At 44.3% G+C, this 72,089-nt stretch overlaps 1 protein-coding gene across 1 annotated transcript; it reads right to left on the bottom strand.

The window, feature by feature from the left end:
• Nucleotides 1-9,197: 9,197 nt before the first annotated feature.
• On the bottom strand, nt 9,198-49,123 carry IRF8 (interferon regulatory factor 8). The gene is made up of 9 exons (XM_077453179.1): nt 49,016-49,123; nt 35,061-35,234; nt 30,520-30,703; nt 29,068-29,132; nt 28,188-28,296; nt 27,299-27,352; nt 20,482-20,865; nt 11,847-11,962; nt 9,198-9,439 (listed from the first exon to the last, which is right to left on the bottom strand). Exons 2-9 carry the CDS (start codon nt 35,232-35,234, stop codon nt 9,266-9,268), a joined length of 1,260 nt encoding a protein of 419 aa, XP_077309305.1. The 5' UTR covers nt 49,016-49,123; the 3' UTR covers nt 9,198-9,265.
• Between the last annotated feature and the right edge of the window lie 22,966 nt (nt 49,124-72,089).

Here is a 72,089-nt window from a genome sequence, read left to right on the forward strand (position 1 = left end):
ATAATAAATAAAATAAATAAATAAATAATATTTAAAATAAAAAATGTATAAAATTAAATGGATTAAAAAATAAAATAACTCTAACCCTGACCCCCTAACCCTAATATTAACCACTAATCCTAAACCCTAACTTTAATGTTAATCCCTAATCCTAACCCCAACCCCTAAACCCTAACCCAATCGTAACCCCTAATATTAACCACTAACCTAAACCCTAATCCCTAACCCTAATATTAACCCCCAACCCTAATCCTAACCCTTAAATGAGTTGTAAAGGCAGAATTTTTTTTATCTTAATGCATAGAATAAAAAAACCTTCTGTGTGTAGCAGCCCCCCCCCCCCAGCACCCCCCTAATTACCTACCTGAGCTCCTTCTCTCTCCAGCGATGTCCACGATCACCTCAGCCATCCAAGACACTCCTCCCGATTGGCTGAGATAGAGCAGCAGCACCATTGGCTGCCATGGCTGTTAATCAAAGTCAGTCAGCCAATCAGGGGAGAGAGTCTGAATAGATACACAGAGCTCTGACTTGGCTTCGGTGCCCCCTGTAGCAAGCTGCTGGCTGAGGGGCAGGAGCAGGGCCAGGAGCAGCAAAGAGGGACCCAAGAAGAGGAGGATCGGGCTGCTCTGTGCAAAGTAAGTATAACAGGTTTGTTATTTTTTTTTATTTTTTTAAATGAGCCTTTACAATCAATTTAAACTAACAAAATAAATAAATTAATAATAATAATAAAAAAAATAATTGAATTAAATAAATCATAACCATAACCTTTAACCCCTTACAAAAAAAAAGTTAAAAATAAAATAAAATAAATAAATAAAATAATAAAACGAAAGAAAAAGCTGAAAAACATAGCAACAAAAAATGATACAGATGATATTTTTCTCCATTGGCCAATTTAAAAAAAAAAAACCACCAAAGCTCAAAAACACGCATACAAATGCCCCAAAAAATGTGGTGCTCAGGTGTGAATGCGACGAGTCTGGGGTACAGTGGGAATCTCTGCAGATCCTGGGGGGAAGAACGGGTGCACGGCTCCTGGAGTTTGCATTGTGCAGGCGCCAACACAGGAAGAACTTGGGTAGCAGAGTGGCAGGAGAGTATCTTTTGTCTCTTTCTCACAACTGCGAAGAGAAATGGATGTTGCAGAGAAGAGCTGCAGTATATAGGCAGAAGTAAATCAGGCAGAGGAAAACATTGAGCTGACATGGGAGTCACATGACATGCAGCTTGTTCATTTTGAGTTTAGTTTTTAATGTGGAGCAATTCAGCAAAATTCATGGATGGTGTTGGGTAGGAAAATCACCTGCAAGTGCTCCTTTTATACCGAGGCTTCTGTAAACAAAACACAATCCTTGGTAAGGGGTATTAATAGGGACAATTTGGTAAAAAGGAGGAAGTTGCCAAAAGAGATTTTGGTATTGCTTTTATGTCAGGTTTTACCTGCCAATATAAACAAGTGGAACATATTGTTCGTAAGCATTGGCATCTTCTATTAAAAGATGATGATTTAGCCAGTGTTTTATCCAGTAGACCACAGTTCATATACACCAAGCCTTCTACGCTGCGACTCAAGCTGGCACCCAATTTTGTTGACCCCCCGAAAAAGCTATGCATTTTTTTTTTGGACCAGGTGGGTTTTTTCAGTTGTGGGAGATGTGTTAAATGTAGGACATCTAAACACAGGGTGAGGAAAACAACTGAGTTTACAGCATACTCCACTGGTCAATCCTATAAAATGTAAAAATGTATTACATGTGGCACTACCCACGTTACCTACCTAATGTGGGTTACAATACATAGGTAGGACCACCAGAGCGTTGGAAGTGAGATTACGCGAGCAAATTAATAGGTGTAAAAAAGGTTACAAACACCACAGTTTATCCAATCATTTATCATCAGACTAGTTCACGGTAGGGACCCCAGTAGCCTCACCTTCTGTGGCATTGACAGAGTTGAGGGGCATTGGAGAGGAGATAACCTTAAAGGGGTTGTAAGGCTGCTTTCACACTGGGGCGGGAGCGGCGTCGGCGGTAAAGTGCCGCTATTTTTAGCGGCGCTTTACCGTCGTTTTAGCGGCGGTCTGCGGGCGCTAGCGGGGTGGTTTTAACCCCCGCTAGCGGCCGAAAAAGGGTTAAACCCGCCCGCAAAGCGCCGCTGCAGTGGCGCTTTGCCGGCGGTATTGCCGCGGTGTCCCATTGATTTCAATGGGTAGGAGCGGTTTAGGAGCGGTGAATACACCGCTCCTTCACCGCTCCAAAGATGCGGCTAGCAGGACTTTTTTCACCGTCCTGCTAGCGCATCGCTCCAGTGTGAAAGCCCTCCGGCTTTCACACTGGAGTGAAAGGGGCCGGTTTTTTTCAGGCGCTACACAGGCGCTATTTTTAGCGCTGTAACGCCTGAATACCGCCCCAGTGTGAAAGCAGCCTAAATGTATGTTTTTTTTCACCTTAATGCTTTCTATGCATTAAGATGAAAAAACATCCGACAATACTGGCCCCCCCGTTTTACTTACCTGACCCCTCGAAAGTCCCACGCTCGCCCCTGACATCCTCTTCGTCGCTCAGCCTGGCCGCTCATTGGTTACAGTGGATGAATTGAAAGCCATTGGCTTGAGCTGCTGTCAATCACATCCAATGACGCGGCAGGGGAATGGGGCCGAGTAATACAGTATGGCCGCCGGCTGTATCACGGAAGCGCGCCCGCAAGCACTCCACACCATGTTAGGGAGCTCGCATTAAGGTGTTGAGTCCTTGTGGGGGGGAGCCGAGACAGCTGCTGAGGGACCCCAGAAGACCAGGTTCAGGGCCACTCTGTGCAAAACAAGCTGCACAGTGGAGGTAAGTATAACATCTTTGTTATTTAAAAAAAATAAAAAAGTGATCCTTTAAGTGAGCTATTTCTCATAATGAGACCCAGCGGCTCCATCGTTTGAAAATGATGAGCCACCAAGGTTTAAACATTGAATTGGATCTGAACTGTTTCCTGTCGAATTTTTAGAACAATATAGTGCTTTTTATCCATTGTATTTTTCTTTTTTCTGTCCCTTTTTATTTTTATTTTATTTACATTTATTTTCATTTTTATATTTATTTTCATTTTTATTTTTTATTTTTATTATTATTATTATTTTTATTGTTATTATTATTTTTATTTGTATTATTTTTCTTTTTTCTATTTGTATTTTTCATTTTCATTTTCATTTATATTTTTATTTCATTTTTATTTTCAATAGTTTTTCCTTTTATATTTCTTTTTTTCGGCTTGTATGTCTATTAATTTCATTTTGCATGTAAATGTATTCCCAGTGAGCTCCATGGTTTAGCCAAAATGACGTCTCTAGTCCTTGGAATCATTTTTGCAGATTGCTATTTGCACTTTTTTGGTCTCTCCCAGCGGCTGTGCTCTGCCCGTGGGAGCGACCTTTTTTTCATTCCATCATCAGCATGGTTCCCGTGTGGACGGTGTTTAGTCCTCTATTTAAGACGGTCCAGTTTGCCTGGAATTAGGTCTTTGATAAGGCATACCCCCCAACTTTTTGAGATGGGAATGAGGGACACCTATCAGCAAAAGTATGCAGGCATAGGACACACCCTTTACCACGCCCCCTTAAAGGAGAATTGTACAAAAAAAAAAACAAGATTGGTTAAACCCACAAGTGCTTTTTTTTTACCACTACTCTTCCTTTATATTGGCTTTTGGAATTAACAAATGCAGCAATTTAGAAATCAGATGAAATGTTTAGTAGCGCTGGGAAACACTTTTTGATAGATAAAAAGTGCATTTTATATACATAGATCTATATACAGATCAGACCAAAAGGAGGGACAAATGAGGAGGAACGAGGGACAGAGGGACATTGCCCCTAATCAGGGACAGTCCCTCGAAATCAGAGACAGTTGGGAGCTATGGATAACGCCCTGTAGATTGGCGAAACATGGCGATGTATTTCCGGTGGCACCGACGTCATTTCCTGCTCCTTGGAACGCACTTCCTGGTTTCCCGGACGCACGCCGTGAGCAGCGTCCGGATCCATCCCTAATCCCTTTACATGCCTGTTTTCATCAACTATTTTGTAAGCACCCATTTGTATATGGAATACATCCCTTTTTAAACTCTACTTTTCACTATTAGTTCAATTTTTTATCCTTTTTTTGGTGCCTGGTGATTCTGCTGAGAAATTCCAACAAGAAGTCCTTTGATCTGATGTGCACAACACCCCTCCTGAGCTTCTCTGGATACCATCACATAAGCCTGAGCTTGGGTTGCCACCAATCCAGGATTCACCTGGACAGTTCGGGTTTGGAATCATGTGTCCAGGTTTTGGACTGTTTGAAACCCGGACACATTATTTAGACTGGACTGTGACTTCCCAGCAGAGTTGCTGGCTGCAGTTGTCTCAGCTGAGAGTGTCTGTTATGCCGCGTACACACGAGCGGACTTTTCAACATCCAAAGTCCGAAGGACTGAGTCCGTCAGACTATCCGATCGTGTGTGGGCTGCAACGGACTTTTGACTCGCCAAAGTCCGAAGGACTTTAGAATATGGAACATGCTTCAAATTTTTCCGAAGGAACTCCGCCGGACCCGGTCCCCTTCGAAAAATCCGCTCGTGTGTATGCTACTCCGACGGACTAAAACCGACGCTAGGGCAGCTATTGGCTACTGGCTATGAACTTCCTTATTCGAGCCGAGTCGTACGTCATCACGTTCGAATCCGTCGGAGTTTGGTGTGATTGTGTGTGGCCAAGTCCGCACAGCCGAAAAGTCTGTCAGAACTCCGTCGGAATTCCAGCAGAACTCCGACGGAACTCCTTCGGAAGTCTGTCGGACATAAGTCCTCTCGTGTGTACGGGGCTTTACTCTCTTTCATACTGCCCAAAGCTAACACTAACAACCCCCCCCCCCCCAACACATACAGACAGGAGAGGATAGAGGGCTCGATCTGCACCTCTTCTCCCCACCCCTACCCCTCTGTGTTTGTCCACACTCCAATCCCCGGCACTGTGCCTCAGAAAAGGAAAGTGGGGGCAGAAATGTGAAGTCCAGCAGCCTCAGATACATCTGAGTGAGAGGGGCTGACGGCCAAGTGGTGAGTGAGCTCACCATCCATCCATCTGTCTGTGACTGAAGTCTCCCCCCTTCGCTCTCTTGCCTCTGAGTAAGTACATTAAGGTAAATCAGGGTTCTCAGAGCACCCCTTACATCAGAGTTCCCCCTTACATCAGAGTCCTCTCCGTACATCAGAGTTCCCCCTTACATCAGAGGCCACAGTGTTCCCCCTTACATCAGAGTCCTCTCCGTACATCAGAGTTCTCAGTGTTCCCCTTTAAATCAGGGTTCCCAGAGCATCCCTTATGTCAGAGTCCCCAGAGTTCTCCTGTAGATAAGAATCTGCAGGGCCCCCCCTTACAGTGAAAGGGAACTCTGTGAGTTCAGATGTAAAAGGGGAACTCTGTGAGTTCAGGTGTAAAAGGGGAACTCTGATGTAAAGGGGGACTCTTGTTATTAACTTCATATGATTAGAAATGTTATTTATTAGCAAAATATATGTAAAAAAATAAATTGCTGTGCGCCGCTAAAGTGTTCGGGTTTGACTTTAAGAAAAAGGTGGCAAACCTAGCCTGAAGTAACCCCCCAGACTGCAAAGCAGGGGGTAACCATCGTGTCTGCACCTGAAAAGTCCTGGAGCGTCTGTGGTCCATTACACTTGAAAAGTTTTTTTTTCCCATTGCGGATCAGAACATTCAGCACATTTATTTGGACTTTATTTACATGTTTTTTGCTTTGTATATTCACATCTGCACTCATCCACACTTGGTTACACATGTTTATTAACATTTGCGAGCGCCACAATTTTATCATTTTACTTTTCTGTATATCCTTGTTCACTTCTGGCACTATACCAATGGTCAAATAAAAAAAAAAATCACAGTCGGCAGGTTTTTAATGGTTTGTTTGATTTGAAGAATCAATTTGATATACTCATCCCTTAATTGCATGCCGACCAGCCGCCGCAGTTGTACTTCGGCTGCGTAAATCGCCAATCGCCATTACGCTACGTTGGTAGCATAAACGGCCACTAGGGGGGGCGTGTGTGCACCCCCCCCCCCCCCTCCCGCTCGCTCCCCGGGCCGATGCGAGTGCCCGGCAGTCTCAATCACCGCCCGGCTCCCGCGATCGCGCAGGGGCACACGGTAAACACAGTTTCCAGTTCTCTGAGCAGTGAACTGACAGATCGTCTGTTCATACAGAGTACGAACAGCGATCTGTTAGTTTCCCTGCACAGTCCCACCCCCCCCCCCCCCCCCTTCAGTTAGAACACTCCCTAGGATACATATTAACCCCTTCACTGCCAGTGAAATTTTTCCAGTAATCAATGCAATTATAATTGCACTGATCGCTGTATTAATGCCAATGGTCCCAAAAATGTGTCAAAATTGTCCGATGTGTCCGCCATAATGTCGCAGTCATGATAATAATCGCTGATCGCCGCCATTATTAGTAAAAAAAAAAATGTATATTAATAAAAATGCCATAAAACTATCCCCTATTTTGTAGACGCTATAACTTTTGTGCAAACAAATCAATATACGCTTATTGCGTTTTTTTTTTTTTTTTTTACCAAAAATATGTAGAAGAATACATATCGGCCTAAACTGAGGGAAAAAAAAGTTTTTTTTATATATATATATATATTTTTGGGGGATATTTATTATAGCAAAAAGTTAAAAATAATGTGTTTTTTTCAAAATTGACGCTCTTTTTTTGTTTATAGCACAAAAAATAAAAACCGCAGAGGTGATCAAATACCACCAAAAGAAAGCTCTATTTGTGGGGAAAAAAGGACGTCAATTTTGTTTGGGAGCCACATCGCACGACCGCGCAATTGTCAGTTAAGTCGACACAGTGCCGAATCTCAAAAAGTGGTCTGGTCTTTGGCCAGCCAAATGGTCCGGGGCTGAAGTGGTTAAATAAAAAAGCTCATCCTTTGTCAGTTTTCTTTGGCACAACATGGCGTCCAATATAGGAAGAACAGACCAACCACAGGATGTGTAAAGGTAAAATATCAACTGATCAGTGGAGAGACTACATAGACCAGGGATATGCAATTAGTGGACCTCCAGCTGTTGCAGAACTTCAAGTCCCATGAGGCATAGCAAGACTCCGACAGCCACAAGCATGACACCCAGAGGCAGAGGCATGATGGGACTTGTAGTTTTGCAATAGCTGGAGGTCCACTAATTGCATATCCCTGACATAGAGTATTCATGGGAGTCATTGCGACAGAACTTGGCAAAGTGAAAAAAAATAAAAACATTTTTGCCTTATTACACAGAATGCAATGTCAGGCTGTGTGCACTTCCTGTTTTTCTCTGCTGAGAGCTGCAGCCGTGCCTGCAATGAATAATGTAAAGAATTCAACTTCTGTGTCTTAACCACTTGCCGACCGCATACTGTATATATACAGTGCAAAGCATCTCTCCTGTGCAGAATCACGCACCCTGTACGTGACTCTGCACGTCCGGGTCTGGGGCGCACACACGTGCCACCGGCGACCTGTTCCCGCTGTGACTGGACACAGCAGGAGCCAATCAGCGGGGTCCGGTGGACCTTATGTCCGCCAGGACCTGCCAATCGGTCCCAAGAGAGACAGAACAGCGGTCTGCCAATGTAAACAAGGCAGATCGCCGTTCTGTGAGAAGGGAAGGCTGTGATCCTGTGTTTCTGCTAAGCAGGAACACAGATCTCTCTCTGCCTTCTCACAATAAAATAACCTCCCACACAGTTAGTAATCACTTCCTAGCAACACATTTAACCATTTGATCACCCCTGATGCTAACCCCTTCCCTGCCAGTGTCATTAGTACAGCGACAGTGCCATACCTCCCAACTTTCTGAGATGGGAACAAGGGACACCTATCAGCAAAAGTATGCAGGCACATGACACACCCCTTGCCACGCCCCCCTTAAAGGATAATTTTACAAAAAAACAAGATGGGTTAGACCCACAATTGTTTTTATTACCACTACTATTCCTTTATATTGGCTTTTGGAATTTACAAATGCAGCAATTTAGAAATCAGATGAAAGGTTTAGCTCTGAGAAACACTTTTTGATAGATAAAAAGTGCATTTTATATACATCTATATAGATCAGACCAAAATGATTGACAAATGAGGAGGAATGAGGGACATAGGGACATTTCTCCAAATCAGGGACAGTTGTGTGATATGGAATTGGTAAGCTGTAATATAATAAAGGTTTGCTTTTTGGTTTAAAGTGACACTAAAGATTCGTTTTTTTTTTAAATTTTTTTTTAAATAACAAACATGTCATACTTACCTCCACTGTGCAGAGTGGCCCCCCGATCCTCGTCTTCTGGGGTCCCTCGTGGCTCTCTTGGCTCCTCCCCACATCAGATAACCCCCTAGGAGAAGCGCTCTCCCGGGGGTTACCATGCGGGCATGCTTCCAAATCCAGCATTTGTGTCCATAGACGCCGAATGTATGACCCCCCCCCCCCCCCCCGAGCCCCAGTCATTGGTTTTGATTGACAGCAGCGGGAGCCAATGGCTGCACTGCTATCAATCTATCTAATCAAGAGCCGAGAACCCTGGGCAGAGAGAGAGAGCGCGTCTCCTCCGGGTCAAGTTCCAGGGCTCAGGTGAGTAAATGGGGGGGGGGGGGGGGGGCGTCACTGCCAGAAGTTTTTTCACCTTAATGCATTGAGGTGAAAAAACACAAGGGTTTACAACCCCTTTAATACTGCTTTAAGGACACGTGCAGCGTGCATTGTGTGCAATGGTCAGTTTGTATCCAGAACCCACAGGTCCAGGAAGCGGTCTGTCACTATGATCCTGTATTGTGCAAAGCTATTTTATTTTTATTTTTTATCCCAATTATTAACAAAAACAGTCAGACAGGAAAATAGCTTTTCACTTTGCCTTTTTATTATAGAATGATTGTTGTTCCCTCCCGTGGGGCGCTAATGTGTACCGGGGCATTGGTCTAGAAATGGGCAGGCACTAAGAACACTTTGTATGTACATGGCGCCTAATCTATTACCTGACGCAGTACCCAACCCCCCCCCATGATATCTTCCATAAAATATATATATATTTTCCATTGGTCCTTAATAAGAAGAATCAGAAATATTCCCTTCACACTGACTATACAAAGTATCACCAACAAACTATAAAAATATAAATTTATTTGTCACTGTACAGGTAAAAATACGGGCAGAGGAGTGCAGGACGGGGGTTTAGACGGTGATCTGCGGGGTGTCCCGGTAGAACGCCCTCTGGTGGGTGGTGCAGGGATCTGGGAGGTGACGTTGGATGGAGTCCATTTGAGAGTCGGGCACAAAGTGCAAGCCGGCCATGTTGTAGTTTTTGGTAGAAGATTCCAGCAGCTGCCTCAAGCCAAACTGTTCGACCTGCGGAGACAGAAGATGATACTGGAATCAGATATAAAATCACAGCCAGAGCAATGGAGTTTCTCAATGCCGACCTTCGGCCTCCCCTTCAGTCTTGTACCTACAGGCTCCTCTCCTGGACTAAAATCACTGATTTCACTGCACACTGAGGCCGCGTACACACGGGCGGACTGTCTGTCCAACTTAGTCCGCTGAAACGTGTTTCAGCGGACAATCCGCTCGTGTGTGGGCTTCAGCTGACTTTTTCAGCGGACAGTCTGGCGGACTAAGTCTTTCGGAATTTCCGTAATTTTGTCCGCCCAAACTTGGTTTCAGCGGACAGTCCGCTCGTGTGTAGGCAAGTTGGACGGACTAAGTATGGCGCATGCTCAGAAAGGATTTACACGCCGAAGGTTGCATTGCAGTGTATTGGACGTCGTATTTCTAGTCCCGTCGTACGTGCTGTACACGTCATCGCGCACGCTTTCAGCGGACTGTCTGTTCATCGTGTGTGGTCAAGTCCGTTCATTCAAAAGTTGGACGGACTGTCTGTCGGACTGTCTGACGAACTTAGTTGGGCAGACAATCCGCCCGTGTTTACGCGGCCTGAGAGATGTTTTTCTACCTTTAGAGTGATCCGATCATCACCAAAAAAGATGCATTAAAGATGTGTAATCCCGTCTAATCCTACACTATATAGTCAAAAGTATTGGGACGCCTGCCTTTACACGCACATGAACTCTATTGGCATCCCAGTCTTAAGCCTCGTACACGCGATCGTATTTTCGGCAGGGAATTGTGTGATGACAGACTGTTGGCCTGAAATGCGATCGTTGGTACGCTCCATCAGACAGCTGTTGTCTAACTTTCCGACAACAAATGCTGGATGGCAGGCTAGTAAATTTTCGGCGGACAACGGTCTGTTGTCAGATTTTCCTATCACCTGTACACAAGTTTATAAAATTTGTCATTTTATATCATAGGCCTGTAATTCTTATGCCCTGTACACAAGGTTGGACATTCCGACCACAAAATCCATCTGATTTTTTCAGACGGATTTTGGCCGAAACACATACACGCGATTGTTCTGAACGCAGTGACGTTCATTGCGTACTACGGGACTACGTAGAGACCAGTAGCCAATAGCTTTTGTCTCGCAATTTATTCTGCGCATGCGTGGCACGTTCTCCGTCGGAATTCTCTACAAACGATCGGAAAAAGTCAGATCGGATTTTGTTGTCGGAAAATTTTAGATCCAGCTCTCAAACTTTTTCCGTCTGAATTTCCGACGGAAAAAGTCAGATAGAGCCCACACACGATCGGATTTTCCGACAACATAATCCGATCGGACCGTTTCCGTCGGAATTTCCGACTGTGTGTATGGGGCATTAGGAATAACACACTTAAATCTGTCCAAACCAGAATCTAGTAGACATCCCGGGTATGATAAAGTTTGAAAAATTAATCATAAATTATAATATAATAAATAACTATAAATAATTATAACAAATAATAAATAAAATATAATAATACAAATTAGTTGCAGAATTGTCGCTGTCATTAGATTTACTGTTTGATGACGAATTTCCCCACAAATCACTATCGCTCAATTCTGCAAGTGATTCTAATTTATTATCTAGCTGGTCTAACACCACTTTTGACATAAGGGGACACTTTTTGGTTGCTATGGACAATCTCCAAATTCCAGGCAGAAAAAAACAGTATTTATAATATAAAAGTGCATGCAGGGCACTGGACAGACCACTAGGGACAAAGGGGGTGTGTAATTTTTTTTATACAGTACTGTATATGTACTGTGTTTTTACTTTTTTGAATTTGGCACCGTTCTCCGTCCCCGTGCGTCGCAGCGCTCGCAGGTAACGGAGCCCGGCGGAACTCGGCACTGTGTGAATCGAGCGAGGAGACGGCTCACACACACAGCGGGGAGACATCGCAGGATCCAGGGGACAAGGCAAGTAACTTTCCCTGTATCCTGCGATGCGATCCCGAGTCTGGCTCGGCATTACCGCTAGTGGCACTGAAATGCCACCCTGAGCCAGACTCGGGAATACCGCCAGGGAGGTTAAAGTTCATCTGCGTATAAAGACAGGTGTCCCAATACTTTTGACAATATAGTGAATATTGGCAAAATCTCTATACAGATGCATGGAAAATACACCATGCTGTCATTTGAGATTTAACAATGGAATTTAAATCACTCCAGAGGGTTAGAGAAGCTCCTTTTCGGTTATCTTGTATCTGTTTTTGTGCCCCCACTCCCATCATTCCCAGTTATTGGAAACCCAGAGCTGGCACTTGTCTACCAAAATTCTCAGTTCTTCACCTTACAAGCCTAGAGACACCCAGGCTGTGATGGCTGTGGTGTGATTTTTAGCCAGCATTTTTTTTTAATTAAGTCTTTAATTACCTGCACGATGATGAGCTTCATATGCAGCGGCGTGGCGTCGGGAAACTCCTCCCCAAAGCACAACGTCACTTTGCTGTCTGGGAGTCTCAGCTGATTGGAGTAACAATGTTGGAACTCTGCAGGGACATAAAGAAGACACATGAACTTCAGGAATTAAAAATGCAGCTTAAAAACAATGTTTTTTTTACAGGTGCTTGACATTTTTTGCACCTCCATGATAGGCTGTGTGTCCATAGACACATAGGCCTTTACAGGCATTTAGACACAGGAGCATTTAAAGGCAGAAAAAAAAAACCATCACTTGCGTGTTCTGAAGAGCATTTCGGATGAAAAAATACACATAAATGCTTTGGCGCATTAATACATTCTAACGGCCAGAAAAAAAATGTTTTATTCTTGCCAATAGAATGCATTGGCACCATACATGGGAACATGCATGCAAAAAAAGCAGCTTGTAAACAGCTTTTTCCAGATGCTTTTCTTCTAGTTGCAGTACAGTGTGCATGGAGCCTTAAAATGGTTCTAAAGGCTCAAGGCTTTTTATTTTCATGCATTTTATGCATGAAGGTAAAAAAAACTTCTAAACTTCCGTGTGCAGCTGCCCTCCTAATACTTACCTAAGCCCCATCTCGATCCAGCGATGTGCTCCAGAGCCTCAGCTCTCCAGGGATTCTCACTTCACTACTCATTGGCTCCCGCTGCTGCCTCAGCCAATGAGAAGTGAGAGCCCCCGAATAGCCGAAGCTCTCGAGCACATCGCTGGATCGAGATGGGGCTCAGGGAAGTATTGGGGGGCTGTCAATCACAGCCAGTGAGCCAATCAGGAGAAGGAGCGGACGGGGGACAAGCTGTGGCTCTGTCTGTAACAACAAGACTTTAATATCACTTTAAGAAGAGCTGACCAGTTCTATATTATTATTATTATTATACAGGATTTATATAGCGCCAACAGTTTACACAGTGCTTTACAATATAAAAGGGAGACAATACAGTTATGATACAATAAAATACAAGAGGATTAAGAGGGCCCTGCTCTAATAGGGTGGGGCAGGTGGTACAAAAGGTGGTAACTGTGGGGAATGAGCTGATGGAAGTGGTAGGAGATAAGTTGGAGACGTGATAGGCTTTCCTGAAGAGATGAGTTTTCAGGGATTGCCTGAAGGTAGCAAAAGTAGGGGATACTATATAAGTATGGCACCAAAATCCCGAAGCCACTAAAGAACTTTATGGATATTGCAACTGATTCACGAAAGGGCATCCTATCATGCCATGGGGCAAAAGCAAGACCTTGACCTCGGCAGAAAACAAAAACAATTTCCGGCCTTCCTATCAAGGCTTGTGAAAAGGATCCAGCCAATAGGGTGATGTTACAAGAGCTGTTTAGAATGACTAGAGTAGACATGTGCGGTTCGTTTCGTAGGAATTTCCGAAAATTTGTACATTTGGAAGCATCCAAAATACGAATTTCTATGCTTCTGAATTGTATACAAAATACAAAATTTCGTTGATGAATTTTGGATCCAAATTCCGTTACGGAAACGTGACTGGTGTTTTGTTGACCAATCAGAGGTTTTCTTCTTCTGCTGAGTGAGGGTTGGGAAAATTACCTTTTTTAATATGGGAGTGGGAGAGACTGGTACTGGTAGTCGATGGGAGATTCAGAATTGGAAAAAATAAGAATGTTTGTTAATATCGTTTTATTTATTGTCATAATAATTACGATTATTTGTTATGATTAAGTTAAATACCCAGGAAGTCATCACAGCACAGGGATGGTGGGAGCCCCTCATAATGAGCACAGCACAGGGATGGTGGGAGCCCCTCATAATGAGCACAGTGTCATTGGATTTGATTGACAGCAGCGGGAGCCAATGGCTGCGCTGCTATCAATCTATCCAATCAGGAGCTGAGAACCCCTGAGCAGAGAGAGAGGCCATCCCCGTGGGTCAAGTTCAAGGGTTCAGGTAAGTAAAATGGGGGGGGGGCAGTCACTGACAGGTGTTTTTTCACCTTAATGCATAGGATGCATTAGGGCCAGTTCACACCAGATGCAGTTCTGTGCTGTTCCGTTCGCTTTTTTTCTGCACAAAATGCATGCACGGTGTTTTCCATGTATTCCAATGGCTCTAGTTCACACCATGCAGTCAGTTTCCGGTCAGTTTCTGCACCGAAAACTGACTGCATGGTGTGAACTAGAGCCATTGGAATACATGGAAAACACTATGCATGCATTTTTAGTGCATAAAAAAAGCGAACGGAACTGAACGGAACTGCGCCTGGTGTGAACTAGCACTTAAGGTGAGAAAACACAAAGGTTTACAACCCCTTTAATTACTAAGATTTCCCATTACTTCCCTGTGCACAAATTCTTATATCTGGTAACTGAGGGGGGGATTTACTAAGATTGGTGCACACGGAATCTGAATCTTTTTCCTTATAGACTTTTATGAATTTTAGTTTTTAATGTTTAGCACTGCACCTTTAATCCAAGTTTAATGCCATCCAAATTTCAGGATTACCTCTAATCTCTGGCCAATATAGAGGGAAGGTTACACCCCGTGTTGTATGCAGAGCTCAACGTTCCTCGTAGCCGAGTAAACAGTAATAAAGACAAAAGTGTTTCCTCATAGAGCTATAAATAACATCACAGCACCTGCCTGATAACAATGCAAATATATATATATATACACACAGTATTCCTATATTGCTCTATAGCTCACTTCCGATTCACTGTGATGAACTGCCAACAATGTCATTACTACAATAAAACTGTCATTTTTAGAGGACTTCATATCCTTTAGGCTTCATTCACACCTAAGCGTAGCGGGAAACCCGCGTTCCCGTTTTCTTTTTAAGTTAAAGCGGGAGTTCCACCGTTTTTTGTTTTTAAAAGTCAGCAGCTACAAATACTGCAGCTGCTAACTTTTAAAATAAGGACACTTACCCACCCAGCGCGCCCGCAATGTCGGCACCCGAAGCCGATCTCTCGATCGGCTCTTGGGGGCTGCCGCCGCCATCTTCGGTATGGGAATCAGGAAGTGGAGCCTGCGCGAGTCACGCTGCGCAATAAGGATGGTCCCCGCTGTCTCTGGGATCCGTTTGTTTCCCAGCAGACAGCAGGGGACCCGCAGGAAGTGGCGTAAATACCTGCAGATTCTGCAGATATCTATGCCCGAAGTGGGTGCAAATACCTGTACTATACAGGTATCTGCACCCCCCTGAAAGGTGCCAATTGTGGCACCGGAGGGTTCCAATGAGCGGAAGTTCCACTTTAGGGTGGAGCTCCGCTTTAATGTGCGTCGCGCATAGGGCAGCCCATTCACTTGAATTGGCCTCCCTGCATGTGACAAATGCCCCAAAGTAGCAAGAGAAAAACTCACCCAAGCTTTTGATATAGTACCCCTATATAGTATAGTTGGTGTGTAGAGTGGTCGGTGCTCTGGCTAATTAAGCTCACAAAAGATCCATAGAAAGTACAGGCCGGCAACTCAACAGCTTCTCCATAGAAAATATTTATTTAAGCATTACAGCAGTAAGATCATCCCAAAATCCTGACACGTTTCGGCCTTCATCAAAAGCATAAAGCTTTTATGCTTTTGATGAAGGCCGAAACGCATCAGTATTTTTGGATGATGTTATTGCTGTAATGCTGACATAAATATTTTCTATGGAGAAGCTGTCGAGTTGCCAGCCTGCACTTTCTATAAATGCCCCAAAGTAGCTTCAGAACCCTTTCGGTCATGAGCGCTGCGTGTTTTTTTTTTTTTAGTGTGTGTTTTGGTGCATTTGTAGCGTGTTTTTGTCGCGTGACAAACGCATGTTTGCTAACCGTGTCTGGGGTGTCGTTAACAATCAATGACACTCCAAGTGCGATGCGTGTGTGCAGCACATTTGAAACACATTTCTGAAACGCACTGCTAAACATGCATTCCTGTGTGATTCGCCACACGTTTTGTAAATGCGCACATGTGAATGCAGCCTAAAAGAAGAATTCCGGGTATAGTAATTGTTACAAGAAAAGCCGCTTCAGGCGAGCGAGTCTCTGGTTAATCCCCACACATACAAGTCAGGTGCTAGCCCAGCCCGCATGCTGTGTAAGATAAGGAAATGATTCTGAAAGGCTGCACTTCCAAAAATCCTTTTATTGAAGCTTCATATGACAAGTGGTTGACAGGTGGAGCAGGGGACAAAGAGGTAGCTGCGCTTCACGCAAATGTTAGCGCTTAGTCATTACCTTTTGGAACTAGTCACCGCAATCACCTATATACTGCTCTAATGTGTAATCATTATGCCCTGTACACATGATAGGACTTTGAGAACCTGCTCTCAAACATTTGTGTGCGGAAATTCCGACAGCAAATGTTCACTGGAGCATACACACGTTTGGGCTTTCCGACAGCAAGCTCACATCGAACATTTCCCGCCGGAAAATCTGACCGTGTGTATGCAGCTTTAGGTTACAGGTGAACTAACCAATTAAAATTAGTACTCAGCTGGTGTTACAAGGAAAACTCGGCCAGAATGCACGGTACTGACACTCAAATCTGATGTAAAGAGTTCGGTCCAAATCCATTGACAGAAAAAATCTGATACACCGATTGAACTCGGAGAAAACTCAACACATCAGTCAAAATCATTGTATAGTTACAACAACATACACAAAATAATAGAAAACATGTATATATGTATACACACGATGGAGTTGATGTAATACCAAAGATGCCTTGCTTACTCCCCCTGAGGCCAGGAAAATTTCTACCTCCACTGGCCACAGTCTGTCGCCAACCCACCCCTGCACATTGTCCAATCAGAATGGTGCTTATACCAAGTGGCCAACCTCCTGTGTTCACAATGCAGCAGGCCAGCTGACATGGAACCCAGAAGCTAGCATTGATCACTGTAGTAGTGGTGTAGCACCAGTGTCTACTACAGTGATTTCCAGCCTTTGGAGCTGTGGTCTCCAAACTGTAGCACAGAGGGCAGATGACGGCTTTGCTTGCTTGTATACGGCCCTTGGGGCACTATATCATCCACTGATACCAACAATGGGGCCATTAAAGGGTCTCAGTTTGACCAAATGACACCAATGATGGGGCATAATTCCTTCCAATGACACCAATGATGGGGCACAATTCCTTCCAGTGACATCAGTGTGGGGGCATAATTTCTTTAAATGGCATTAGCGATGGAGTACAATTCCTTCCAATGACACCAATGATGGGGCATAATTTCACCCAATGACACCAATGATAGGCTACAATTCCTCCCAATGACACCAATGATGGGGCATAATTTCACCCAATGACACCAATGATAGGCTACAATTCCTCCCAATGACACCAATGATGGGGCATAATTTCACCCAATGACACCAATGATAGGCTACAATTCCTCCCAATGACACCAAAGATGGGGAATTGTTTTTTCCAGCTGACGTCGGAACCTTTTATACTCTCAATGGCCTCAGTCCATGAGGCATTGTAAAACTCTGACATTCACAGACAAGACTAGGCATGATGGGAATTGTAGTTCCTGAACAACTGGAGGACCCTAGTTTAGAGACCCCTGGGGATTATATACTCACCTAATCCGCCAATCCTCCCAACTCAAAATCAGTCCCTGCGGCTCCTGAACCTCATCCTCCCACCGCAGGTCTAGAGCTCTTGTGTGGTGGAATGTTCCTGACGTCATCGCGCCCATAGACCAGCTCCGAACATAAAGACATCAGAAACAGTCCACTGCTGGACATGGGGAGCGCCGTTTTAGCATAGGCTCTTTGTCACCCCTAGACAAAATGAGTTTTTTTACCCAGGGTTGGTCTTTAAAGGGGTTGTAAACCTTCGTGTTTTTTCACCTTCCTGCATCCTATGCAAGAAGGTGAAAAAACACCTGGCAGTGACTGCCCCCCCAGCCCCCCCGTTTTACTTACCTCAGCCCTAGGACTTGACCCCGCAGGGATGCGCTGTATCTCTGCCTGGGATTCTCGGCTCTTGATTGGATAGATTGATAGCAACGCAGCCATTGGCTTCCGCTGCTGTCAATCAAATCCAATGATGCCGTGGGGGCCGGGCCGAGTCCTGCTTTCGGCCTCTATGGATGGCGAATGCTGGACTCGGGAGCGAGCCCGCAAGGTAACACCCTCGGGAGATCGCTTCTGCAAGGGGGTTATCTGATGTGGGGAGGAGCCGCGAGAGCTGCCGGGGGACCCCAGAATACGAGGATCGGGGCCACTGTGCAAAACGAGCTGCACAGTGGTGGTATGATATGTCGGTTATTTTAATTTTTTTTAAACAAACCCTCACAATCACATTAAAGTAGATGTAAACCCGATCACTAAAATCTCATATAATCTTTATCATATTGCTGATGAAGGTGATTTTTTTATTGTTTTAAATCTGCAGCTTTCATTAAAATAATGCCTGGTGATCCGACCATGAAAGTTCTTGTTTAGGCACTTCCTGGTAATGGGGTGACAACACTCTGTCTTTGTCCTGTGTTGTCACTAGGGTTGCCACCTGTTCGGGATTCACCCGGACAGTACGAGTTTTGAATCATGTGTCCGGGTTCCAGGTGGACTGAAACCCGGACGTTTGATTTAAAACTCGGACTATCCGACATTATTCAGGCAAGAATGTAGCTCGGAACAGGGCCTAACTGGATGGTGAGGGCGGACTATGCGCGCCGCATTACTATTATCTTTGGAGCGCCTAAAGGTGTCCCAGGTCTGTTACAATCCTACAGTGTATACTAAAAAATAAATAAATAGCTTTGTGCCGCTAAAGTGTTCGAGTTTGGCTTGAAGAAAAAGGGGCAACCCTAGTTGTCACCCCGTCATACAAGCTTCTGATAAAGACTACAAGTTCCCATTTCAAACACACAAACCACATACCTCCCAACTTTTTGAGATGGGAATGAGGGACACCTATTAGCAAAAGTATGTAGTCATAGGACACACCCCCTTAAGCCCCATACACACTATCAGATTTTCTGCTGAGTTTTTCCTTCAGATTTACCAAAACCATATAATATGAGGTCAAACCTTAGGAGTTTCAATGTGTATGCAATCAGGCAGGCCCTTCTACTACATGGTTTTGGTAAATCTGAAGGAAAAACTCAGCAGAAAGTCTGATAGTGTGTACGGGGCTTTAAAGGAGAATTGTACAAAAAAAAAGAATAGTTAAACTTTTTTTTACCACTACTATTCCTTTATATTGGCTTTTTAAAATCTACAAATGCAGCAATTTAGAAATTGGATGAAAGGTTTAGCGATGGGAAACACTTTTTGAAAGATAAAAAGTGCATTTTATGCACAACTATATAGATCAGAGCAAAATGGGGGACAAATGAGGAGGAAAGAGGGACTTTGTTCCCAATAAGGGACAGTAGGGAGCTCTGCAAGCATGGTCCACTGACACAGGTAACCGGCCCTAAGAAATGGTATGCAGCCATTGCAGGAGACAGGAAGTGGCTACAAAGAGGCTGCAGAGGACCAGTAGCACTAAGATGGAACAATTGATGAAAAATAAGTATTTTATTTAAAGAAAAGTCAATGGTTTATGATACGCATTGCCAGAATGCTCACTGAACAACCCAGGGCCATCTTAATAGAATCATGGGCCGCTGGGCAAAGTAATGCACTGTGGCCCCTACCGGCCTGCCCCAACTGACCCGCCTACTTTCAAGAATGAATGTATAACTAGTTAATAGAATTAAATATATATTTATTAGTATCAATCAAATCATTTTTAAACAAGTAGCAGGGTAATACGGTATGTCATTCCAATTGTAGATTTAGCCCAATGACAGGTTGCTGCTGTCCCTGCAGCCCAGCTTGTGGGACTCTACTCAGGACATGTCTATCCTGGGACAGCTTAGTAAAAAGCGTGAGGCTCGGTTCACACAGGGGCGACTTGTCCAGGCGACTTAGCCGCCTGACAAGTCGCGCTCCGTTCTGTACAATGGAACCGTTCTAATAGGAGCGACTCAAGTCGCTCCGACTTAGAAAAAAGGTTCCTGTACTACTTCAGGCGACTTGCATTGACTTCTATACAGAAGTCGTTTTGCAAGTCGCCGCTGATCGTGTACAGGTCGTGGCGCTGCAAGTCGTGCCGCCCCTGTGTGAACCGAGCGTGACTGTCCTGGCAAATCCGGGACAGTTGGCAATTGTTGTGTAATGCAAGAGTATCATGGGGCCTCCATGCACCTGGGGCCCCTGGGCAGTGCCCAGGTGTGCCCGTTCATTAAGATAGCCCTGGAACAACTGTCGAGAAAAAAAACAGTAAGACTGCATAGTATTCAGTGATAACTTATGGGTATGGGATGACCCACGGACATTTTATTGTGATAAGAGGAATGGTAAAGTACAGTCACTGTGCACTGCTAAGCAGAAAGCACAGCATACATATATATATATAGGGACATGTAAAATTACCACCAGGCTTAAATTTTTAGCTGTAACCCTGCTAGGGAGACTTTCCCTCACTTCCTGTCCCTGTGACACCTACACAAAGAGCAGAAAGTGTGGTTGTCTCCGGGACAGGAAAACACAGACAGCAATTAGAATATCAGAAGTTCCAAAATGAAATAAAACGTTGCAGCGTTGGACTTTAGTGTATAAATAGGATCCATCGCTCACCTCTTATGTACTGATTGGTGTCGAAGATTTTGATGAACTCGTCCCTCTCCAGCTTGGCCGGCCGGTCTTTGTACGGCATGCAGTTCCCGCTCCAGAACACCCGGCCCTGGCACAGCCTCTTGATGAAGATTCCATTCCGGTTGCTGATTAGGAGGACCCCCCTCTCCAGGTGTCCGAACAGCTTCTTGGTGATCTGCCGCTGGCGCTCGCTCGTGATGTACTCAGCTGAGGGGAACTGGACATTTTCGAAACCTTCGGGCAGGTAATACTTTTCGCTGACCATGGGCTGGCGCAAGGAGAGGCGGCACCCTTCTACGCGTGTCGTCGTCACTTGGCTGACCGCTTTCCCTCCGTAGTAGAACTGGATGACCATCTGTGAAAATCCTGGGGAAGCAGAAGAAATATTTTCAAGGGGAGCCGAACTTTGGGTGATTTTTTTATTATTCTATATACGCTAAGAATAGGGAACCATGTTTGACCACTTCAGCTCTGTTAGGCTTTACCCCATTAATGGCCATTTTTTGCAATTTAGCACTGTGCTATGTTTAACTGCTAATTGCACGGTCAAACAACGATGTACCCAAACAAAATTTATATCAGTTTTTTCACACAAATAGAGATTTCTTTTGGTGGTATTTGATCACTACTGAGTTTTTTATTTTTTATCATATAAACAAAAAGACCCTCGAAAATGTAGACTATATATATATTTTTTACTTTTATTTTGGCCAAAATGTATTCTGTTACATGTCTTTGGTAAAAAAAAAAAAAAAAAATTGCATTAAATTGGAGTTCCACCCAAAAATGGAACTTCCGCTTTTTGGGGGGGGGGGGGGAGCGAGTAGAGGGTTCCAGATCCCACTTCCTCCCGATGCACCGCCGCACCGGAAGGGAGATCACCTCTCCCCCCTCCCTCTCTGCAATCATCTGGAACACGTCACAGGTCCCAGATGATTACCTGGGCCAGTCACAGCACGCAGTGCGGCTCGCGCATGCACAGTGGGTGCCCAGCTGTGAAGCCACAGCCAGGCACCCACATTTACAATGCCAGTGCCGCAGAGAGGAGGGGGAGACGAGTGGGGCTTCGTTCCCCCGCATCGCTGGACCCTGGGACAGGTAAGTGTCCTATTATTAAAAGTTAGCAGCTGCAGTATTTGTAGCTGCTGACTTTTTTTTTTTTTTTTTTTAAAGCAGAACTTCCTGTTTAAGTGTTTATTGAATGGTTTGCATGAAAGTTATAGGAGTTGTTTTACTAAAGGCAAATAGACGGTGAACTTTGCAAAGTACATTTGCACTCCGCATGGACAGTTCCTCCAGAGGTTCGTAAATGAGGTAAAGCTTCACTTTGAAAAGAATACCCAATCACAAGCAAGAAAAAAAAAAAAATATAGCATTTTTTGCTTGCACGTGATTGGATGATGAAAGTCAGCAGAGCATCCACTCATTTACTAAGCTTTGGAGCAACTGCACTTGCAGAATGCAACTGCAGTTTACAAAGTTTGCACAGTTTTTTTGCCTAAAGTAAATCAACCCTATAGTGTCTACATACTATGGTATATACGGGAATTTTTTTTATACTAGTAATGGCAGTGATCAGCGACTTATAATGGGACTGCCATAGTGCAGGGGCAATCTGACACTAACTGACACTGGGTGGGAACTGACTAACGGCCACTGACATCACCAGTGACACCAATAAGTGATCAGTGTTAATACTATACACCAGTGGTCTCCAAACTGTGGCCCCGGGGGTCAGATGCAGCCCTTTGTTTCTCTTTATCCGGTCCTTGACATGTTTTTCCATCAACTAACACCAATAATGGGCACCATTGGCATCATCATTGGGGCATTATTTCATTAGTAAATGAGGTAAAGCTTCACTTTACAAAGAGTACCCAATCACATGCAAGGGAAATAAAAATTGCATTTTTGCTTGCACATGATTGGATGCTGGAAGTCAGCAGAGCTTCTGCTCATTTACTAACTTCTAGAGCAACTACACTTGCAGAGTGTACAGCTTATTTGCCTTTAGTAAATCAGCCAGCATGGTTCCTCCCACTAAAACCAATGAATGGGCAATGTTTACTCCGATTGACACCGGAGCATTTTCTGCTCCAGCTGGCTATAGTACAGCCCCCCTAAAACTCGAAGGACAGTAAATTGGCCCTTTGTTATGAAAGTTTGGAGACCCCCTGCTATACACTGTTACTGTACTAATGACACTGGCTGGGAAGGGGTTAACCTCTTTGGTAATCAAGGGGCTAAATGTGTGCCTGACAATGTGTAATGTGTGCTGATTTGTACTAAAAATCTCTTTGCTTCTTATCCCTTTGCAGGCATAAGAAACAGAGAGATTGTTCCCTCTGTACAGGGCCCTGTGTTGATTGTCAACACAGGGCTCTGGGCTGTGATTGGACACAGCTGATCAGCAGGTGCCGGCCATGAATCATTGGCCAGGACGGGCTGACACAGCGGGTTTGGGGGGAGGCGGGGCGCGCAGTTCATCACTTTGCCTGCACAGGCCGCCCATCCGCAGAACATTGCGAGCGGGCGATCTGCAAGTGGATATGGACCAAACTGAGGAAACAATGTTTATGGACTAAATGGAGGATACTACGGGGTCAGTTCACGAAAGGTTCCCACATGCGATATGAAGGTCACGTGACTCATTTTATGGAAACATCGCATGAGATGATAAAAGAGTCAATTCATCGAAGTATAATATCGAATGTTAGGTAAATACTGCATATTTGTTAAAATAGTGAGATAAATATCACTATTTTGTTTTAAGATAAATCATTAAAGTTAATGCAATAAAAAACACAGACATGCGTTTTTTATCTCCTGGTGTTCACATTTTTTTAGCTCCTTTAGATGATGTCTCCTGACGTTTGTTGGCGGTATTTTAGAAATGTGTAAAATAACAATTAGAGGAACTCGAAGTATTCAATGTATCATTGTGAAAATGTTCTCCTCTGAGCTCAGGAATGTAAACCATTTGTAACATTTCATCAGAGGGAGATCGTTTTGTGAATGAAAGCACACTACATTGGTTTCATAGTTTCACAATCTTTCTTGCATGCCTCCTGGTGCAGTGTTACACCTCGGTCGCACCGAGCACGCCTTTGAATCTGTGCGACTTCTAAGCCGCGTGTCAGTGCGATTTCAGGTGCGACTTGGGAGACATCTGTGCAACTTTATGCACAGATGTCTATGCAAGTCGCACCTGAAGTAGTGTAAGAGCTACTTTCAAAATCGGCGCAACTCCGATGGAGTCAGAGTCGCAACGATTTGACTGCTTCCATTGTGGACAATAGGGGGTGACACAATCAAATCGCATGACAAGTCACAAGGCACATTGGTGTGACCGGGGGCGTAGCTTGCATTATAAAGAAAAACTGTGAATTTAGGTAAATACCACATTAGTTATTTTAACTCAAACATTCATGCTGTATTTACAGTGCCTTGAAAAAGTATTCATACCCCTTGACATTTTCCACATTTTGTCATGTTACAGCCAAACACGTAAATGTATTTTATTGGGATTTTATATGCTAGACCAACACAAAGTGGCACATAATTGTGAAGTGGAAGGAAAATGATAAATGGTTTTCAAAATTATTTATAAATAAATATGTGAAAAGTGTGGCGTGCATTTGTATTCAGCCCCCTTTACTCTGATACCCCTAACTAAAATCTAGGGGAACCAATTGCCTTCAGAAGTCACATAATTAGTAAATAGAGTCCACCTGTGCGTAATTTAATCTCAGTATAAATACAGCTGTTCTGTGAAGTCCTCAGAGGTTTGTTAGAGAACCGTAGTGAACAAACAGCATCTTGAAGGCCAAGGAACACACCAGACAGGTCAGGGATAAAGTTGTGGAGAAATTTAAAGCATGGTTAGGTTATAAAAAAATATCCCAAGCTTTGAACATCTCACGGAGCTCTGTTCAATCCATCATCCGAAAATGGAAACAGTATGGCACAACTACAAACCTACCAAGACATGGCAGTGAATTGACCCCAATGTTTATTAATGAATTGAGGATCTAATGTATATTAATGAATCAAGGATATAATACATATTAATGGATTGAGGATCTAATGTATATGGACTGAATTGAGGATATAATATATATATATATTGAATTGAGGACACAATGTATATTAATGAATTGAGGATATAATGTATATATAATCATGAATTGAAGATACAATACATATGGAATGAATTGAGGATATAATGTATAGGGAATGAATTGAGGACACAATGTATATTAATGAATTGAGGATATAATGTATATGGACTGTGGATTGTGTATATGGACTGTGGACTATGGACTGAATTGAGGATATAATGTATTTAAATGAATTGAGGATATAATATATATAGATTGAATGGATGACACAATGTATATGAATGAATTGAGGATATCATTTATATTGACTGAATTGAGGATATAATTTATAGGGAATAAATTGAGGATATAATGTATTTAAATTAATTACAGACACAATGTATATTCATGAATTGAGGATATAATGTATTTCAATTAATCGAGGATACAATGTATTTAAATGAATTGAGGATATAATATATATAGACTGAATGGAGGACACAATGTATATTGATGACTTGAGGATATAATGTATATGGACTGAATTAGGGATATAATGTATATTAATGATGAATTCAGGATATAATGTATATGGACTGAATTGAGGATATAAATTATAGGGAATGAATTGAGGATATAATGTATTTAAATTAATTGTGGATATAATGTATATGGACTGAATTGAGGATACAATGTATATTAATGAATTGAGGATATAATGTATATTCATTAATTGAGAATACAATGTTTACGGACTGAATTGAGGATATAATACATAAAGATTAAATGGAGGACACAATGCATGTTAATGAATTGAGGATATAATGTATATTCATGAATTGAGGATATGATACGATGTTTATGGACTGAATTGGGGATAAAATATTTATAGACTTATTTGGTCTGTAATTGGACCTTAAGCTCTGTGCAAAATTCTGTCAATAACAGCGAGCGCCAGATTGATTTGGTTCAGAATTTCTTTTTCTTTGTACGCACTATGTAGGCTGTAAATTGATCAATAAAAATGAACCATTTCATTATTTTTAAAAACATTCTCACTTAACAGCATTTTTTCAGCAGTCCGCAAAATCTTTTACTAGCTTACTGAAATAAAACAATGTTACCTTTCCCCTCCAAACAAATATTTTTTTACAAAATGTTCCTATTATCATATTTAAGAGAAATATGAAAATACTAGTAAAAATAGATCATGTTAAACTTCCCCCTAAAAATAAAATTAAAGGGATGTTCCACCTTCAGATTATAATTTTTTTTTAGATAACTGGCTTGTATGCACCTGTTCTGTTTCTGTTTCAGTGAAAACCCCAAAAATGTTATGTTAATGCATACAGCAGGAAAGTTTCCCCCATCAGCTCGATTACTACGCGGGAAATTTCCACAGTCGTGCTCCATTGATCAGTGACCACTAAGTAAGGGGGCGAGCTTTTCGGTCACAGGTGCTTCCTCCCAGATGGGGTTTTATCTGTACAGTGGGGAATAACAGACCTCACTGTATCAAAATGAACAGCTAGGCCTGAACAGGGCTCACTAAAGGAGGTTTCATATTTTCCCCCAGAACTCCGAAACGCAACACTTCACATGTTCTATACAAAGCATTTCAATGCGTCCAATTAGGGATGAGCGAATCCGTCTGAGTTCCATTGAAGTCTATGGAGGAACATATCAATGGTTGCTATTTGTAGGACTAATAAGCATGTTACTATGATTATTATTATTATTATTATTATTATTATTATGATATGGGATTTTTATAGCGCCAGCAGTTTGCACAGCACTTTACAATAAAAAGTGTTCATAAGAGCTTACAATCTAATAGTGTGGGGCTGATGGAAAGGAGGAATGGGCTGATGGAAGAATTAAAAGTTCAGTTCTTAGGTGGAGGTGGGATAGGCATTCTTGAAGAGATGACTTTTTAGAGATCTCCTAAAGGTGGCCAGAGTAGGAGATAGCCAGACAGATTGAGGTAAAGAGTTCCAGAGGACGGGAGAGGCTCTGGAGAAGTCCTGGAGATGAGAATGGGAGGAGGAGACAAGAGAGCTAAAGAGCAGGAGGTTTTGGGAGAAGTGGAGAAGACTGTTTAGGTGATATTTTGATATTTATGTCAAACATAAGGCATCGGAGACCAGGCACTGCCATGGAGGACATGTACCAAAGCCAACATTAAAAATAATAATATTAAAAAAACAGTATCCCCCTAAACAGAATTGTCAGTCTTCCTAACAGCTCCAACCCACAATGACAATATGGTTGTCGTGAGCCCGCCCCAAGGAGGAGGGGTTATACATTCCTTCAAATTATTGGCTCAGCTGACTATTTTTTCAGAAAAGTAGTCAATGCATTTTGGGTCCAAATATCCCCTTTCATCAGGATTTGAATGGCCATGAATTCACGGAGATAGCGGACAATGGTTGCGCTAGAAAATGGACAGTGGAATGGGGTCTTTTTATCACACTAAAACAGGCGGTAAAAAGAGTCATGGAGCTCAATTCCCAACGAAGGTGGAGGAACTTCTTTGATGCATTTGTTGCACATAGGGAAGCCCTTTTAAATCAATGGCCTCCCCTATGTGTGTATAGCGTGAGAATGTGTGACGCAAAGGTGTGAATGCAACCTGAAAAAACATTGTACATTTCGATTTCTAAGAAACAGATTGTCCTTGACAGCTTGCTATGTCTTACCGTGAGGGATCGGTTCATTGGGATACATGTTATAACCTTCCACTCCATGCATTCCTAAAGAAGACAAAAACGATTTATAACTCCGCTCTCTCAGAGATTCATTTTATTTTTATTTATTTTATTTTTAATTTTTTTATTTTTTAGTAAAACCTTTTATTTTCCTTACAAGCCTGAATTTTAGACTGTCTGTATTTCTCTATGCAATGCAGGCAGATCATGGCTGGTGAGGAGGACCGGCAGGGTGCTGTAAATCAGTCCCGGTACAAGGACCTCTAGAGCCCAGAGTGAACATGCCAAACTGCGCCCCCTCTCTCTCCCCAAATACCCCCAGCACAATCCCCCCTCCCAAAAAAAAAAACACTGCTCCTAGTACAAATCCTCCATCCCTCAAATTTACCCATCTTCCCCCCCCCCCCCCACCAGCACAAATTTCCCACCCCAATCCCCTCCCAGAATACCCCCCCCCCCCCCCCCCCTCCAATTCCAATTTCTCCTCCTAGCACAAAAACTTCCAAATCACCAAATCATCCCTACCAGCAAAAATCTCCCCAAATAAAAAAAATGCCCCCTCCTAGTACAAATCCCCTCCCCTCTCTAACATAGCACCTCTTTTAGCAAAAAAAAACCCAAATACCCCCTCCTCTTCCCCCATTCCCCCTCCCAACACAACCCCCCCTCCACCAAATCACCACTCTTAGCACCCCCTCTTCTGAATTTTCCCTCCTATAGCAATTCTTACCGCTTGCTGCCCCCCCCCAAAATCCCCCTCCCAACACAACTCAAATGATACCTCAGTGCCCAGGGCAGACACCCCCCCCCCCCCCCACCCATCCCTTTGTATCACTATGGGGATGACAGTACATGATAGAAGGATAGGAGGTGCCATTACCTGCGCTGGGAGGGTACATCCACCAGTCATGTGACGCTGGCTTCTGGCAGGTGTCCTTGGCCGGAGATGGGCTGCGTTTGATGTTCACCAAGAAGTCATCTGCAGATGTCTGAAACAGGAAGGTTCAATTCAGAGACAAGTCAGGACAATCTCTCCCTAATAAAAGTAACTTCTTCTTGAATGTCATGCTCATCCTGCTTATTCACTAATCCAGGAAAAGCCTGGACCCAGTCAAGTCACTGACCTCAGCCAGGGAACAAGCAACATATTCAAAAGTCAGCAATGGCTGCTACTGTACTTCCAGTATATGATGACAGGTTCACTTTAAAGCGGTTGTAAACCCTTACATATATCCAGTGAAGAGACTATCCTCAGGTGATACACAGAGACAAAACAAATGATCCTACATAAGTTGTACTTGTGTATCTGCGGTCTTCTCTACATCCAAAGAGCTGAATTTATAAAGCTTGTCTGAGAGTTTAGAAAAAAGAGGGCAGAGAGCTGAAGTTACACTCTGCAGAGCTCAGTGAGTAGAGGTCTGAGAGCCCATTGGAGGGAAGGGACACAACACCCTCCACACAACACAGGACCAGAGCTGAGGCTAGAGGTCCCTCCCCTGTCACCTTTTTTCCCTTGGTGTCAGAAAAACTTGTCAGAAGGGATTCATGCTCATAGCAGAGGAATGAGGCAACAGACAGAAATGACACTTAGTGCTCTGGATTGAGACAATTACACACTATAAAGGGATATGCTTTGTTCATGTTTTATGTCTGAAGTTAATAACCACTAAATAATAATAATAATAATGTATGTTTGTTGACTCTTCTAAATGAATAGCTAACTGACTGAATGGAGGGATTTCTCAGTTTTATTTTCTTACCTCCATTTCTGAGGAGCTGCAGTCCATCTCTGTGAGATCATTCAAGTTGCTCCCCGCAATTTTACCTGCAGAAACAAAATGAAATTGAAGATGTAGACAATGAAGTAAGGACCTGCATATAGACATTACAGTTATAGGTGGAGTCCTAGTGAGCTGGGTTTGCTTGCCGTAATTCCTGAGTCTGACCCCACCCTACCCTGAAGTTCTGGGGGGTCCTGTCCACCATGGGGTTCTCCTGCATATCAATTCATTTTTTTTAATACTAGATATACTGTACATATCAGCAGGGATGGTGGGGGCCCCTCATAATGGGCACAGCAGGTGTACAGACCCGGGAACTCAGCACAGGGATGGTGAGAACCCCTCATAATGGGCACAGCAGGTGTACAGAGCCGGGAACTCAGCACAGGGAGAGTGAGAACCCCTCATAAGGGGCACAGCAGGTGTGAAGACCCAGGAACTCAGTAAAGGGAGGGTGGGAACCAGTTATAATTGGCACAGCAGGGGTACAGACACAAGAACTCAGCACAGGGATGGTGGGAACCCCTCATAATGGGCACAACAGGTGTACAGGGATAATAAACAAACAGATATCATGCTGGCAGATCCAAAAAGAAGTAGCTGGCAAAAAAGCAATCAATTTTAAACCAATAAATGAAAAAGTGGGCCAAAATGAACTTATGTGATCAGTCTCAAAATAAGTCAGATATGGTGTCTGATGTGTGAAAATAAAAATGTGTCAAAGTCCCAATATCATCCAGGATGGTGAGAAGATTATGTGTATCTCTCTCTTCATCATTATCAATGGTCATTGCAGTCTCCCCAGCAACAACTATCGTAGCATATAAAAGAACAAAACTGGGGGGAACCCGCATATTTTAAAACTGTATCAAATATTAAAAAAGAAGGCCACTCACAAGATAAATGTCATAAACAAGCGCCTGAATAAAAAATACCAGTCCTGGGATCAAATAAGTAAAGTATCCTCATTCGGGGTGCGTGGTGACATCACAAGCATCAGCTCTACCCTAAGCGTTTCGTCACAACTGACTATGCCCCTGATTACATAAATTGTGACAAAACGCATGGGTGGAGCTGGTCTGCACCAGTTAGACCAATTATCATTTTTGAGAAACTGAATTTGAACTTGTTTGTGCTCCTTTCACCTTCACAGCTGATTAGTTTTGAGTCACAACAGGAAAAAAATAACTCCCTTCCCATATCGCAATGAGAGTTTGCCCTACTCTGCTGCTGTTTACCTATGTGTGAAGTATTACAGAAGGTGAATGAATGTGGTGGATTTAGGTTGGGTCTATATATTAGCTGCTCTCCCATTGCAAAAAAAGTTACATTGTTAATAATTATATTGTAATAAATAATCTTTAGATCTGTCACCAGCTCCAGCTTTGCAAAACTAACATAGAGTCACATGACTCAGCCCCAACCACTCACATTTCTGCTCTTCCTCCGGGACGATCCGGTACACCTTGTACGGCTCTGAAATGTCCAGCTGGGATCTCTCTGTCACCTCCTCAAAGTCGGGGCTTTTGTTGAGTGCGCAGCGTAGGCGTGTCTTCCAAGTCGCCGGCTCTGCCCTATCGCCCTCTTTAAATTTTCCTTTAAATACTGCCCAGGCCTATAAAGAGAAGTTATGCAAGGATGAGCTCTGGTAAGCACTATTTGCACCAACATTACCCACACATTCATCGGCTATATAAAAACAACTTTTTCTGTAAAGAAAAAAATAAGTAAAGCTTATAGGGGTCTGCATGGCTGTAACAGTCAGGAACATGTAAAGGAAGTTTAAAAATATTGTGTGGCCACGCCCACTCATTACATCATAAGGGAGCAGACCTGAAAAACAGCACGGCTCCCATGATGCAGTGGATGCCGCAAAACAGAGATTCACTGACAGCGTTTGTTTATAAAGGTTGAATTTCCAGATTTCATCTGTACTTCCACAGATGAATCATTTGCTTAAAGTAGAACTATAGGCAAAACTTTTTTTTTTTTCATTTTCGAAAAAGTAAGGGAGGGTAATAAGTTAACCAATGGCTGCTGGTGGGCATTTTTTGGGGGGGTTCAGAAAACAATCACCCCCCCTAGTGGCCAGCAGCAGCAGCACAAACCCCCCCCCCCCCCCGGCTGTTTGCTGGTCAGTCCGGCACTTACACCATTTAGGTGGCGGATCGAGCATGGCGGACCCCATTTAAGTAGCAGGTCCAGTGTCCTCGAGCATGGTGGACCCCATCTAAGTGGCGGGTCCGGTGTCCTCGAGCATGGCGGACCCCATCTAAGTGGCGGGTCTGGTGCCCTCGAGCATGGCAGACCCCATCTAGGTGGCGGGTCCAGTGTCCTCAAGCATGGTGGACCCCATTTAGTTGGTGGGTCCAGTGTCCTCGAGCATGGCGGAGCCCATCTAGGTGGCGGGTCCAGTGTCCTCGAGCATGGTGGACCCCATCTAACTGGAAGGTCCGATGTCCTCGAGCATGGCGGACTCCATCTAGTTGGCGGGTACAGTGTCTTGAGCATGGCGGACCCCATCTAGTTGGCGGGTCCAGTGTCCTCGAGCATGGTGGACCCCATCTAACTGGCAGGTCCGATGTCCTCGAGCATGGCGGACCCCATCTAGGTGGCGGGTACAGTGCCCTTGAGCATGGCGGACCCCATCTAGGTGGCGGGTCCAGTGTCCTCGAGCATGGCGGATCCCATCTAGGTGGCAGGTCCAGTGTCCTCGACCCCATCTAGGTTGGGAGATAGTGGGCTGCGTGCAAGTCGTCCTGCGTCTCCTCTCTCCTCTTTCTAGGAGCTAGGTATCCAGGACATTTGGCCAATTGGGAAATGGGTCCTGACTGATGGGGAGGAGATTTAGTGTGAAAATAGCGAATATTCATTCACTATCGTCACACAACTGAGTGTGAGCCCATCCTTTTTTTAAGCCTATTAGAGCCTTTGGCTCAAATCATGTGCTTCAAAACCCCTCCCCCCCATTGGAACCCATAGTCCGGTACCCTGGCTGTAGATCAGGGGGCCAGACGCATAAATATGTGGGGCGGCACCCGTGTGTGGACGGGTCGCCACTAGTTATAACCTTGTAAAGTTTATTTTTGCCATCTGTGTCCCCTTGCGGAGATTTACCTTCACATTCTGTCCCATAGCCAAACTGGAAGTGAGGGGGAAATCCCTCCAAATTAAGGGAATTTCTTGGGGATCACCAGCACTGGTGTCTCTATTGAAAGATTTCTGCTGTATTAGGTTTCCGGGGAAAACCCAAAATCTGAGATTTTCTTTTACTTTCACTTTTAAAGATAATGGTATACAGGACTAATAGAGAGGATGAATCTCCCTAACAGGGGCACAGACAGCAATAAAAAATGTCAGATGTTCTAATCCTTCTCCACTCTTTCCAAAACAAAACAAAAAAGTTTTGTCTATAGTTATACTTTAATAATAGAAATAATTATTCTTACTATTTAAATGTTAATAACATTTTATAATGATTAATAATAAAATAAAAAAAAATATATATTTTTTAAATAATAGTCATAAATTATTTAAATGTCAATATTCTTATTTTTCTTATTAATAATAATCATCATCATCATCTACTTTAAATTGAATGTAATAATAATCATGAGTTATTATTTAAAAGAGATTATTATTATTATTATGGTAATTATTATTATTATTGTTATAATTATGAATCAACATTGCCATCATTATCTTCATATAGAAAAAGTATGGTTTTTGAATACTAATCATCATAGTTTATTATTTAAAAAAGGAAATATTATTTTTATGATTAGTGGTAGTAGTAGCAGCAGCATTTATGATTGAAAAGAGAATATTTCCATTATTAGTAGTAACATTATCATTGTTAAAATTAATAATATTATTATTAGAATTTTAATTTTTTTTTATAATAATCATCATTATAATGTATTATTTAAAAAGGAGAATGCCACTATTTTCAATTATTTGTTATTATTAGTAGTAGTAATGGTAGCAAAAGGAGAATATCAATTATCTTTCATTAGTAGTAGTGGTCGTAGTAGTAATATTATTATTAAAATAATAATAATAATAATATGAACATAGTATCATTTTTAATGATACTTATTCTGATTTATTATTTAAAATACATTATTATTATTATTATTATTATTATTATTATAAATAATATTAAAAATAACATGAATATAGTATCATTTTTAATTATACTCGTCATAATTTATTATTTAAAATAATATTATTATTATTATTATTTTGTAGCCCTGAACTGAAATCAGAGTTTTTTAAAAAATGATTAATGTATTGCTTTTTGCATGGAGAAGCTGCTAATTTTTCACCAGTGACTACTCAGCAATGGCAGGGGCCTATAAGTGGAAGCTGTTTCTACATTGTTGCAATCCGTCCTATAACACGGTCCTATCATTATCGGTTAGCGTGTTTCATAACAGAAGTTTCCATGGCATCGCGTTATTTACAGTTAGTGCGTGTTCAACAATGTACAACACGACTACTCTGACCCCGGATAGTGAGATTTGAATAGAAAGTTTTATTTGCTCTGCAAAGGGGAAGTAAGTGAGCTTCTTCCTCATTAACCCCTTCCAGACTGAGCGCTCGGCATGCAATCCTAAGCTGATATTCCTTCTCCTGTTCCCTGGATCTGTGATAGGTGATCTCCGCCATCACATTTATGTCCCTTTTGTGACCCCAGAATTGACACATCGGTTTTGGTGAGAATGGATGACCTATTGACTTTTAATACTTTTCAAAGACTTCATTGGTTAAATCTTTGCCCTTGAGATCCCAGCTCCGCCCCCCACCCCGATGGGTCTATTTTAAGGGATTCACCTTCTCCAGTGGATTTTTAGCACCAAAAAAAACCTACTTGGATCAAAGATTCTGCATTAAAAAAAGAAAAGAGCTACAAGACATGGCATCAAGATCCCTAGAACCCTAACCTGAGCCCAACCTGTGCTTGTCCTGAACCACCACGCTTATTGTCTAAATCCTTTTATCATGTGTATTCTTCTTCCTGAATATTGGTCAGCAAGGTTGACCTTGTCTGGTGTCAATTAAGCTTGTTGCAAGTCAGAAAAAAAAAAGTTTAGATATAATGAAATGTAGAGGTGGGATCTCCAGAAAAGAAGTCTAACCATTGGAGGCTCGGAGAGATCCAAGGAGTTAGGGATGATGCAACCCATCAGAGCTCTACCTATAACCAATGTAAATTTATTGATACCGGGCTTTCCAGGATACACATTTCACCCACAATATGGGCTTATTCATAGGAGCATTGTGGCCGAAATGCGTTGATGTCATATCTTGTGGGGAAGGAGATGTTTGGTTGACCTTGACTCTAACCCATCAGAGCTCCACTTATAACCTCTGTCAATTCATTTATGCCTGATCCTTTTAAAGGGGGTCTCCCTAAAATGTTGCTTTGATTGGTGGTTGACTCTGTGTAAGATTACATTGCTCACTCCAGCCCCAATGTGTAGATCTAGTTCTAGAATTCCCTCCAATCATCTCCCTACCTGACACCCTAGCCTGCCAGGGGGTGGGCGGAGTCCTGCCAAAGGGTCTGTCTTTTTCATGGGCAGCAAGGGGAGGAGATTACTTGATGCTTCATATCAGGGCTGAAATGGTAAATATAAACTTCTGCCACCACAGTCCACCCAAAACAAAATGGGCCGGTTTTACAACTGAAACCCTTTCAAGGAACTTCGTTGCGAGATCCTGTGTGAGAAGCTTCAGGTGGAAGCCTGAGAAGGTGAACCTGCTCCATTGTGAGCGAAGTCAGGAACCAAAAAATGGCAGCTTCCACTGACGCATTTCACCCAGGCATCTTCTCATTTGACTGATTCCCTTTATTTTAATCATCAATTAGCATACTTTTGGTATTTCCAAGTTCAGTTCCCATCTACTGGAAAATTGATTCAAAGCCTCAAAACTAATTTCTGGTTTCTGAGAGGGGTGGTATTTACTTTGAAGATGGAGGCGTCCACTTCCTGATTGTAATCCTGCTTCCCGGCGTGTTTCCAGGGAATACGGAAGAGACTTTTCCCGTCATTTTCCCAGATAAGCCCAGGGTAGTGACCGCTGTCGATCTGCTCGATGAGCCACTGCCGCAGCCTCCGGCCATTGTTACGGTCACACATCTGATGGAAGAGAACACAGAAGGAGGTAAGAAAGTTTCACATGATATCTTCCTCATATCTCAATGTTTTAGAACTTAACTTTATTGTTTTGGATGGAGCAGGGAAGGTTTGGAGGGGGGGTAGGTAGTAGGAGTAGGTGGAGATCTACCTGAACAGTAATATGTAGTAGTAGTATGTAGTGATGGACGAACTTCCGACGGGACGTTTCGCGAACGCGAAACGCGAACGGGCACAAACGTTCGCGAAAACGACCGTTCGCCGCGGGCTCCATTGACTTCAATGGGAGGCGAATTTCGCAAACCTTTAGGTCGAATTTGCGGCCACGGGGTAATTATTAGGGGGTAGCACGTAGTCCCACCACCTGGACAATAGCATAATACATGTATGAGGTGAATTTGGGATCGATAACTACAAGCATTTTTTTTTTATTTGGGAAATTGTTCTGACAATTCAGGACTATGGAGCTAATGAAGGCAATGGAGGAGAGGGAAGGTCAGGGACCAGGGTAGGCAAACAAGAGGGTGCAGGAGATACAGAGCACTGACAGCAGCACCGTAATACAGAGCACTGACATCAGCACCGTGACATACAGCGCTGACAGCAGCTCCGTGACATACAGCGCTGACAGCAGCTCCGTGACATACAGCGCTGACAGCAGCTCCGTGACATACAGCGCTGACAGCAGCTCCGTGACATACAGCGCTGACAGCAGCTCCGTGACATACAGCGCTGACAGCAGCTCCGTGACATACAGCGCTGACAGCAGCACCGTGACATACAGCGCTGACAGCAGCTCCGTGACATACAGCGCTGACAGCAGCTCCGTGACATACAGCGCTGACAGCAGCTCCGTGACATACAGCACTGACAGCAGCTCCGTGACATACAGCGCTGACAGCAGCTCCGTGACATACAGCGCTGACAGCAGCACCGTGACATACAGCGCTGACAGCAGCTCCGTGACATACAGCGCTGACAGCAGCTCCGTGACATACAGCGCTGACAGCAGCTCCGTGACATACAGCGCTGACAGCAGCTCCGTGACATACAGCGCTGACAGCAGCTCCGTGACATACAGCGCTGACAGCAGCACCGTGACATACAGCGCTGACAGCAGCTCCGTGACATACAGCGCTGACAGCAGCTCCGTGACATACAGCGCTGACAGCAGCTCCGTGACATACAGCGCTGACAGCAGCTCCGTGACATACAGCGCTGACAGCAGCTCCGTGACATACAGCGCTGACAGCAGCTCCGTGACATACAGCGCTGACAGCAGCTCCGTGACATACAGCGCTGACAGCAGCTCCGTGACATACAGCGCTGACAGCAGCACCGTAAGCAGCCCCAGGAGGAAGTCAGCACAGCACAGGGATGGTGTGATCCCCTCATAATAAGAACCCCCAGGAGGAAGTCAGCACAGCACAGGGATGGTGGGAGCCCCTCATAATAAGAACCCCCAGGAGGAAGTCAGCACAGCACAGGGATGGTGGGAGCCCCTCATAATAAGAACACCCAGGAGGAAGTCAGCACAGCACAGGGATGGTGGGAACCCCTCATAATAAGCAGCCCCAGTAGAAATATGACACCGCTCAACCTCTTCAAAGAGGAGGGTAGGGGCATATAGTACGGTGTGCTTTTTTGGGTCAGGGAAGTGAGCCAAATGAATTAAGAAGGTCTGTGTGCTTGATTCCAAAAATTGTTTATAGACATATACATGGTCTACTGATCACATGTGTTGAATTCCTCCGAGATCCATGCCTCATTCATTTTTAGAAATGTGAGGTAGTTAACACTGTCGTGAGCTAGGCGAGTACGCTTATCGGTCACAATCCCCCCTGCTGCGCTGAACGTCCTTTCGGACAGGACACTGGATGAGGGGCAAGCCAACAGTTCGATTGCAAATTGGGCAAGCTCTGGCCAGAGGTCAAGCCTGCCCACCCAGTAGTCTAGGGGTTCATCACTCCTCAGAGCGTCCACATCGGCCGTTAACCCAATGTAGTCGGACACCTGACGGTCTAGGCGTTCCCTGATGCTGGATCCGGATGACACCTGTCGATGGGTCGGCTGAAAGAATGACCTCATATCCGAAGTCACCAACACATCTTCAAACCGGCCTCTTCTTGCAGGCGCTGTTGGATTGGTACCCGCAAATCCTTCTCTGGGAGTGGGAATTGCTCCTCTGCCAGCGCACGCAAAAGCAGAATGCAGCATTTCTCGAAGCAAGGCCTGGAAGTGCTGCATTCTGACAGCCCTCTGCGACGGCGGTAACATTTCCGCCATTTTGTGTTTGTACCGGGGATCTAAGTACGTTGCCACCCAGTACTGGTCCTTGACCCTCATGCTTTTTATACGGGGGTCCCTATTAAAACACTGGAGCATGAAGGCCCCCATTTGCACTCAAGCGGAAGGTATGTGGTGGTGGTGGTGTTGTTGGTGGTAGTGTCTTTGGGGGTGCACATAGCAGAGAGTGAAGAAGAGGGTGCAGATCGAGAGGATGAGGAGGGTGCAGAAGAATAAGGCTGAGTGAGCCACTCAACCAAGTCTGGTGCGTCCTTTAAAGTAATTGAACGCACCTTCTGCAACTTCCCACTTTGGCTCAAGGCTGTTGCTCCTGCCCTACCCCTACCACCCCTGCGGAAGGGCCTGCCTCTTCCTCTGCCTGTCATTTTTTAAATCACCCTGTGACAAAACTCTTAGTCCCTATACCGCTGAAGGACTGCTGCAGTATAGGGCAGCGGTCAGCAGTAGTGCACGTCAACCCTATGTATTGTGGACCGATAGCGGTCCTTACAGAACAGCAGACTGTACTGCACTCAGGCCTATGTACCGTAGCACCCTATACCAAGTTACCAGTCCTTATAAAAACTTTTGTGGACCAAGCAGGTTGTGTGTTAGTGATTAGCAGACTGTACGTCAGTCCCTATACCAATGAAGGACTGCTGCAGTATAGGGCAGCGGTCAGCAGTAGTGCACGGCAACCCTATGTATTGTGGACCGATAGCGGTCCTTACAGAACAGCAGACTGTAACGCACTCAGGCCTATGTACCGTAGCACCCTATACCAAGTTACCAGTCCTTATAAGAACTTTTGTGGACCAAGCAGGTTGTGTGTTAGTGATTAGCAGACTGTACGTCAGTCCCTATACCAATGAAGGACTGCTGCAGTATAGGGCAGCGGTCAGCAGTAGTGCACGGCAACCCTATGTATTGTGGACCGATAGCGGTCCTTACAGAACAGCAGACTGTACTGCACTCAGGCCTATGTACCGTAGCACCCTATACCAAGTTACCAGTCCTTATAAGAACTTTTGTGGACCAAGCAGGTTGTGTGTTAGTGTTTAGCAGACTGTGCGTCAGTCCCTATACCGCTGAAGGACTGCTGCAGTATAGGGCAGCGGTCAGCAGTAGTGCACGGCAACCCTATGTATTGTGGACCGATAGCGGTCCTTACAGAACAGCAGACTGTAACGCACTCAGGCCTATGTACCGTAGCACCCTATACCAAGTTACCAGTCCTTATAAGAACTTTTGTGGACCAAGCAGGTTGTGTGTTAGTGATTAGCAGACTGTACGTCAGTCCCTATACCAATGAAGGACTGCTGCAGTATAGGGCAGCGGTCAGCAGTAGTGCACGGCAACCCTATGTATTGTGGACCGATAGCGGTCCTTACAGAACAGCAGACTGTACTGCACTCAGGCCTATGTACCGTAGCACCCTATACCAAGTTACCAGTCCTTATAAGAACTTTTGTGGACCAAGCAGGTTGTGTGTTAGTGTTTAGCAGACTGTGCGTCAGTCCCTATACCGCTGAAGGACTGCTGCAGTATAGGGCAGCGGTCAGCAGTAGTGCACGGCAACCCTATGTATTGTGGACCGATAGCGGTCCTTACAGAACAGCAGACTGTAACGCACTCAGGCCTATGTACCGTAGCACCCTATACCAAGTTACCAGTCCTTATAAGAACTTTTGTGGACCAAGCAGGTTGTGTGTTAGTGATTAGCAGACTGTACGTCAGTCCCTATACCAATGAAGGACTGCTGCAGTATAGGGCAGCGGTCAGCAGTAGTGCACGGCAACCCTATGTATTGTGGACCGATAGCGGTCCTTACAGAACAGCAGACTGTAACGCACTCAGGCCTATGTACCGTAGCACCCTATACCAAGTTACCAGTCCTTATAAGAACTTTTGTGGACCAAGCAGGTTGTGTGTTAGTGATTAGCAGACTGTACGTCAGTCCCTATACCAATGAAGGACTGCTGCAGTATAGGGCAGCGGTCAGCAGTAGTGCACGGCAACCCTATGTATTGTGGACCGATAGCGGTCCTTACAGAACAGCAGACTGTACTGCACTCAGGCCTATGTACCGTAGCACCCTATACCAAGTTACCAGTCCTTATAAGAACTTTTGTGGACCAAGCAGGTTGTGTGTTAGTGTTTAGCAGACTGTGCGTCAGTCCCTATACCGCTGAAGGACTGCTGCAGTATAGGGCAGCGGTCAGCAGTAGTGCACGGCAACCCTATGTATTGTGGACCGATAGCGGTCCTTACAGAACAGCAGACTGTAACGCACTCAGGCCTATGTACCGTAGCACCCTATACCAAGTTACCAGTCCTTATAAGAACTTTTGTGGACCAAGCAGGTTGTGTGTTAGTGATTAGCAGACTGTACGTCAGTCCCTATACCAATGAAGGACTGCTGCAGTATAGGGCAGCGGTCAGCAGTAGTGCACGGCAACCCTATGTATTGTGGACCGATAGCGGTCCTTACAGAACAGCAGACTGTAACGCACTCAGGCCTATGTACCGTAGCACCCTATACCAAGTTACCAGTCCTTATAAGAACTTTTGTGGACCAAGCAGGTTGTGTGTTAGTGATTAGCAGACTGTACGTCAGTCCCTATACCAATGAAGGACTGCTGCAGTATAGGGCAGCGGTCAGCAGTAGTGCACGGCAACCCTATGTATTGTGGACCGATAGCGGTCCTTACAGAACAGCAGACTGTAACGCACTCAGGCCTATGTACCGTAGCACCCTATACCAAGTTACCAGTCCTTATAAGAACTTTTGTGGACCAAGCAGGTTGTGTGTTAGTGATTAGCAGACTGTACGTCAGTCCCTATACCAATGAAGGACTGCTGCAGTATAGGACAGCGGTCAGCAGTAGTGCACGGCAACCCTATGTATTGTGGACCGATAGCGGTCCTTACAGAACAGCAGACTGTACTGCACTCAGGCCTATGTACCGTAGCACCCTATACCAAGTTACCAGTCCTTATAAGAACTTTTGTGGACCAAGCAGGTTGTGTGTTAGTGTTTAGCAGACTGTGCGTCAGTCCCTATACCGCTGAAGGACTGCTGCAGTATAGGGCAGCGGTCAGCAGTAGTGCACGGCAACCCTATGTATTGTGGACCGATAGCGGTCCTTACAGAACAGCAGACTGTAACGCACTCAGGCCTATGTACCGTAGCACCCTATACCAAGTTACCAGTCCTTATAAGAACTTTTGTGGACCAAGCAGGTTGTGTGTTAGTGATTAGCAGACTGTACGTCAGTCCCTATACCAATGAAGGACTGCTGCAGTATAGGGCAGCGGTCAGCAGTAGTGCACGTCAACCCTATGTATTGTGGACCGATAGCGGTCCTTACAGAACAGCAGACTGTAACGCACTCAGGCCTATGTACCGTAGCACCCTATACCAAGTTACCAGTCCTTATAAGAACTTTTGTGGACCAAGCAGGTTGTGTGTTAGTGTTTAGCAGACTGTGCGTCAGTCCCTATACCGCTGAAGGACTGCTGCAGTATAGGGCAGCGGTCAGCAGTAGTGCACGGCAACCCTATCTATTGTGGACCGATAGCGGTCCTTACAGAACAGCAGACTGTACCGCACCCAAGCCTATGTACCGTAGCACCCTAGACAGACCAAGTTACCAGTCCTTATAAGAACTTTTGTGGAACAAGTGAGTTGTGAATGATTAGCAGACTGCAGCAGAAGGGCAGCAGTCAAGTATAATATTCTTTCTATATTTGGAAGAAAGAATATTATACGTGTACAAGCCTATTACCGTACCACTGATACCAGTCCTGAAAAGAACCTTTGTGGAACTAATAGTAACAGCAAGTCTTTAAAATTATCCTCACTGCCTGACACACTGCTTCCTGCCTGTCCCTATACAAATTGGCAAAAAAGAGTAGGCTGGAACGATTAGCTGGAACAGCTCTTTTGTGGACCTGATAGTAACAGCTAATGATGATGATGATGATGATGATGAAGAAAGACTAATCTGGCTGAGCTGTCCCTAAAATAGCAGCATACAGCGCTCTGTCCCTTTATCTAAACTGACAAAAGAAACTCAGGCTGCTGACCTAACACCTATACCAGTCCTGAAAAGAACTTTTGTGTACCAAATAGCTAGCGTTTTCTCTGTCCCTACTCCACACAGGATCCTTTCCCTACAGTGACAGAAGAAAGAATGTAAAATGGCCACCGGATCGGGTGTATTTATAGGTTAGGGGGAATGTCCAAGTGTCCATGAGCTGTCATGTCTCAATTGGTTGTCCTGTAACACATGATAAACGTGTCACGAAAGGTTAAAGTTCTTGTATACATTAAACACGTAAGTCCGCCGGGGCGAACGACGGAAAAAGGCGTTCGAACCCGCGGACGGCGAAAGTCGGAAATTCGCCGCGAAACGACCGCCGGGCGAACCGTTCGGCCATCACTAGTAGTATGTAGTTCACAGTGCATAGCTCAGGAGTAAGTAACACAGAGTTCAGGGCTCAGTACTGTGTAAAGCAGAGTGCATAGGTCAGGATTAAGAAAAGAAGAGTGCATAGGTCAGGATTAAGAAAAGAAGAGTGCATAGGTCAATAGTAAGAAGGTAAATTTCAGAGGTCAATAGTATGTAACACAGAATTCAGAGGTCAGTAGTAAGGAACACAGAGTGCAGAGGTCAGTATGTAATGCAGAATGTAGGGTCAGAAGTAGGTAAGGCATAGTTCAGGGGTCAGTAGTATGTAATTCACTGTGCATAGTTCAGGAGTAAGTAATACAGAGTCCAGGGCTCAGTACTGTGTAAAGAAGCCTGCATAGTTTAGGAGGATTAAGAAAAGCAGAGTGCAGCAGTCAATAGTAAGTAGGGTAAAGTTCAGAGGTCATAAGTATGTAACGCAGAATGCAGGGGTCAGTAGTAACACAGAGTACAGAGGTCAGGAGTATGCAATGCAGAATGTAGGGTTAGGAGTAAGTAATGCACAGTTCAGGGGGTTAGTAGTATGTAATTCATAGTGCATAGGTCAGGTGTAAGTAACACAGAGTGCATAGGTCAGGCGTAGGTAACACAGAGTGCATAGCTCAGGAGTAAGTAACACAGAGTTCAGGGCTCAGTACTGTGTAAAGAAGAGTGCATAGCTCAGAATTAAGAAAAGTAGAGTGCAGAAGTCAATAGTAAGTAAAGTAAAGTTTAGAGGTCAGCAGTATATGTAACGCAGAATGTAGGGGTCAGTAGTAAGTAACACAGAGTACATAGTTCAGGAATATGTAATGCAGAATTTAGGGTCAAGAGTAAGTAATGCATAGTTTAGGGGTCAGTAGTAGGTAAATCACAGTGCATAGGTCAGGAGTAAGTAACACAGAGTGCATAGCTCAGGAGGTAATAACACAGAGTTTAGGGCTCAGTTGTGTGTAATGCAGAGTGCATAGGTGAACATTAGTAAAGCACAATGCAGAGGTCAGTAGTATGTAATGCAGCGTTTAGGGGTCATCAGTAAGTAAGGTGAAGTTCAGAGATCAGTAGTATGTAGCGCATATCCAATCCGATCCTTTCCACAAAATCCAGACAGATGGAAACTCTATTTTCCATCCGTCTGGCGGATCGAATGAAAATGGACAGGCGGTCCGTTTTCATCAGACCTCCCCATAGAGGAGAGCGGGGCTCTGACAGGTCCTTTTCCGTACAGCAAGTGGGACCCTCTGCCCGTGTGAAAGGACCCTTAGGCCGCGTACACACGCGGGGACTGTTCGCCCAACTTTGTCCGTCAAACAGTTTCAGCAAACAGTCCGCTCAAAATTAGCATGGACGGACATGGCCACACACGATGAACGAACAGTTTGCTGAAACCGTGCGCGATGACGTGAACGGCACGTACGACGGGACGAAAAATACGACGTCCTATACACTGCATTATAACTTTCGGCGTGTAAATCCTTTCTGAGCATGCGCGGAACTTAGTTTGACGAACAAGCCTACACACGAGGGGACAGTTTTACGGAAATTCCGAAAAACCTTGTTCAGCGGACTGTTCGCTGAAACTGTCCGCTGAAAGCCCACACACGAGCGGACTGTCCGCCGAAACACTGTTCAGCGGACAAAGTTGGGCGAACAGTCCGCGCGTGTGTACGCGGCCTTAGTGTGAAGAGTGAAAGTGTTGTCTCTACTGTTGACAGGTTCACGTAAAGGTGGATCCCGGCAAAGCCAAGGGCACTCTTCTGCTCTGCAGAGTGGTTTGTGTTAGTAATATGCCCATAGGTGTGCGCTGCCTATTACATTAGAGTGTGCCCACAAAAGCTCAAACACACATACCTTTCTCTGAAGCCTCAGCTATACTGGGCAGTGAAGGAATAGGAAGTGCTCTGTGCTTAGTGGCTTCCTGTTCATTCACAAACAGAAGCATAGTAAACACATAGTAAACACAGTTTACTATGCTTCAGTTATTTCCCCAACCTCAAACCTAAAAAATCTCCTGAGAGGAGAGGAGGGAAGCCAGCAGGATTGTGGGCGCGGGGGCCCGGGCAGTAGAGGGAATCGGCCCCACACATAGCAATTAGGGTGTGCACATGCACGCCTATGGACAAGCCTGAAACATGGAGCAGCCTGCCATCTCAACACTCATTATAATAAAAAATTCAAAAAAGTCCTGCAGAATTTACCCTGAATTTACCCTGATTTCCACCAGGTGAAAGGCAGCTGTAGATGTGTCAGAGTAAAAATGACCTTTGAAATGAAAGTCTAGAATAAGTTTCCTTTTTGCTGTCACCGCAGTCAGGGCCAGTGCTGACTACCAGCTGAGCGTTCAGCAGTGGAAAATGATCTGTTTTGGCAATTCCTATTAAAATTCACAAATCCATAGCAGTGCCTGCAGTTGGGAGCTCTGCGCCTGAAAACTGTATCCAAAATATCATTTTCTAGGGGTAATTCGGTGTAACATGGTATCAATCCATACAGCTTGGAATCGTGTTCCCTTATGGAATCTGTGAACTGCTGCATGTCTGAGTGCTCTTTTCCTTGTCACAAATGCATTTAAAAGGTGTAAGTGACTTTGTGAACCCTACAAATTCTAAAGAAGCTTCCAATTTGATAGGTTCACTTCATGGTGATGCTCAAGCCTGTTTTCTAACCTGAATGCAATCAGCTTGATACAAATACGGGCCTCTTCACACTGATCTGTTTCTGATGCGTTTTAGGGGTAGAAAAAAAGCAGAAGAAAAAAGGCATGAACAATGTATCCCTTTAAATTCTATGGAACTCTATGGTATTTAAATGTCCTGCATGCTGCATTTTGGTACACTGTAACCATTTTTACATCATTAGTGACCTGGTATCAGCCTTAGCCCCTGTTCACACCGGAGCGACTTGTCATTCGATTTGATCGCATGACAAGTCGCACCCTATTGTCGTCAATGGCACTGTTCAAATCAGTGCAACTGCACTGCTATTGGCAAATTTCAGGTGCCACTTGCAAAGACATCTGTGCATGAAGCCGCACGATTTCAAATCCGGTTTCAGGCTGGGTTCACACATATGTGAATTTGATGAGTTTCTCCACATTCAATTCGCATGACAGGCAAGTGTGACCGGATCTCAATGGAGAAGGGTTCACAAATGTCCGGGGCGGCCATGGTCTGCATTGAAAAAGGGTCCGGTGCGCCTTTGGGTCCGGTTCATCTTTGGGTCTGGTTCGTATTCAGGCTAACACTCAGACCTGAGTGGCACCTGAACCGCTGTACAGGAACGCAATAGACCCCAGGCATGAACCCGTGGCTGCATATGTGTGAACCCAGCCTTAATGTGAAGAAGCACTAATGCAGTCCCTGTAAAAGCAGAGCTGGAGTGTGAAAGGAAGAAGCAGCACAAACAGCCAATCAGTTCATGTGCTGTCAATAATCTTGCTGGCAGGAGGAAAGAGCAGAGTGACAGAGAGATGAGCTCATCACTGCCCTGCTTCACCTTTCACTGTCCATTCACAGAGCAGGGGAGGGGAGTCTACTATACCAGAGTTCAAATAATGTGGGTTGAATGATGCTGGGCATCAGACTGAGGACATCTAGAGGCAGAAAAAAATATTGCAGGGGAAATCTCTTGTTATTTTATCTTTTTGTTATTTTAGGTTTATTCATTTTTACCTTGTTTTTGGCTGAAGTTCTTTTTTCATTTATTTTTAATGAATAAACAAAATGCATTCATAAAAAAAATCATTTTTATTTTTGCTATATTTTTTTTAAATGCTATAACTTTTTTTTTAACAATATTGGGCCATCAGAGTTCAGCATTCTATCAGTGCATCGATCCTCGACATAAAAAACAGCGGCTTCTCTTCACCTGATACAGTGCTTGTGACAAAGACACACCATTTCCTGAATGTCTAAATTTAGAACCCCTTCACAGCCTCTACCGCCGCAGAGCTGAAGTACCAGCGCTGCAAACACTACATGTCTTTTGTGATCTTTAAGTTCTTTATTATACAAGCAGCCACAAAACTCTATAGTTGAAAAAAAAGAACAAAAGCTCCTTCTGCGGTAAAATTTAGAATACAATTGCAGAAAAGCAAAATATACAACTTCAGTGTATATATATATATATATATATATATATATATATATATTTATTTATTTATTTATTTATATATATATATATATATATATATATATATATATATATATATATATACATCCTATATAAGGAGCACAGTACCACCTAGACTGCAACAACTCAGACCAAAAATCAGTATCCCTGTAGGATAGACCTGGCTGGCCTAAACTCATGAAAGGCTAAATCCGATTGGCTGTTACCTTCTGATGCCTTTAAAGCAAAGTGTCCAGCCACCACTAAGTCACAATGCGTTTGATTTACTAAAGCTGGAGAGTGCAAAATCTTGTGCAGCTCTGCATAGAAACCAATCAGCTTCCAGTTTTTTTTTTTTTTTTTTGTCAGAGCTTAATTGAACAAGCTGAAATGAGAAGCCGATTTGCTACCATGCAGAGCTGCACCAGATTTTGTACTCTCCAGTTTTAGTAAATCAACCCCAATTTAACAACAAGTTCACTGCACATGCATCTGATTGAATAATAATGTTTGCAGCTGCAGTAAAGCAATATTGTGATGCAGCTACTGAGCAGCTTTAGGTTAAAGAGTTGAATAGGGAAAGATAGTTCAATAAATGGTGGGTTGATTTACTAAAACTGGTGCATTCAGAATCTGGTACACCTGTGCATGATAGCCAATCAGCTTCTAACTTCAGCTTGCTCAGTTGAGCTTTGACAATAAAACCTGGAAGCTGATTGGTTTCTATGCAGAGCTGCACCAGATTTTGCACACTCAAGTTTAGTAAATAATCTCCATTGACTTTTCACTGCTGCTTACTTGACAATGGCTGTGCAAGCGTTTACAACACAGTGACCCAGGTTCACATGACCCAAATTAACTTTGATTAACTTTATCTGAGCAGCGATAGCATTTGTGCAAAGTCTCCCCATTCATGATTGTGCTGCCACAAAGGTTCTACTGTAATAATAAGTGGTACTTTGCCATACAATGTAACATTGGGGTTGATTTACTAAAACTGGAGAGTGCAAAATCTGGTGCACCTCTACAAAGAAACCAATCAGCTTCCAGGTTTTATTGGCAAAGCTTAATTTGAACAAGCTGAAGTTAGAAGCTGATTGGCTTCCGTGCACAGCGGCACCTGATTTTGCGCTCTTTATTTTTAGTAAATCAACCCTATAGGCTGTATGTAGGCAAGTGCAGGACGGGAGGTGCAGATCCAGAGCCGGTGTGCTGGGGCCAGAATGACTCTGCTTATTGCAGAGTACCCTAATAAAGTGACTTTAATAATACCAGGGCAGAAATAATTGTGTTCGCCTACCCCCTAAGACCATGTAGAGCATTATATCATAGCATTGTACTCTGCTACAAACTTGTGTGTGATATACATCGCACAGGGGTGTAAGGTCATATCATTTAATGTGACATAATGTAATGATGCAATGGGGGTTATTTACTAAAGGCAAATCCACTTTGCACTGTAAGTGCACTTGGAAGTGCAATCACTCTAAATCTAAGGGGTAGATCTAAAATGAGGGGAAGCTCTGCTGATTTTATCATCCAAACATGTGCAAGCTAAAATGCTGTTTTTTATTTTCCATGCATGTCCCCCCTCGGATCTACAGCGACTTTACTTTCAAGTGCACTTGCAGTGCAAAGTGGATTTTCCTTTAGTAAATAACCCCCAATATATAATACCATGACAGGCAAGGCAGTAAGACAATGTTTTCTAATATTTAAAAACAAAAAATTGAATGTAATATGATAGATTGTGATATAATGCAATCTGATTCAATGTAGTAGAGTTTGTTATGTGATAGTAGACTATGTTACAATGCAATGTAATTTAATTTGACATCTTTTGATAGGATGTGACATAATGTAGTAATATAATATAATGGAATATAATATGACAGTGTGACATGAAAATCTTTTATAATATAATGCAACACAACAAAAGGTGAAATAATGTAATATAATGTAGAATATTGTGATATAATGCAGGGAAGAGTAATATATGGTGACACAAAGTCATATATTGTACAGCTATGTAATATAATGGGATTTAATACAATACAATATAATGAAGTGCAATGTCATATATAGGGGATACTTTGTGATATAATTTAGTGCAATGTGAATATATTATGACACAGTGTATTATCCTATGATATATTGCAATGGAATTCAATGTTAGACAAGGTAATATCTGAAATATAATGTAGTACAATGAGAGGTTAACCCATGAGATATATTACAATGGGATATCTTTTCATGAAATCTAATAAAATATTCTGTAGACTGTAAGCTTATATTGCCAGAAATCTCTAAAACTGTATCATGTTATTGCCTTATGTGTGTACAGCTGTGTCATTTATTTGGAAACAATGTATATAGTATTTGTATTAGCCTCGTTTGTATTGTTTACAAATCTATAAGAGAAGATGGGGATATAACAATATTATTATTATGTAACAATATGATATACAACATCATACAATGGAATATAATGGTTCTGAATGAAGCTGCCATATAATAGGATAGAATGTATGACATCTGATAATGTGCCAAGATCTGTGTGCTGTCACTGCAATGTAATATAAGGAGATCTACTTTATGGTAGAGTAATCCATCCACCTGTATACTGTGCTGGGTGCAGACTGTCCCATATAATAATATACAGTCCTACAATGAACTATGATGTCACATGTCAGATTTACCTCTGTGCTGCCATTCCACCATATATTCCTATACATTACTATAATACTCTATTATTTAATATATACACCAAGCAGCCTCTCTATTCTATATTTCTCTCCTCTCTTTCTTCCTCTTTATTTCTCTCTATATTTAAATCTCCCTCTCCTCTCTCTCCTCATTATATCTCCCTTCTCTGTTATCTCTCTCTATATACATATATATATATTTCTCTATCTCTCTCGGTAGGATAGTTACCTCTCTGTATGTCAGTTGCTCGGTCTCCGGTGAAAACTGTCACCCTGCTGTCACTTTACAATGTAATAAACTCCGTGTCCCGCCCCCTGCATGATTGACAGCTCCTCCGTCCAATCAGCTCCGGAGGAGGGGCAGGGCTAGGCAGTAGTAGATTCTAATAAGCGAAGGCTTTTCCGAGAAACCAAAAGTGTACGAACCGGGGGAGAGATTCCTGTCCACCCACCTGCCGGGACAGATAGCACAGAAAACCCCACTGACACCATCACACCAGCGCTGACTGGCAACAGAAAGCCCAGCACTGCCACACTGACACCAACAAGCTCAACGCTGTGCCTCAAGCCTGCCCACCAACCCTGTGCCCCAACTCTGTGCCCCAACCCTGCCCACCAACCCTGTGCCCCAACTCTGTGCCCCAACCCTGCCCACCAACCCTGTGCCCCAACTCTGTGCCCCAACCCTGCCCACCAACCCTGTGCCCCAACTCTGTGCCCCAACCCTGCCCACCAACCCTGTGCCCCAACCTTGTGCCCCAACCCTGCCCACCAACCCTGTGCCCCAACCCTGTCCCCCAACCCTGTGCCCCAACCCTGCCCACCAAACCTGTGCCCCAACCCTGCCCACCAACCCTGTGCCCCAACCCGGTCCCCCAACCCTGTGCCCTAACCCTGCCACCAAACCTGTGCCCCAACCCTGCCCACAAACCCTGTGCCATAACCCTGCCCCCAACCCTGTGCCCCAACCCTACCCACCAAACCTATACCCCAACCCTGTCCTTCAACCCTGTCCCCCAACCCTGTGCCCTAGCCCTGTGCCCCAACCCTCTCCCCCAACCCTGTCCCCAACACTGTCCCCCCAACCCTGTGCCCTAGCCCTGTGCCCCAACCCTGTCCCCCAGCCCTGTGCCCCAACCCTGTGCCCCAACCCTGTCCCCCAACCCTGCCCACCAACCCTGTGCCCCAACTCTGTGCCCCAACCCTGCCCACCAACCCTGTGCCCCAACTCTGTGCCCCAACCCTGCCCACCAACCCTGTGCCCCAACCTTGTGCCCCAACCCTGCCCACCAACCCTGTGCCCCAACCCTGTCCCCCAACCCTGTGCCCCAACCCTGCCCACCAAACCTGTGCCCCAACCCTGCCCACCAACCCTGTGCCCCAACCCGGTCCCCCAACCCTGTGCCCCAACCCTGCCACCAAACCTGTGCCCCAACCCTGCCCACCAACCCTGTGCCATAACCCTGCCCCCAACCCTGTGCCCCAACCCTGCCCACCAAACCTATACCCCAACCCTGTCCTTCAACCCTGTCCCCCAACCCTGTGCCCTAGCCCTGTGCCCCAACCCTCTCCCCCAACCCTGTCCCCAACACTGTCCCCCCAACCCTGTGCCCTAGCCCTGTGCCCCAACCCTGTCCCCCAGCCCTGTGCCCCAACCCTGTGCCCCAACCCTGTCCCCCAACCCTGTCCCCCAACCATGTGCCCCAAGCCTGTCCGCCAACCCTGTCCCCCAACCCTGAACCCCCAACCCAGTTACTCAACCCTGAGCCCCAACCCTGAGACCCAACCCTGTCCCTGCACATAACACCTTCCCTGCACTGTTTTAACCCAAAGAGCAACATAAAGCTTAGCACTGTGTTCTAATACATCGTACATAACATTATCCCAGCACTGCCCAACATCAGAAAGCCCATCACTGTGCCTGATACTAGAGTGTTACTATTATTGTGCCTGGCACCAGGGAGAAAAAGAAACCCAAGCACTGCCTAATATACTGTATATAAGGCAAAGCCTGTTGCTCCATTAAGGGCGCAGGGGTAACGCGCCCCCCCCCCCCAGTCCATGCATCCGGCCCCTAATCTACATGCAGGGGGCCGGACGCATGGATTTCAATGGGTTTTTTTGTTTTGTTTTTAAGCACATGATCAGAGCCTGAGGCTCTAATTGGCTTAAAAAAAGGGTGGGCTCAGAGCACTGAGCCCACCCAGTTGTGTGACATTAGCGAATTGATATTCGCTAATGTCTTCCTGCTTCTCCTCCCGGCCAATCAGGAAGTGGGTCTCAGGACTTCCTGTTCAGCTGGGAGGAGAAGCAACAGCCCCGGCTTTTCCTTCAGCAAGTTGGAGTGAGGAACAGCACCAGCCACCAGAGAACAGCAGAAAACCCTACACTTTGCCCTAAAACTCTGTAAATAACATTATCCCAGCACTGCCTGACAACATAGAGCAACTGAAAGCCCAGCACTGACCCTGATACTGCAACATTCAATACTGTGCTCCCATAAACTGCACATATCATTAATCCTGCACTGCCTGGCACCATAGAGCAACAGAAAGCCCAGCACTGTCCCCTATACTGCCAAATTCAACACTGTGCTCCCATACATTGCACATAGTAGCATCTCTGCACTGTCTGGCACCATAGAGCTTAGCTCTGAGCCCTAATACACTGTACATAACACTATCTTAGCACTGACTGTCATCAGAGTACAATAGAAAGCCAAGCACTGTGCCTAATACTCCAATGTTTGACACTGTGATACAATGCACTGCCCATAGCACCAAACCTGCACTGCCTGACACTGGAGAGCAAAAAGCCAAGCACTGTGCCTTAATACCAGAGAGGAATAGAGAGACCATCATTGTGCTTGGCACAAAGTAGCAACAGAGTCCAACACTGCATTATACTAGAAAGTTCAACTCTTTGATCAAATTTACTGCACATAGCACCACCCTGCGCTGCCTGACACCAGAGGGCAAAGGAAAGCCCGCACTGGGCCTGATACCCGAAAGTAAAAGATCCCAGCACTGTTCCTGATACTGGAAAGCTCAAAACCCTGGCCTTATACACTGCACCTAGAACCAATTTTACATTGCCTGACACTGGTCCTAGACCCCACTCTCCAAAGATGTGTAGAGGACAATCTAACAGTTCTTGCTTCTATCTTCTCCACAAAGGCATTACTATCTAGGGTAGTAGAGTCTCTTTCCTTCTGCTGAACTAAAAGGGGGGTTTAAGTGACTTTGAACATAGTATGGTTGTTGGTGCCAGGCGGGCTGGTCTGAGTATTTCATAAACTGCTGATCTACTGGGATTTTCACACACAACCATCTCTCAGGTTTACAGAGAACGGTCCAAAAAAGAGAAAATATCCAGTGAGCGGCAGTTGTGTGGAGTAAAATGCCTCGTTGATGTCAGAGGAGAATTGGCAGACTGGTTTGAGATGATAGAAAGGCAATAATAACTCAAATAACCACTCATTACATCCAAAGTATGCAGAATACCATCTCTGAACACACAACACATTGAATCTTGAAGCAGATGGGCTACAACACAGCAACAGAAACTGGGGCTACAATTTGCACAGGATCACCAAAATTGGACAATAGAAGATTGGAAAAATGTTGCCTGGTCTGATGAGTCTCGATTTCAGCTGCGACATTTAGATGGTTGGGTCAAAATTTGGCCTAAATAACATGAAAGCATGGATCCATCCTGCCTTGTATCACTGGTTCAGGCTGGTGGTGGTGTAATGGTGTGGGGGATATTTTCTTGGCACACTTTGGGCCCCTTAGTACCAATTGAGCATCATTTATACACCACAGCCTACCTGAGTATTGTTGCTGACCATGTCCATCCCTTTATGACTACAGTGTCCCCATCTTCTGATGGCTCCTTCCAGCAGGATAATGCACCATGTCACAAAGATCCGATCATCTCACCACTGGACAATGATGTCACTGCACTCCAATGGCCTCCAGACTCACCACATCTCATCCAATAGAGCTCCACACTCATCAGATCTTATCCAATAGAGAACCTTTGGGATGTGGCGGAATGGATGTGCAGCTGACAAATCTGCAGCAACTGTGTGATGTTATCATGTCACTATGGACCAAAATCTCTGAGGAATGTTTCCAACACCTTGTTGAATCTATGCCACCAAGAATGAAGGCGAAAGGGGGTCCAACCCGGGACTAGCAAAGTGTACCTAATAAAATGGCCAGTGAGTGTATGTGGTTTTCATTTGGAAAAATTCACTCATTTCAAAATCAAATGTTAAAAGAAAACAAAATCTTTTGACTGGCATTCAAATATTCTCAGGATGTTCTGAGAATTTTCATACACATTTTCTAAGAATTTTTGTTTAACCACTTCAATACCGGGCACTTATTCCCCTTCCTGCCCAGACCAATTTTCAGCTTTCAGCGCTGTCACACATTGAATGACAATTGTGCGGTCATGCTACACTGTACCCAAATGACATTTTTTATAATTTTGTTCCCACAAATAGAGCTTTCCTTTGGTGGTATTTGATCACCTAAACAAATAAAAAAAGACCAAAAATTTTGAAAAATAACATTTATTTTTGTTTAATTTACAAAACTTTGTAAATAGTTTTCTCCTTCACTGATGGGCACTGATGGGGCTGCACTGATGGGCACTGATAAGGCGTCACTGATGGGCAGAGATGTGGTGGCACTGATGGGGTGGCATTGATGGGCACTAATATGGGGCACTGATAGTTGGCACTGATATGCGGCACGGATTGGCAACGATGTACTGTAATGTATTTCACTGATGGATGCCATTCAGTACCAAACAATAATGCCAGTCAGTGATTTCCATTGTGGGCATTAATTGGCATCCATTGTGGGCATTGATTGGCATCCATTGTGGGCACTGATTGGCATCCCTGGTGGTCTAAGGTGGCATACCTGGTGGGGACATCCTCGGGAGGGCTGTGCTGATAATGGATCAGCACAGACCCCCCCTGTCAGATGAGCAGCCGATCGGCTCTCCTCTACTCACGTATGACAGACGTGAGTGAAGAAAAGCCGATCACCGTGATTGGACACGGCTGATCACGTGGTAAAAAGTCTCCGTCTGAGACTCTTCACCTAGATCGGTGTTGCGGGGTGTCAGACTGACACCCCACAACAACAATTGCAGCGATGCGTGCCCCCGAGGGGCTTAAAACCACTTTGCCGCCATCATTTTGCGATATGGCGGGCAGCAAGTTGTTCAAATTCTATCCATCTATGGCCAGCTCAGTCCAGTAAGTGGATTCAAATATGCTTGGGACAAACATGGACCTTTACTGAGACAACAAAAAAGTTAAACAAAAGCATATATAAATACAAAATATCGAATAATAAATACAATTTAAAAAAATGGGCACACTTGTTGGGCCACTTGCTCATTTTCTGCCACCACCCATCTATGTCTTCTCTTCTATGTTATTACAGAAAAACCCTTAAAAAAGTTGTCACTTTGCAATGTCTATATACTGTATGGCTCCGCCCCATCAGACGCCAACAGCCTACAGGAGCATCCACTGTAAAATGACAGCAGAGCTTTGACCAGTTGTGCTATCCTCCTGATTGCAGCTGAGCCCCCTGGACATCCCACCAGTCCCTAGGCTCCTGCCTAGTTTGCCTTGTTGATGATCCGGCTCTGGGAAAAGGAGGGGACAAAAAGAAAAGGAGATCTACTACTGATCCCTATAAAGAGGCTCCCTATTGGCGGGGTGTGTGGGTGTAGACTGCTTAAAGCTGAACTCCAGGAATGATCTTTATCGCATACTTAAATTATAAGGCTTGACACAATGTAAATATACATATCTCATGCCTGACGGGCCATTGGGGAAGCTGAAAATCACTGTAGTAGTCGGCATTACTAATGCAATAGCTGCAATCTTCTGGGTCCTGCTCAGGTTCTGTTCGAGCAGCTGCCCCATATCCCACTGACCACAGGGGGGTGATCTAAGTAAGCAGCTGCCCCACATCACACTGACCACAGGGGGGCGATCTAAGTAATCAGCTGCCCCACATCACACTGACCACAGGGGGGCGATCTAAGTAATCAGCTGCCCCACAACACACTGACCACAGGGGGGCGATCTAAGTAAGCAGCTGCCCCACATCACACTGACCACAGGGGGGTGATCTAAGTAATCAGCTGCCCCTCAACACACTGACCACAGGGGGTGATCTAAGTTAGCAGCTGTCCTACAACACACTGACGGCAGGGGGTTGCTTGCTCACCACTGCCACCATTCAAAAAGCACCTTTTATTTAAATTTTTTTATAATTTTCTGATTGAGATATCAGTGCCCCTCCTTTGTGACTCATCCAATCTCAAACAGTGAAAAATTGCAGCGCTCTACAAGGAAATATCCTAGGTATCAGTTGCAGTCCACAGGAGGGTGCTCAGGCTACGATGTCCTTACAACAGCAAATAATCAGCAAACTCCAATAGAAGAAGCCGATGTCATATCATATATGGTTCCCCCATCGGATAGTGTCCTCTGTGTACTGCGCATGCGCAGTACACAGCACACACAGATTCTGAAAATAGCCAAGGGTGAACGGTGCCTGCGCCATGAGTCCAGGTTCTATCCCCACCATCCAAGTGGACATAGAGTAGGAATATAAAAGAGCCGAGCGCAGCGAGGCCGAGCCCGAAGCGTGGCGAGTAAAGAACGTCCACGAGGGGCCCTCTAATTTTCCCAACCCTATGTCTGCTTGGATGGTGGGGCTACCACCTCCACTCACGGCGCAGGCGCAGTTCATCTTCTGAGATTTTCCAAAGCTTCTTCTGCCCCGTACTGGGCGGACACCATATGATGGCAGGACACTATCTGCCAGAACACCGGCACTCCAAATTCTTAGTGAATGGTTTATGAGTTACACATAAAAGGGTAGAAGGAGCTAACCCTTTGGCACAACTGCCTTGATCACAGCTTTTGATCAAGGTGGTTGTGCCAAAATGCTAGCCCTTTGTACTCTTTTATGTGTACCTAATAAGCCATTCACTAAGGATTTGGAGTGCCGGGTTCTTCTATTGGGATGTCACAATCTCCACCTCATCCAATCAGAGAACACCTTGTATTCATTGTAAAAAGCCTGCAACCCCCTGTGGTCAGTGTGCAGTATGGGAGCTGCTTGATTAGAGCCCCCTGTGGTCAGTATGCCGTGGGGTAGCTGCTTGCTTAGCCACCTGCCGTCCTTGCTATAGCCGAAAGACGACTACAGCACGGACTTAATTTGCTGGGAGGTGTCCATGGATGCCCTCTTGTGCTTGAGCAGCCTGCGGGGCGCGCGCGGCGCACTCTGTGATCAGCGAGTCTATGAGACTCAGCTGATTACAGATCTGAGTAAGGGGTCGATCCTGACCCCTTATCACGTAATCAGCCGTCAGCCAATGACAGCTGATCATGTGACGTAAACAGAGCCGTAATCGACTAAGCCAATCGTCGGCGGCTGCGAGAGGGACATCGGTCCCGATTGTGGAGTAGCTTCTGTGCTTACTAGCCTCACCTGCCAGTGCCCACCAGCACCACCTACCAGTGCCCACAGTGCCACCCATCAGTGCCCACAGTGCCACCTATCAGTGCCCACAATGCGTCATCACCAGTGCTGCCTATCGATATCACCTACGAGTGCCACCTACCCGTGCCCATCAGTGCCACCTACCAGTGCCCTTCAGTGCCCATCAGTGACATCTATCAGTGCCACTCACCAGTGCCAGCCACCAGTGCCTTCTTATCAATGTCGTCTTATCTTTGCCCATCAGTGTCACCTTATCTGTGCCCATGAGTGCAGCCCATCAGTGCCCATCAGTGCAGCCTCATCAGCGAATATCAATGAAGGAGAAAAATTACCCGTTTGCAAAATTTCATAACAAACAATGAAACATGTTTTGTTTTGTTTTTCAAAAATGTTTGTCTTTTTTTGTTTGTTTAGCAAAAAATAAAAAAAAACCTCAGCTGTGATTAAATACCACCAAAAGAAAGCTCCATTTGTTTGAAAAAAATGATAAAAATGTAATTTGAGTACATTGTAGCATGACCGCGTAATTGTCATTCAAAGTGTGACAGCACTGAAAGCTGAAAATTAGTCTGGGCAGGAAGGGGGGGGGGGGGTTAAGTGCCCAGTAAGCAAGAGGATAAAGCACCCCCTGTGTTTAGTGTGCAGTAGGGCAGGTGCTTGCTCAGATGGCCCCCCCTATGGTCAGTATGAAGTAGGGCAGCCACTTGCATAGAATCTGAGCAGGACCTAGAACAGTGATGTCGAACCTTGGCACCCCAGATGTTTTGGAACTACATTTCCCATGATGCTCCTGCACTCTGCAATGTAGCTGAGCATCATGGGAAATGTAGTTCCAAAACATCTGGGGTGCCAAGGTTCACCATCACTGACCTAGAAGATCACGGCTATCGATATATATTAGCAAAGACTGCTAAAGTGATTTCCAGCTTCCCCAGTGGCCCCCCAGGTATGAGATAAGCATACTTGCGCTGTGGCAGGCTGGACCAATGTAAGTATGCACTAAGAATCATACCCGGAGTTCAGCTTTAATATTGATCTGATCTCTCTTACTTTCTTGTGTATCCTATCAGTGTAAATTTGCATTCTTTTTATTTTCCTTCCCAACAGTGTTACTTCCTCCTAGGTACCATTCATACACTATCATCATACGTGTGACCTATGGTATGTGTACACCTAGCAGTGGAATGTACTTGTCCATTTGTTTTGCTTTCTTTAACCCCTGGGGTAGTTTGTGCCTCCATGGTGAAATTCCACTAAGAATGATTTAAAGGCATTATAAACATTCTTATCTGCACCTTGTGTTTTTTGCCTGTATAAGATGTGCTTTGATCGTGTAGCTTTATGGTGTCATCTGTTGCCCTTTACACGAAGTCTACAGTAGAGTGAATCTTCACATTCCTTTGTCAGACATTTCAGCTCTAAATAGGCATAGGCATGCAGCATGGCACTGTACCATTTAATACATGACCTCTGTCTGTAGTGGAAGAACTGACATTTCCTTTGAAGAAACTATATATCCCACAATCTCTGGGTCTCTCAGTATGGTGCTCTGCAGGTTAGAGCCATGCAGTAAAAGTCCTTAAAGTGGAGGTTCACACAAAAATTGAACCTCCGCTTTTCGGAAGCCTCCCCCCATCCGGTGTCACGTTTGAAACCTTTAAGGGGGGAGGGGGGTGCAGATACCTGTCTAAGACAGGTATTTGCACCCACTTCCGGGCATAGACTCCCACGGGAGTCTATGGCTCTTCCTGTCCCGCCGCGCTGTCTGCTGGGACATACACGGGTTCCAGAGACAGCGCGGACCATTACCATTGTGATGCACGACTCGTGCATGCGCAGTAGGGAACCAGGAAGTGAAGCTGCAACACTTCACTTCCCGATTCCCTCACCAAGAATGGTGCTGACAGCAGCCGAGACCCGAGCGATTGCTCAGCTTCTGCTGCTGACATCGCTGGACTCCAGGGAAGGTAAGTGTCCATTTGTATTTGTAGCTGCTGACTTTTAATCTTTTTTTTATTTTTTTTAGGTGGACTCCCTCTTTAACCATTAAAAAGCCTGTTGCCCCCTGTATAACACATATGTGCGGCAGTAAAAGGGCATTTAACACCCACATGCCACACATATGTGCAACTGGGCATTTGATGTTTGTGTGCTGAGAGTGCGCCCACAGCACAGAGACTAAACTGATCACATGATCGCTGATCCTTCCCTCATATCTCCGCCTCCATTTTTTTTTAAAACATCAGTTTTTTTTTAACTTGTTTAGTAAAAAGTAAAAAAAACCCAGTGGCGAGTAAGCACTTCAGCCCTGGAAGGATTTGCCCCCTTAATGACCAGGCCATTTTTTGGGATATGACACTACGTACATTTAACTGGCAATTGCGCGGTTGTGCGACGTTGTACACAAACAAAATTGACGTCCTTTTTTACCCACAAATAGAGCTTTCTTTTGGTGATATTTGATCACCTCTGCAGTTTTTATTTTTTGCACTATAAACAAAAAAATACCAACAATTTAAAAAAAATATATATATTTTTTTTTACTTCCTGCTGTAATACATATCCAAAAGAAAAATATAAAAAAAAACAAATGTATTCATCAGTTTAGGCCGATATGTATTCTTCTATATAGTTTTAGTAAAAAAAAAATGCAATAGGCATATATTGATTGGTTTGCACAAAAGTTAACGCGTCTACAAACTAGACATTCGTGCGATTCTTTTCGTATGAATCGAAAATTGGTACAAGTTTTTTTCGAGAATTCGTACAAGCAGAAGCATTTGAAATATGAATTTCTATGCTTCCAAATTTTATATGAAACACGAAAATTTTGTTGACGAATTTCGGATCCAAATTCCATTACAACGGAAACGTGACTGGTGTTTTGTTGACCAATCAGAGGTTTTCTTCTTCTGCTGAGTGAGGGTTGGGAAAATTACATTACATTTTCATAATGAGCACAGCACAGAGATGGTGGGAGCCCCTCATAATGAGCACAGCACAGGGATGGTGGGAGCCCCTCATAATGAGCACAGCACAGGGATGGTGGGAGCCCCTCATAATGGGCACAGCACAGGGATGGTGGGAACCCCTCATAATGAGCATAGCAAAAGGATGGTGGGAACCCCTCATAATGAGCACAGCAGGGGTACAGCCGCAGGAGGAAGTCAGCACAGCACAGGGATGGTGGGGGCCCCTCATAATGAGCACAGCACAGGGATGGCGGGAGCCCCTCATAATGAGCACAGCAAAGGGATGGTGGGAGCCCCTCATAATGAGTACAGCACAGGGATGGTGGGGGCCCCTCATAATGAGCACAGCACAGGGATAGTAGGAGCCCCTCTTAATGAGCACAGCACAGGGATGGTGGGAGCCCCTCATAATGGGCACAGCAAAGGGATGGTGGAAGCCCCTCATAATGAGTACAGCACAGGGACGGTGGGAGTCCCTCATAATGAGCACAGCGGGGGTACAGCGGCAGGAGGAAGTCAGCACAGCACAGGGATGGTGGGAGCCCCTCATAATGAGCACAGCACAGGGATAGTGGGAGCCCCTCATAATGAGCACAGCACAGGGATGGTGGAAACCCCTCATAATGAGCACAGCGGGGGTACAGCCGCAGGAGGAAGTCAGCACAGCACAGGGATGGTGGGAGCCCCTCATAATGAGCACAGCACAGGGATGGTGGGAGCCCCTCATAATGAGCATGAGTCCAACGACTGCCATATAGAAAAAGGTATTTTTTGCTTTTTAAATTCATCATAACGAACGTTTGTAATAGTTACGAAAAGTTTACGAAAATTCGTATTTCGTATGAATCCAAATTGAATTTCGGACACGAATTACGAATTAACGGCTAATGCGAAACGGAACAAAACAAATTAATTGACGGCGCATATGTCTACTACAAACTACGGGATAGATTTAGGGACATTTTTTTCTTTTTATTGTTTTTACTGGTAGTGGAGGCGATTTGAGATTTTTAGTGGGAGTGAGACATTGCGGCGGACAAATCTGACCCCAAATTACAACTGTAGGGAGGGATGGGCTGCCAGGAACATGACAGAGATCACTGTTCCCAATCACTGGGAACAGTAGATCTCTGTCATGTCACTAGGCAGAACAGGGAATCGCCTAGTTTACATAGGCAGTGCCCCATTCTGCCCCCCCCCTCACCGCGATCGTGGGTCGTCGGCGGACATCAAGGTTGAGGGACCCGCGGACACGCTCCCGCGCCGCCGGACCAATGAACAGGTATGTTGATTTGTGCGGGAGAGCCGACTTGCCACAGTTTATCTGCGTGAGCTGGTCAGCTAGCGGTTAAATACCATCAAATATATACTTACTGATCTTCTGTGTGCAAGACCAGTCCCTGACTCTTCTGCCTAAGCTCCCCCTCCTGCAAGCCACATGTCTTGTGAATGGACTGCTCTTGACATCATCAAGCCCATAGACTGGCTCTGGACGTGAGGACGGCAGGAACAGTCCAACGCTGGACATGGGGGAGCACTGTTTTCCGGAGGATCGAAGGATCGGGTGTGTATAGCCTTTCTGTGCTCCCCTGGACAAAACTAATAGTTGACCCATGCAGTGCGGGCACAGCTCCCCTTCACGGAAAATACGTTTTCCCCCCAGTTCTGCTTTAAAAACACCAATGCATCTCAGGGGATTAAGGCGGCTCTCTATATCAGGGCTTGATTATTTTTAAGTTTTTGAGTAACTCTTTTGCTGAAAAACAAAATTCTCTGATCTATGTACATTGCAAGGATATTTTATCAAACTTTGTAGCAGATTCCTACCTTTTATTATTCTACAGAAAAAGCTGTTTGTCTGTGTCCATGTGCGAAATGAATCTAATGAGAGTGATTTTATAATGATCAATCAGCTGCTGCACTTGCAGGATTCTAATGGGGAAAGTGGCAGTGTCTGCATCCCTTTAGATGTGATTTCCCTTTGGGAGTATTTCACCAAATATGACATTTTCGTTGCCCAAAATCTGACCTGTATCTCAGTGCAGATTTCGGGGGGGGGGGGGGGGGAATCAGTCACCAATCACAGAAGCAGGAATTTAATTTTTAAGGGGGTGTTCTGTAAACCATCGGTCTACAGAACGCCTCCAAGTAGCTATATTGAATTTTACAGAAAATTGCAGCACTGAAGTTTGAAAAGAAAAGGTCATTTTTAATAACATTAGATTACAATATGACTTATGTAGCAACTGTATATGCTATATTACTTTTTTTATTTGGTATTAGTTTTCCCCATGAAAGTGGAGTTACCCTTTAGGTTCGGTTCACATATGCAGGGGTCCGGTGCATGCTGGTTTACCATTTAAGGTCCAATTTCAGCCCAAACTTTGGGCTGAATTCGGACCTGAAACGGACCAAAAGACACACATTGTTTTTTTTTTAAACACACCAGACCTGCTGCGGAGATATGTGAGTCGGTTCCATAGAGAGCCGGTCAAAATCTCCTGCTATTGTGAATTGGATGCGCAAATTCTGCATCCAATTCGCAATGATGTGAACCCAGCCTCAAGTTCTTTTCCAGTCACAGACCTCATGCTGTTCTCAAAATTACATTATAACTCCAGGATTCCCAAACTGAATTCTCACATCTTATTATTATTGCACAAGTTTTATATTGCACTAACAGGTTGCATAACACTTTACAAGATTGAATGTCACAGTACAGTTACAATGTAATCCAATACAGGAGGGGTCAGAGGGCACTGATCCTGAGAGCTTACAATCGAAAGGACTCTGGATCCAATCTACACACCCCATACTCATTCGAGGAAACAACGTACAGGTATGTTGTTTCGCAGCACCCGGGCCGCCCTGCTGCAGCAAATGTGCAGTATGTGGTCCGGAGGCAGCTAATGAATAAAAAAGTTTAAAAAACAAAATATATATGCAAAAATATATGTGTAAAACTACATGAAATATATATATAGATACAAATAGAGATATATCTATATCTATAGCTATATATATATATATATATATATATATATAGATAGATATAGATAGATATATGTAGATATAGATACGGCTGCTGTGCACTGTGTCTGATACAAAGCACTACAACATATAACAGGGATATGCCAGTAGCGGACCTCCAGCTGTTGCCAAACTACAAGTCCCATCATGCCTCTGCCTCTGGGTGTCATGCTTGTGGCTGTCGGTGTCTTGCTATGCCTCATGAGGCTTGAAGTTCTGCAACAGCTGGAGGTCCGCTAGTTGCATTTCCCGGACATATAATAAACAAATAGTGCAACGACCCCTGATGACGTCAGATGTGACGAAACACATCTGGTAGAGCTATGTACGCATGCCACCATGCATGCGCAGCCGCAAATCAGCCATCTTTGACATTGGAAAGTCCTGTTTGTCGGCGTCTGTCATGCTGGAGTCTTTGCCTTATTGCCTACGAGATATGTGAGTGCATCCTCTTTCATTTAATAAAACTATACTGATTTTAGCAATATTACACTATCGGAGTGCTTCTGTTTTTATGTATGACCTGGATGCACACTGGAATGAGTGTGTGAACTCCTACCTGGGTGCTGGAATTGTTTAATACCACTTCCCTGAGGGGACTTCTCTTGCCCGTCGGGATTGCTGCATTGTTTTTGCACAAATGTGCATGCTGACCACTCTTACGTCCATCACGGCTATGGGACTATTGGAACTGCTACTATCTTTTTTAGGCTTTGTTTTAATCACATACAATATCTCACAAAAGTTAGTGAGACACCCCTCACATTTTTGTAAATATATTATTACATGTGACAACACTGAAGAAAATACACTTTGCTACAATGTAACGTAGTGAGTGTACAGCTTGTATAACAGTGTAAATTTGTCGTCCCCTCAAAATAACTCAACACACAGCCATTAATGTCAAAATTTCTGGCAAAAAAGTGAGTACACCCCTAAGTGAAAATGTTCAAATTAGGCCCAATTAGCCATTTTCCCACCCCGGTGTCATGTGACTCGTTAGTATTACAAGGTCTCAGATGTGAATGGGGAGCAGGTGTGTTAAATTTGGTGTTATCGCTCTCAAACACACCTCCAAGATGACCACTGGCTTGCTAAAGAAGCTAAAGTAAAGGTGATGGACTGACCAAGCATGTCTCCAGACCTAAACCCTATTGAGCATCTGTGGGACATCCTCAAACGGAAGGTGGAGGAGCGCAAGGTCTCCAACATCCACCAGCTCTGTGATGTCGTCATGGAGGAGAGGAAGAGGACTCCAGTGGCAACCTGTGAAGCTCTGGTGAACTCCATGCCCAAGAGGGTTAAGACAGTGCTGGAAAATAATGGTGGCCACACAAAATATTGACACTTTGGGCCCAATTTGGACATTTTCACTTAGGGGTGTACTGTGTGTTGAGTTATTTTGAAGGGACAGCAAATTTACACTGTTATACAAGCTGTACACTCACTACTTTACATTGTAGACAAGTGTCATTTCTTCAGTGTTGTCACATGAAAAGATATTTACAAAAATGTGAGGGGTGTACTCACTTTTGTGAGATACTGTATATGTAATATTTTTGCTCACCCTTTGGTGTATTGCAGTACAATTATATGTACTATAAAAACACAATATATACCCCGATTTTTTTGTACAATATGAAAGATGATGTTATGGCAAGTAAATAGATACCTAATATGTCATGCTTTAAAATTGCGCACGTTCGCGGAATGACGACAAACTATTGTACTTAAAAATCTCCAACACTTTAAATGCCTTTACAGGTTGCCTGTTTCGAGTTTCAGAGGAGGTCTATTATTATTGCTGTCGCTCTAACTTTTGTGGCCATACCGCACATGTGTGGTGTGGACATCATTTACATAGGCGTGCCTTACGTATGCGTTCACTTCTGCACGCAAGCACAGAGGGATGAGGGCACGTTAAAAAAAAATCGTATTTATTTTCTCTTTTATTTTTACACTGTCCCTTTGTTTTTGTTTTTTATCACTTTTATTCCTATTACAAGGAATGTTAACATCCCTTGTAATAGAAATAGGAGATGACAGGTCCTCTTTATGGGGAGATTTGGGGTCAAAAAGACCTCAGATCTCTCCTTTACCTTTAAAAGTAAAAGATCAAAAGAGAAAGATAGTTTTGATCTTTTGCTGTTTAATGCCACCCTGGACTGAAGGGATGTCATAATGATCCTCTGGTCCCCCCAGGCCATAAAAGCGATCTAGTCTTTTATCACCACTGTGACCAGCCGGGCGCACCATTGGATTGTTTCTTGGGCGAGCTGGTGAAAACGGTAAGCCTGAGAAACACTGGTGGGCGGCAGGAGGGGGGGACCAGCTCTACCCCCTGTCAGTGGCCCACCATTGTTGTCTGTGTGCCCAGTTCACACCAAAGCATTGTGTTGTGCTGGGTGTAACAAGATATGCGCTGCTGCCTTCTGCCTGCAGGCTTACTGCGACCAAGTGCAGGGTGTACCAAAATGGGCGCTGCAGTGTTCTGATGGAACGTCACTTATGTTCCCAAATCTGATAGGTCGCTGATTCTGACGGAATACCCGGCATTTGTCTTGGGGAAAAAAAACAACAACATAAACACTATTATTTAATATCATTTATTATTATGTATTGCAGTGAGGCCAATAGGTGCCCATTAGTCATTAATTATGTCAATTGCCAATCTTTGGCAATCTTTGCTGTCTTTCAGTGCCCATCAGTGCCTGCCCATCAGTTCCCATCAGTGCCACCTATCATTGCCCATAAGTGCCGCCCATCAGAGCCCATCAGTGACACCTATCATTGCCCATAAGTTCTGCTTGTCAGTGCCACCTATCAGTGCTAACCTATCAGTTCAGTGCCCATCAGTGCTGCGTATTAGTGCCTCCTCATCAATGCCACCCCATCAGTGCTGCCTCATCAGTGCTGCATATTAGTGCCTCCTCATCAGTGCCCTTCAGTGCTGCCTCATCAGTTCCCTTCAGTGCCACCTATCAGTGCCAATCAGTCAGTGCCACCTATCAGTGCTTATCAGTGCTGCATATTAGTGCCACCTATCAGTTCAGTGCCCATCAGTTCTGTGTATTAGTGCCTCCTCATCAGTGTCCTTCAGTGCTGCCTCATCAGTGCCCATCAGTTCTGCATATTAGTGCTTCTTCATCAGTGCCACCTCATCAGTGCCCTTCAGTGCTGCTTCATCAGTGCCCATCAGTGCCACCTATCAGTGCCCATCAGTGCCCATCAGTGCTGCATATTAGTACCTCTTTATCAGTGCCACCCCATCAGTGCCCTTCAGTGCTCCCTTATCAGTGATCATCAGTGCCACCTCATCAGTGCCCATCAGTGCCACCTATCAGTGCCCATCAGTGCTGCATATTAGTTCCTCCTCATCAGTGCCACCCCCTTAGTGCCCTTCAGTGCCACCTTATCAGTGCCCATCAGTGATGCATATCAGTGCCACCTATCAATTCAATGCCCATCAGTGCTGCATATTAGTGCCTCCTCTTCAGTGCCACCCCATCAGTGCTCTTCAGTGCTGCCTCATCAGTGCCCATCAATGCTGCATATTAGTTCCTCCTCATCAGTGCCACCCCTTCAGTGCCACTTCATCAGTGCTGCCTCATCAGTGCCCATCAGTGGATATCATGAGTCTGTATTGTGCTTAGAAAACTGTTACAGAATATTAAAAAAGTATCGGTAATCATTACCGGCGAGTACTTGAAAAAAAACATATCAGTACTTGTCCTCAGTCTTAAAAAAGTGGTATCGCTGCAACTCTAGAAATAATATTGCTTTTTTTTTTTTTGCAAAGTAGCACAGAAAAACACATTTAAACATACGTCAACACGTCACAACACACTTCAGCCAATACAATTATAATAGAAGTAAAAAAAAAAAAAAAGGAAAAAGGCAAGCAGGACGGTGCATTATAACAACGCTCTGCGATGAGCGGCACCACACCAATGCATACGAGTTCTGCTCACAATAACGGGCGCTGTGTGGTGCAGTGAATGACCCCTGAAATGTCAGCGTGCGCTTGTTCTCCCTCTCTGTAGGATGTGGGGATTTCTGATGAAAGTGAAACATTGCTTTCACTGGGTGATTAACACCGGAGATTGCACAATGGACAAGACTTTCAAGGATTTTTCTGAATCCAGCTACGTTTCCCGTAAGCCATTCACAGCAGCCTCAGCATTCAGATAAGAGCGGAGAGGGCACAGGGGCGTCAAAATACGGACAACATTCTTATCATTGAAGGAAACTGGGTTCATGGTTGTATTATATGTACACGTGACATTGATACGTTTACTGGGAATAATCATATGAGCAAATTAAACATGGGGGGGGGGGGGGGGTTACTAAAACTGGAGAGTGCAAAATCTGGTGCAGCTGTGCCAATTAGCTTCTTGGGTTTTGTTGTCAATGCTTAACCAGTTCCTGCCAGGTCTACAGCCAAATGATCATACCTGGATTTTACCATTCTTTACACTCAGGGCCATCTTTAATATTGATTGGACCCTGGGAAAAAAAATTCTTGGGCCCCCCCATTCAATTTCGCTCTCCACCTGCTCTGAGACATACAATAAATAGCAGCTAGACTTAAAGGGATTGTAAAGTTACATTTTTTTTTTTTTAAAATAACAAACATGTCATACTTACCTCCACTGTGCAGCTCGTTTTGCACGGAGTGGCCCCGAACCTGCTCTTCTGGGGTCCCTCGGCGGCTGTCTCTGCTTCCTCCCGCAGGTACTTCTCACGTTCATGCAAGCTCCCTCACATGGTGAGAAGCATCTGCGGGCACGCTCCCATGATACAGCCGGCGGCTATAGCCGCTCACTGTATCACACGGCCCCGCCCCCGGAGCTCCGCGTCAGTGGATGTGATTGACAGCAGCGCGAGCCAATGGCTGCCCTGCTTTCCATCCATCCACTCCAGCCAATCAGCGGCCAGGCTGAATGGTGGAAAGGACATCGGGGGACGAGCGCAGGACTTTCGAGGTGTGAGGTAAGTAAAACGGGGGGTTACTGTACAGTATTACTGCTCACTGATTGGTTGCTAGAGGTTACAGCACATCATCTTCTCACTGCATGGTTGGGCATGATCTACATATGAATGCCGCCTTTATTTACATATCAATACCGCCAGCCTCTAGTTGTATGAACAAAACAATAAAAATTCAGTTGGTGTACAGTGTTGCACAATCACGCAATTGTCATTCAAAGTGTGACAGAGCTGAAAGCTGAAAATTGGCCTGGGCGGGGGGTAAAAGTACCCAGTATTGAAGTGGTTAATTGAACAAGCTGAGGTTAGAAGCTGATTGGCTACCGTGCATAGCTGTACCAGATTCTGAGTATTACAGTTTTAGTAAACCTCATTGTTACTGTGTATAGTGTGTAGATCTAGGTGTATATGGGGGCCGCCATATTGCCCCCTTTCATATGCTGTACTTACAGTATATCTATAATATGGGTGAACAGTGAGTGATGTGAACTTTGAATAAATAGTCATATTGCCTGTAATAGTTTCATCCGAGTCCAAAGAGGTGATGTGGGGGTTTTATTGGTTGGGGTTTTTCCTATGGTAATTTTTGTTGTTGATGTACATCTTTATCTAATTAAAGTGGACCTGTCATCATAAAAAAAATGTTTATCCTAACTTCAGCACTCTCTGTAATGTGTCAGTGTTACCCTTTCATGTATTTATTACCTCTCACAGAGATCGCAGTACTCTCCCTGACAATGCCTTCATCTGCTTTTCTCTCCAGGAGGACGACGCCATCTTTTTTCAGACATCATCCAGGGTCACCTTCTACTAAGATGCCAGATCAGAGGAGACACGATTATATAAACCCTGGTGCCTGCGCTGTTCTTGTCAATATTTGACACATCTCAGTCCCTGCTGCAGCCTCTCACCTTGTGATTTGCTACAAAAATGCCAAGACTCAGCCCTGATAGTCGAAACATGTAGTGTACTGATGATGTAGCCAATAAAAATTGCCCTATTTTGAAAGATTTTTTTTTTTTGCAAATTTCGATTTAGTTTTAGTCTTAAGACTAAAATAGCATTTTAGTTTTAGTCCCATTTTAGTCTTCTGCAATTGTTTTAGTTTTAGTTGTATTTAGTGGACTAAATCTCCAGTACATTTTAGTCGACTAAAACTCATTTTAGTCATCTAAAATCGAATGGGTGTAATTAAATTGTAATGCATTAGTTAGCATTTCTCTACAATTTCCAAACACATTCTATACTGCTGGAGTGAAAAATCTCATTTATTATTTAAGGTATTGAGGTATGAACATGCACTACAGACCAGTGTTAATTTTGAAGTCAAATTTCAATTTAGTTTTAGCCTTAGTCTATTGACTAAAATGCCATTTTAGTTTTAGTCCCATTTTAGTCATCTCAATTGTTTTAATTTTAGTCGTATTTTAGTCTTCTCAATTGTTTTAGTTTTAGTCATATTTTAGTTGACTAAAATAGTATTCATTTAGTCGACTAAAATGTGTTAGTCATTTTATTTCGACAAAATTAACACTGTACTGCACTATAGCCAAATTACAGCTACAGCGCAGTCGACTAGTTCTGGGAGGATGTCATATCACAGCGTCCCATGATCGCGCCCATCGTGCTGCCAATCAGTGCCCACCAGTGCTGCCAAAAAGTGCTCATCAGTGTTGCCAATCAGTGCCGCCTATCAGTGCCTCCACATCAGTGCCCACCAGTGCTACCAATAAGTGCCCATCAGTGTGGCCTCATCAGTGCCCACCAGTGCTACCAATAAGTGCCAATCAGTGCTTCCCCATCAGTGCTTCCTTATCCGTGCCCACCAGTGCCACCTCATCAGTGCCCACTAGTGCTGCCAATAAGTGCCCATCAGTGCTGCCCCATCTGTGCCCACCAGTTCTTCCTCATCAATGTCCACCAGTGCTACCTCATCCGTGCCCATCACTGCAGCCTCATCAGTCCAGCGTCATAAGTGCAGCCTCTCCATTGCACATCAGTGAAGGAAGACAATTACTTATTTGCAAATTTTTATAACTATGAAAACATTTTTGGTTTTTTTTTTGTTTGTTTTTTTAAACTTTTTTCGTTTATTTTGGAAAAAATAAAAAACCCAGTGGTGATTAAATCAAAAAAAACAAAAAAATCAAAAATTAAACCACCAAAAGAAAGTTCTATTTGTTGGGAAAAAATGATAACAACTTTGAGTACAGTGTTGCATGACCGCGCAATTGTCATTCCAAATGTGACAGCGCTGAAAGCTGAAGATTTTCCTGGTCAGAAAGGGGTGAAAGTTCCCAGTAGGCAAGCGGTTAATAAAGTTGACTGATTGCCATCAAATTCAACTTTTCACAATTCCTTTAGCTCACCAGGAGGAAAGGAAAACCCGCCGAAGCAACTGAGTCCAATTTTGCCGCACCAGGAAAACACATTCCTTCACGATAACCCCCCCTCCCCCCTCAAGGACAGTTGAATCATTGCCTAGAATAGAATATTTCTCTCCTAATTAATATATAATAATTCTATATATTATTAGCAGAAAGAAAGAAAATGATACCATGCATTTCAGCATACTCTGCATAAGATGTAAGCGTTCATCTGGGGGGGCAGAAAAGGGGACAGCAACACAAATTTGAAGACACACCTATTCCCCACCCCCCCAAAAAAAATTATATTATTGCGTCCAACTTTCGTTGGCCTCACAACTCTTCTGAACGGCGTTCTCCTGGCAGGAGAAAAGCAGCATCAAAAATGCCTCCCAACGTGCGTTCAGTAGCATCAAGCATTTTGGCGTTTATTAATTTCATTGTCAAAAATATTAATTTTGTTCTGGCCATTGAAATAAGCACTCGGAGGCCGGGCCTTTTTTGGCACTTTTTGCCTACAAGTAAAAATCTGTATTTTTTGCTGAACATTATATATTGTTTTTTTAGCGGAGACCCTAGAGAATGTAATGGCGATTGTTGCAATTTTTTATGTCCACACGGTATTTGTGCAGCGTTTTTTTCAAATGCAAATTTTTGAAAAAAAATAACACTTTAAATAATTTGAATGCAGAAAATACAATATAATACCCAATTTTTTGTAAAATGTAAAAGATGATGTTACACTGAGTAAATAGATACCTAACATGTCACCTAACATGCGAACGCTGGTGGAATGGCGACAAACTACAATACTTAAAAATCTCCATAGGCGACGCTTCAAAAAATTTCATAGGTTATCTGTTTGGAGTTACAGAGGAGGACTAGCGCTAGAATTATTGCTCTCACACTAACTTTGGCGGCGATACCTCATATGTGTGGTTGGAACACCATTTACATATGCGTGCGTGACATACGTATGCATTCACTTCTGCATGGAGGGATCCCCCATCCCTCCATGCAGAAGTGAATGCATACGTATGTCACGCACGCATATGTAAATGGTGTTCCAACCACCCTTTAGAAAAAAAATTTTTTTATTTTTTTTATTTTTACACAGTACCTTTACATTTTTTTTTTAGCACTTTTATTCCTGTTACAAGGAATGTAAACATCCCTTGTAATAGAAATAAGGGATGACAGGTCCTCTTTATGGAGACATCTGGGGTCTATAAGTCCCCAGATCTCTATTCTACCTTTGAAAGCAAAAGATAAAAAAAAAAAAAAATGATCTTTTGCTTTAACAACTTAAAGCGGAGGTCCACCCTAAAGTGGACCTTCCACTCATTGGAATCCTCCCCCCATCCGGCGCCACAATTGGCACCTTTCAGGGGGGTGCAGGTACCTGTACAGTACAGGCATCTGCACCCACTTCCGGCGTAGATTCTGCAGAAGGTACGCCCCTTTCCGCAGAATCTACACCCCTTTCCGAAAGTCCCCCGCTGCCTGCTGGGAAACACACAGATCCCAGAGACAGCGGGGACCATCCTTATTGCGCAGCGCGACTCGCGCATGCGCAGTAGGGAACCGGGAAATGAAGCCGAAAGGCTCCACTTCCTGATTCCCATACCCAAGATGGCGGCAGCAGCACCCGAGAGACGATCGAGAGATCGGCTTCGGGTGCCGAGATCGCGGGCGCGCTGGGCGGGTAAGTGTCACTATTTTAAAAGTCAGCAGCTGCTGCCATAACAACGATATCCTCCTTCAAATTACCAACGTATAATGATGGTGGGCGGTCCGGAAGTGGTTAAAAAAAATAGGTCCTCCTAGATCATAGCGATGATCAGAGACGATCTAGTCTCTCCTCACCTCTGTGACCAGCCACGCGAACTGTCAGATTATTTCCCCGGGCTCACCGGAAGAGAACGGTCGAGCGTCGGGAAGGGGGAGACGACCCCTTCCGCTGGTTCTGAAAACGATCCAGCAGCTAATTAGCCACTCGGATCACTTTTGTGAGAAAGAGGATCGCCTGCTGAAAAATCAAAACAGGGTTATGGCTCAGCCGTAACCCCGGTAAACCACTCGCAAGCCGCAACGTGTATATATATATATATATATATATATATATATATATATATATATATATATGTATTGCAGTCGGCAAGTGGTTTGTGAACACGCCTAGAAAAAATATATATATATTTCGGGTAACATACACTTGATTCCAAGCTTTATTAATTTGTGTTTTAATGTCTGCCTGATGTTCCTCTTTATTATGGATGCCGGTGTTATCAGTAGCCAAGCAGTTTCATTTGTGCCGTCATAACAAGCTGGGGAATTCTGGGGATCATTCTGATGCCTCCTTATCAGTGGCTTTTCCTGAACTGGAGTCGGTC

Source organism: Lithobates pipiens, unplaced genomic scaffold, assembly GCF_037356315.1.
Source record: "Lithobates pipiens isolate NorthernLeopardFrog02 unplaced genomic scaffold, aLitPip1_a1.2 Scaffold_10, whole genome shotgun sequence".
Taxonomy (NCBI): Eukaryota; Metazoa; Chordata; class Amphibia; order Anura; family Ranidae; genus Lithobates; species Lithobates pipiens.

Bases quoted from the DNA above. Each gene is read 5' to 3' on its own strand.
- IRF8 (XM_077453179.1), bottom strand. From the start codon at position 35,234: ATGTGTGACCGTAACAATGGCCGGAGGCTGCGGCAGTGGCTCATCGAG. The intron at 27,353-28,187 runs GTAATGGCACCT...TGTCTTCTTTAG, and splicing joins GATGTACCCTCCCAGCGCAG to GAATGCATGGAGTGGAAGGT. The intron at 20,866-27,298 runs GTAAGACATAGC...CTGCTTCCCCAG, and splicing joins CAATGAACCGATCCCTCACG to GATTTTCACAGATGGTCATC.